Source organism: Scomber scombrus, chromosome 19 (assembly GCF_963691925.1).
Source record: "Scomber scombrus chromosome 19, fScoSco1.1, whole genome shotgun sequence".
In the NCBI taxonomy this organism is placed as follows: Eukaryota; Metazoa; Chordata; class Actinopteri; order Scombriformes; family Scombridae; genus Scomber; species Scomber scombrus.
The window spans coordinates 12,200,305-12,272,393 of NC_084988.1; the positions used below are offsets into that span (position 1 = coordinate 12,200,305).

General features: G+C 41.6%; 1 protein-coding gene across 2 annotated transcripts; it reads left to right on the top strand.

Moving 5' to 3' along the window:
- Positions 1-19,259: 19,259 nt before the first annotated feature.
- Positions 19,260-50,691, top strand: msrab (methionine sulfoxide reductase Ab). Of its 2 annotated transcripts, none has more exons than XM_062440179.1 (6): positions 19,260-19,451; positions 25,559-25,627; positions 25,742-25,861; positions 29,296-29,400; positions 40,283-40,389; positions 49,447-50,691. In XM_062440179.1, exons 1-6 carry the CDS (start codon positions 19,265-19,267, stop codon positions 49,618-49,620), a joined length of 762 nt encoding a protein of 253 aa, XP_062296163.1. In that variant the 5' UTR covers positions 19,260-19,264; the 3' UTR covers positions 49,621-50,691. The 2 variants fall into 2 exon arrangements, with proteins under 2 accessions (XP_062296163.1, XP_062296164.1); XM_062440180.1 differs by having other exon boundaries at positions 19,341-19,463; positions 25,571-25,627.
- Positions 50,692-72,089: the final 21,398 nt, after the last annotated feature.

Here is a 72,089-nt window from a genome sequence, read left to right on the forward strand (position 1 = left end):
TGGGGTTATGGGGCCTTTAGGCAACAGAGTATAGCCTACTAACACACCGCCAACAGCAAGACACTGGTGAAATTTGACTACTAAATTTCTGATCTTTCCTCAGCCATGAATACACACCTGGAAACCAAATGAATGTGTAAGCCCACCACCAGAATTTAAACCACTTTTTCTTCCACACAAGTCAATAGTTCATACTTTCAGATATTGGCAGCTTTACATTTATTTGCAAACAATTGAAATATTTTAATAATTGACAGACAGAATTGCTTTTTTTTTTTTTTTTAATCATACATTGGCCTCTTAATATTGCCTAACTGTGATAGGCTAGATATATCTGATGAAATAGTGTAGACCTACACACTGCATACTTACATTCTCATAGTTTGTTGGCTAGGCCTGTCAGAATTATTGACCAAAAAGTAGTATCAGAATTTTGTATTATTAGCTAATGAAGGTCCAAATTATGACTGCACTTTGCCCCATATAGACTGCCTTTTAAACACTAGACTAAAAGAGGAACTGAAGAACTAAAATAGCCTTCCTAGCCCATAGTTGAAGCCTCACACAATAATGGTATTAAACATAATAACAGGCCTACTATTATTGTATAGGTATATTGGGCATTTTTTTAGGACACTCATTTAATAAGAAAACAAAAGAAGGCCCAGATATCTATTTTATTTATTTATATTTGCAACACTTTGACCAGCGATAGTACTTTCTGAACTGGTGGTTTAGCAGAGGAAATGATGCGATAGGCAAACGTTAGATTATCTCTTGCAGTTCTTGGAGACTGAATTACAGGATTGTGTGTGTGTGTGTGTGTGTTGTTACTTCATTGGGACCTTTTCTGGTATAAACAGAGCCCTATCCTATGAGACAACGCGTAATTTCTGACGTCTCGGTTAAAGAGAAACTTTGTGTCTTGCTTAAGTGACTAATGGGAACAACACATTTTTGAAATTGGCCCAGTATTGAGCGAGAATGTGCAGCCGGCAGCTGTGAGAAGGGCTGCAATGTAATCCTTGGGGGGAATTGCACCCTGTCAATGTATGTCCACTTGTGCTTGTTTTATCCAGTCGTTCTGAAAGTCAGCTAAATATTCAGCACATATTAGCAACACTAAGCTATGCTTTCTGTACTCCAACAAAACACACTCCTTAACTCCTCTCTCCAGCTCTGTTGGAGCTGAATATTTAGCTGATTTCAACAACTCAAGTCTCATTTCAGACAGAGACTCTTCCTTGAGCGGGACTTGGTTAGACACAAAAGACCGGCTCAAGTGAAAGGTAAAGAAAAAAGTTTTATTTCTCTATATGGTGCTTTCCATAATGTGGCCAGACACTTATATTAACATTTTGAATCTGTCAGTGGCAAAAACAAGCACTTTTAGTTTACATACATTGATTACATTGCAGCCCCTTCCATGGCTGCCGGCTGCAGTGCTCTTGCTCAATAGTCTACTTGAAAATGTTGTTATCCTTAGTCACTAAAGTTAGACACAATAAGATGAGAAAATAGGGTCTAGGTTAAAAATTCTGATTAGGTTTTAGGCATGAATTGGTTATGGTTAAGGTTAGGGCTAGGGTTTAGGTTAGGCTCTCCATAATGAATGGAAGTCAGTGCAATGTCCCAATAATGATGGCTGCGCAAACGTGTGTATGTGCGCGCGCGCTTGCGCGGGTGAAAGAGGGAAGAGGGGGGTCGACGGCACGTGTCGTGTCTGCGTTGTGGGTGCGTGGAAAACACGATGCCTCGAGGGGATCTCCTGTGACCCTTATCTGCAAGTCTCTGGGGACGCCTTTTAGCCCCTCCTGGGATGCAAATGAATGGCCATAAAAGAGAGGCAGACAGCCACTGAGACGATGGAGGAGAAGAAGAAAGAGAAATGGGACCATGGGGAGAAAGTGCAGAAGGAGGAGGAGGTGGTGGAGGGGGTTAAGGGCGAAGAAGAGGAGGGGAGGAGGTCAGCACTCATATCTCAGAGCGTGCATGAAGCTGAATGCATAGATGGAGAAACAAAATAAGTTGCCCTGCAGTGGTGAAAGGAGAAATTCCTTACTGTAATGATGACAGCGGTGTATGTGTGTTGGTGGTGGTTGGAGGTTTTCTTGCTTTTTCATGTGCCGTGTCTCGAGTTCACTAAATACTGTGCATAAGAGGAACTTCAATTATCATTAGTGATAAATCTCCTTTGCTGACTTCAGTAAACTCTAATTCAGACCAAAGTACCAGAGTATTAATAAGACAAGACGACCAAATTCAAATAGCCTATCTTTTGCATGGACTCATTTATTTACTCATTTATGTATTTCAAATATTTGACTGTGGCTCTGCATTTTTGTAACCCTATCATGAAAAATATTTAAAATATCGTCTATTATCTGATATATTGTTCAGTCAGAGAGCCACGCATTAAATGCGTGGTGTCTTTGTGTTCATATTGCACTGCAAGGTCATGGTTCTGCTTTATTTTCCCCTCATTATCATAAGGCATCCATCTCTTTCTTCCATTAGTGACGCTTCACCATGTCGCCAGCCCGACCTCTATTTACATGACTAAATTAGTTGTCTTCTTTCCTTTCGTGCGTTTTGTTTCGGAAAGCCTTTCTCTTAAATTATATATATGACAGCGGTATGTGTGTATATATGTGTACATCGATGCATACATACATATCTATACATATATAGATATGTGTGTGTGTTTACATGTGTGTGAAAAAACACATTACTATAGCAGTATTATTAGTAAGTGTGGTGTGCCTGGAAAGCTTTACTTTTACTTCAAAAAAAGATGTAAGATGCCAGTTTCAGTCACTTTATGTTATTTAACTTGCGTTGAAGACCATAACGGGTTACCCATTTGTCATAATTTATTTTCCAATATAAGATGAGAAAATAACTATTTATTTAAATGTTATTTTTTAACATGGACAATAAAAATACCCGTCAGACTATAGGTCTATAATTCCACACCTGCCACCAATTTATCAGCATTATATTGCATCATAGCTGAAGTAGGAGCTAAAAAAAACACAAAAAAAGAGACAGAGGGGGGTATTTAGAAATAAGAATACATCATGATGATGAATGTTTTTATCATGTGAGGGGGCCTATATGCGGTCACCTGCTCTCCATCGCCAGGGGTCCAGCACTGTTGACTTATTGAGTATTACCCCTTTCATTTCTCCTAGTGTCCCAATTCAATGGAGAGTTTTGCACATGCATAATGTGTAGACAGGCGTAGGGGCCGGAAAACAGTTGATGACCTCTGTCTCAACATATGTGGCACACTTGCCCTCTGCACGCTCTAATTGTGTGGAGGTGACAGACAATAATGAAATGTCATCCGCTGGTGTATCAAAACATAAAGAAGCAAAGACCTACTATAGATGCAGCTGTATTCTGTAAAAAATGCCTTTTGTGTTTGTGTGTTCCTATAATCTTAATGTCACTTGCCTAAAATATACACTGAACTATATTGCATGTTTTTTATGATGATTGTCCATTCTTCCTATATTAAATACACATCATATTTAGACTAGCTTTAAATAGTTAAATTAAAGCTATGGCAGTAAGTTAAATTGATTGAAAGGAATCTGCTCAGATATCTACAATTTCCTTTTTTTTCCTTCTTTTTTTTGTTGCATATACCGCCTTCATCATCTGAGATGTAGGTCAACTCAATCGCTATCACCTACAGCGATTTACATCTTGAATCATGTGATGCAGCTCTATGATTGTAGGTGTAGAAATGAAGTTCATCATTTAAACTGCTTGATGTGCTTTGGGCCTTTTTACTTTGAGAAGAAATACTAGATAGCACAAATAGAAATGTTGTCCATGAAATGACTTCTTTATTGAGACTTTTTGCATAACAGAAACACAAATAAAGGTGTGATATTGAAATTCACAAACAAAAAGACTAATTTCAAATGAAGTACAAAGCCGTATTTACATGGAGTATGAATGATTGTGGAAATATAGATAATTTTGATAATAATAAATAAAATAAATAAGCATGCATGAGAATGATTCCTGGAGCTTATTGCATTTTTTGATGCCTTAATGGCAGAAATGAGTAAAGAAAAAAATAAAAATTCTTGCATATCATGCTCTTATAGCATTCTCACCCTGTTTTTCCATCTCGCTTTCAGATAGGGCAAGTGTACGCTCATGCGTAAACACACAGACCTTTGATGTGGCCCTCTGTCACCACATGGCAAGTCCCCCTGGTGTGATCCCTCTGTCCATTTGGCCACAGGACCAACACTGGTAGGCTGCCTACGGCTCTGTCTGTTCTGACATTATGGAAACCAGTGTATTAGTTAGACTGGTTCCCAGAGATGATGGCGTATTTATCTCTGCTATGTTTCCTGTATGTCTTAGTAATACCCCTCTTAGAGCTCTATGGTTTACATTAACTGTCTTAGGTCACTACTCTGTAACCTTTTTGCCTAATGCTTATTCTCCTGCTTCTCTGTCACCACTAATGTCATTGCTTGTTAATCTCATAGGATTGTAGTGAACGCACGCATCCATCTGTAGTTATCAGTGCCACTCTCCTGTCCTGTGGCAGCTATGTGCTGGTTTCTCAGGTGAGCGAAGACTGTGGCTTCTCTCTTGGCATTCACCGCGTGCCTTAATTGTATTGAAATTAAATCAAGGTCCACTGTGAACACAAAGAGCTCAAACCCAAACTTCCAAAACGTTCTCAGCTCCTTTTCATATCCTGTCCTTCTCTGTCACTTACCCTCCTTTCAGCAAGTCTTTCACTCCTTTGTTCTATACCATTTAAACTGTTGTTGCACATATATTTTCAGCATGTACACTTTTCTTAATTGTCACCACTCCCTCAGTCTCACAAGTGTGTCCTATTTAGTTTTTTTTCAGTCCATGTTTGACTTTCCTCTTTCCTCACCTGTGATCTCTCCTCCCTGTGGACAGAGAGGCAGCTATGCGGTCCTTTCACACGTCAAAGTGCATGCTAATCCCACACTGACATGCATGCTCTCTTTGCAATGAAAACAGGTTTCTATACAGAAAATAAAGAAGTAACACACATGATAGAAAGCCAAACACATTTTGATTCTTCTGTTTGAACAGCCCAGAGTGTGTAAATGCATGCATGCGTTTGTGGATGTGCAAGAGAGGCTTACCAGCAACAACATGTAAAACAATTCAAATTAAAAAAACATCTAGTGATCATCAAAGCAGCATTCACACATTAAGGCATTCTCTATATACACATACTACAGCACATCACTAAAAAGCACTACAGAGAGAGGAGAACACAGAGAAACCAGGAGAGAAACCAGGAGAGTGAGGAGCAAAGCTACCTTTGTTGCACCATAAAGAGAGCAGCAGCCCAGCTACCTGATTGCTACCATTCCTGCAGACCATCTTCCCCTCAGAGCAAAACAAAGGATGGCGACTATTTATGAGTACACACTGCGATGCGCTGCTATGCCTTACTCTCGCCATAGCACTGCCTCCGCTGATCCTGGTTAAGGGCTTGGTATGGTTTAACCAGACCAAGCAGTTCCTTATTACAGTTGGTAAAGCTATGTCGTTATCTCCCCCTTACCCTCCCTCCCTCCCTCCTTTCTACTCTCATCTCTACTGTTCTCTCTCTCTCTGTGCACTCTGCGCATGTAACTATAACCATGTACAGACTGGAGAACAAGACCTAAATAACAACAGTCTCTATCCTTTGATTAAAACATGCACAAATTAATAATTTCATAAAGGGTAAAAACTGATGTCTGACACAAAGAAAAAACATAAGAGGAAGAATTTTGCTTCTTTGCTATTACGCAAGACTCACATCCAGAAAAAACTGCATGTTACATTTAAGATCCCTTTCTTTTTAAACTTTTAACCACTGCACTTACTTCCTTTCTATTTTACCTATAGAATATTACTGTAGCACAGGCAGAATGAGTTTTTCTCAGATCAAATATATCCTTCCTCTCTAAAGAAAAGGTAAACAAAAAAAAAATAGCAGAGGAGCTGCCGATTATTTCCTCCTTCAGGTCCTCTTTGGTCCTGGTTTTGTTATTGTTGTTGCTGTAGTTGTAGCTGTGACCGCGCAGCTCCATCCTGTGAAGGTCCTTGTGGGTTGGGAAGAGCAGGGGAGCAGGCACACGGGGGGTGGGATGGTGGACAAGGGGCTGGAGGGACGGGAGGCAGGCAGGCAGGTGTCACGCATGCAGTCAGGGGAAATAGGAGAGAGGATAGCAGGAAAAAAAAACTCAGCTAAATTCTACCCAGTCACCTCCATTAGAAAAATCCATTTGGATATGCTCAAGACAAAACCGAAAAGGAAGACGAAAAAGCCCAAGATGTAAAATATACATATATAAGCCAAGTAGGTATATATGTATAAGGATCCAAGGGAGAAGGAGGAGAAGGAGAGAGATAAGGGATGGACGGACGAGGAGGAACAGGCAACTGGCTCACACACAGACACACTGCGCCGCGGTGAAGGCACGGGCTTCAATTTATGCTTTCTGTTCGACACCACCCCCCACCTCACACACACACACTCACGCACGCACACACACATGCAGACACACACACACAGAGCGTCCCGCCCCTATCTGCCCCTGTCCCTGTCCTGTCCCGTACTGGATGCGTGGCCCAGCTGATCAGTGCAGAGGGATTAGCCAACGGGGCCAGCTGGCAGGGATTACACAGGCAAAGTGGGGGAGGTGAATGTGTGGTGGGGGTGGGAATGGGAGGGGGGGTTGCCGAGGGTGAGGAGGGTACGCCTAATACTGGTGGTGGTGGGGCGGGGGGGGAGGCCCTGTCTTGTCCTGCACACACACACATACATACATACATACATACATACATACATACATACATACACACAGATGTGCATGTAGACTCGACACACACATATATTCATTCACATATAAAACACATTCATAAGGACATTTCATGCAGATGCACTAATGTATCATGCACCAGTGCCTGAACACACTATAAAAATGCTTACAAATATGGCTTTACAGCGAATGCACTGGCTGCAGCAGCACAGACTGCAGTGGTAGCCAGCCAGTAATGCGTGCGGTGCATCCTCTCGCCCAGCGAGCCACGACGAAGCACAGTGTTGATACATGTATGTAAATGTGCAGGAGGCAGCAGGGGATGGATGGAGGTGGGAGCCGAGAAAAGGGAGGGAACCCCATGGGAGCGCAGGGCTAGGCTGACAGTGCAAGGCTTTGACCCTTGACCCCTCTCTGCTCCATCATCCGCGGCCATCAGCTGATCCCGGAAAATGGACAGCCGCAGTAACACCCCCTCCCCCTTCTCTTCCCCTTCTTCCCCAGCCCATCGCCCACCCCTCATTCTGCCAGAATTACCCCACCTAACACACACACACACACACACACACACACACACACACACACACACACACACACTCACACTCACACACACACACACACACACTCACACACACACACACACACACACACACACACACACACACACACACACACACACACACACACACACACACACACACACACACACACACACACACACACATACGTCCACTAACAGCACTGAATTTACCAGGGCCCACCTCACCTCTTTTTTTTCTCTCCTTTTCCATCTTTTGCTCCCTCCAGCCTTCCATTTCTCTTTCCCGTCTCATGCCTCACTTCACCACTTAGCTCGTCCCGATGTCCCCACTCCTAACCTTTCTCATTATTTTGAGATGTGTCGACATCCAGAGCTGTTATATCTATGCAGGAAAAGATCCCCTCTGTATGAGTATATCTTTTTTTTATGTCTACATGTTTTGACTGATGCCACTGTGTTCAAGAATTTTTGCTTACATTGGCTGTCAGTCTTACTTTTGCCAGTTTTGTTTAGACCTATGCCACAATGCATTTTCATCTACAGTGCTTCAAGTAGCAGTTACAGAAATTACATTTAGCTTTGAAATGATACAATATCCTTCTTAATATATTTTTTTAAATATTCATGTACCTGAAGTGTGTGGAAAAAGTGTTCAGTAATTGTTTTATGATAATGAACATTCAAAAATACATTTTAGGGTAAATATATTGGCTGTTGAAATTATTACAATACACATTAGTAACACTGTTGTCTATATTCAGCGCATGTTGAGTATTGTGATTTTCTGTAATGTTTATCTGTATAATGTGCAGATACAAATTATCCTGAAAGTTCAACTGTCTGGTTTTTTAGGCACTGCTGGTATAGTGTGACATTTGCCAGGCATTACCAAAACCATGCAGGCTAAACGGCTGCATTTCTGCCCAGTAGCGATCTGACACACATTTACTTCACACCCTTTGATCTCCATTTTGGTGAAAGCGTAAAATATCTATTTCAGTATCATGCAGAATTACATACCTTGATGGGATGAAATGTCCTGGAATTTGATAAATTATTTTTCGTGGAAAATACGATCTGTCTCTAGCCTGTCACTAAATCTGCAGAAACCTACCAGGTATGTAAGGATAATTCAGAGACATGTTCAGTTAGTATTAGTTGTGTTGAGTGTTATTTTGTGAAAAGCTAAATGTCAAAAGTTTTTGCAGACTGTCAACAGCAGTTTGAGCTACAGTATATAAGACAGAAATGCGGCTCAGTCCAGTCACACACATACACACACACACACACACACACACACATACACACACACACACACACACACACACACACACACACACACACACACACACACACACACACACACACACACACACACACAAACTCATGCATACACGTGCAAACAAAACACACACGTAGAGGCTAACATAGAGTGATTTCTGTAAAATCAAAGAGACATTTTGTAAGGCCTCGCAGGCAGAAAAACAGTGGCACTGTTTTATAGTAAATATATAGAATCAGACATGGTTGATGTGTGACAAATAGGACATTAGTTTAGATCTGTTTACATGAAATGCACAATATCAGTGCACCAAAGCTTTGGGGTGGAACGACAGAAGCAGCGTGGCCTTCCATTTCTCAGGGATAAAGTGATGGATTTTAAGAGAGTGAAGAATTGCGGCATGAATTAAAATTAATTCCCTTTTCCTTTATTTGTTTTTTGTGGAATATGCTTTGTTTCTTTGCTTTTTGTGTCAAATACATTTGTTTTAATTATTTCTGAAATTTCAAGCCATAAATAACAAGCATATTATATATGCATATATGTTCATGCAGGTTTACCCTCATGCATGTTGGCATGAGGAGAGGAAGGAGATTTTTGACTAAATTTTGATGTCCCACTACCCCGTTCTCCATTTTAAAAGATGTACATGTGAGGATGAGAGCGGGCGAACAGGAATGCAACCCTACTAGCAGACAGCCAGGAAGATCACAGAGAGGCAAGCAAAGGATTTTTTTTTATCATACAGAGAAATACAAGGGAAAGAAGCAAGCGGTTATACAAAGAGACAAGCTGAGGAGGGAGAGACAGACACGCAGGAAGACAGAGAGACAGGCAGAGACAAATACTGTAGACAGTGCTCGTCCCTAGTTTGGTAATCTGATGGAGAGATTAGCAAGCAGGCAGCATTTGGGTCGGATTATCGAGTCATTAGAAAAGACTGGTGCTTCAGAGCCTCTCTCATGTGTTAATGTGGCTTTACAGATCCTCAGCGCAGTCTGTGCAGATTGTCTAGATTGTGTTGAGAATATACACAGTAGATAGTCTTTCAATATGTAAATAAGGCCACATAAACCTAATACTCCATGGCTTGATTTGTTTTTAGGAATGCAAATATTATTTAGGCGGCATTTGAAATACACCAATCTGAATAACTGATGTTCTATTTTAATTTTTAAGGTTATTTTAGTTCATTTCAAATTATCCTGATGTAACAAGAAATAGGAAAGTACATATTATCCTTTTTAGATGAGGGAGTTCTACTTTGCAGTGCTGCTGGAGTTTTTATTATTGTAGAAGTGTATTGTAATTGTATGACACAACAAATGTCCCTTATATGTCAGTGAAACTAATCAATATGAATCAAATTTTTATTTTCATATTAGCCACTTCATGTTTATTTCAGGAAAGCTGCTGAAAATTATTTTTTAAAAATGTATCTCAAACTTTGCAATTCATCACTTATAATTGGAATTTATTTTTATGTAAATCACAACGTATAATTCTTATTTAAAGTTTTTTATTCAATATATATATTATATATATACATACATAATTGACACACAATTCTGACCTGGAGGAATATGAGCCTGAAGACAAATGAAGTAAGTGTATGCATCAGCACTGTATAGCTGGATAAGCTGTAGCATTTAGTGCTGTGGGTCAGGGAGGAATACCAAGGTATATGGCCTTCATGCACTTGCAAATCATACAGCTGTGATGTTCAGTGATGACAGGATTTAAACAGGATCAGGAGGAAGCCAGAGAGCTTACGTGTGTGCGTGGGTGTCTGTGCACGGGAATACATGTATTTACAGTAGGTTATGTAGAATAAATATCAGTGGTGATACATACAGCTTAAATGTATGTGCGTGTATGTGTGTGTTTGGTTTGACAAGGGATGGGGGTAGCTGGGCAGCTCATTGACAGCTGATCAATGCTGCTGACACTCTGTGTCGGATGTGCTGATATGGTCCAGTGACCGGAATATCAGTTTCAATTTCACTAGAGTGGGCAATGGAGCCTCTGATGAGTGTGTGTGTGTTTGTGTGAGTGTGGTTTGTAATATTTAATAGATACCACAAGATGCATGTGAACGTGATCATGTTGTTCAGCAAGCCGACATTTTTTTGAATTTCACACTGACCAAGCAGTTCTTGAATGACACTTGAGCAGTGTGTAACTTTACTTCCAGGTCCAACACATTTAAACATATGCATGCACAACACTCAAACACACGCAAACATACACACACTATCTGATCTAGGTTCCCAAAAACCTTCCATTTTGCTGCTGCCTCTGCATACACCATGCCCCAGTTCCCCACCCCCATCCCTTTTTGTCAAATAAATTGCTATGTGACCTACTTCCCATTTTGCACCATTTCTCTCATGTTCAGATATTATTGTTTGAACATGAGTGATTTGCTTTGGGGCATAAAGTATCAAAGAAAACACGGTGTATATAATATGGGGCGTACTGTACTGTTGTACAGTGAATGAATGAAATGTGTTCTAAAAAAAATACCGAAATGTTAACATCAGCATTGACAATAATGTACAAAGGTGTTTTTTGGGGTGTTTTTTTTTTTGGAATGATGGTTTGGTGTTGTTGCGGTGTGGCGGCTCTTTTAATGTGTGGGCAACGCGTTCTGAGCAATTTTTTTTCAAAGGCTTTTGTTTTTAAAATTGCCCTTGTATGATTTGTAATTAAAATACATGGTTCACGTATTTTCTGATTAACACATACAATAATACTCACAGCCCTCATAATAACAGGATGTCTTTGTGATGGCCATAGACTGGGGAAAGAAGGTAAATCAATTTTTCAGCCTAGTTAAGCAGAAAGCACAGTGGTAATTTTCAGTAATAAGCATGGCTAATTCATTGGACCATATTGCATTTATAACCCAGTTAGGTCTGCACTAGTTGGCATCCAGCCTTCTGTTTGGACTTGAGGTGCATTTTTAAAACGTTCCTCATGATGAAGGCGATCTTATGGCACAGCACTGTGGATATAGCAGCAAGTTTTGTGAGTGTTTTAGTGACGTTTTTTTTCTTTTTAAATTATTACTGTATATTTAATTACACATTATTTTATGTATGACACAAGTTTATCTGGCTCCACAAATTTTACTTAAACTGATAAGTTAAGCTGTAATTTAGCAGATATACACTATATGTCCGTATGTGTACTCTATTAAAGTTCCTTCTGCTCTCCTTCAAGAACTGCACAGGGATTATCGCATTTCTCACAAAAGACTTACTCTGAGTCGTCCTGGAAGCTGAACAGTTGAAGCGCATTTCGTGTGGCGTCAACATCCTTAGTTTGATTCCAGTTGTGAACATTGTTCTGATATTAACCTCCTCAGCTGCTCATAAGGGCAAAAATGCAAAAAAAAAAAAAAACTTTTAAAAAAGTGAATAGCAGTATGTGTGTATGTTTTTGTGTTTGTGCATACATGTATATGAGTGTGTGAGTGTGTGTCTATCAGATCAAAGCTCCTTCCTGCCTTTTTCTCAACCACGCAGAGACGGCACCGGAGACAACACTGACCCTGATTTATTGGGATCAGAATCCACATGACAGCAATTAATTTACATCCATTAACGACATCGCTCGCTCTCTTTTTCTTTCTTGCTCTCTGTGGACATTTTGCACTCTTGCACGATCACTTTGAACATTCTTCGTTTCTCCCCTCACTCTTCGACTGTTTCCTTTCTCAGCATGTTCTGTTGCTCTCTCCCCTTTAATCAGTCTTGCTCTACCAGTCACTCTTGCATCTCAACGCTCATTTTCCTCAAGGTACCGGGATTCCATATTCCTAATCCGTTTAGAAGATCTTAAGCATCCCCCTACCTCTGTGCATTATGGTCTGCTATATAAACAATAATGTCATCAAGTTGGGATTATGTGCATGTGTATTTGTGTGTCTCTTGGGGGCATGAGGAACCTCGAGCTGGATGGGAGTCATAAGAGTGAATCCTATAAATAATCATTATATTATATGTACTCAAATGTTTAATAATAGAGCCTACTGTATGTGTAACAGGAACAAATTAAACAGCGTTCAACAAATTAGCTGATTATGATTACACAAGGAATTTGACATTAACGTTATAAGCTAAGCATCTTGTGATCGTTTCAACAGATCCTCCATGGGATTTGCTCATTACAGCATCCAACTCAGGCAGGTTCTCATGCTCAAGGGCCTTTCTCTGTGCCCCTCACGATAAGACACTATTGCTGGCCTACATCTCTCACTGCCTCTCTACCTCTCATGCTCCATTCTACTGGTTTCTGTCCGCCAAGTGCTTTTTTCCTGGCTTTTCAACTTAAGAAAAGAGACTTTGCTTGAGGGAGAATTTGCCATTTATTTCAGGAGACAAAAAAATGAAAAGGGGTTTTAGCACTGTATCTTTCCCCCTTTTTTGTCTTCATTCTCTACGCATCTTTGCTCTCTGCGCCATTGTGGATTCTCTTCATCCAACTCAGGCCTCCATGCCTTCACTTTGTCCTCGGGGTGAGAGGACCGGGAGAGCACGGCTGGCTAAATGCACTGGGGGTTGGGTGATTGGGACAGCAGAGTGGAGGATGAATTCTCTAGACTCTCGTCTAAATCTCTTGTCCATACAAATTGAATAAGGACTCTCAAACAACGATGGACGTGCACAAGACATGCAAATACACCATTACACCCTTGCATGCACTCCATTACGGCGAGTCCTCATACTGTATGCACGTTTGCTAAGTATAGTCATGTATTACTGCATGATCACACGACACACACACGTGCACAAGCATTCCATTTTAGCATAGTGCATGTGCAAAATTGAGCAATTGCCTAATTCTAAATGTATTCTAAAGAGAAAGACGGTGAAAAAAAATCCTTTGCTCACATCTCTTTACTAACATAGCTTGGGGACAGGTTCTACCAGTATCTGTTCAAGGATTGGCTAAGGATGTGGTGCGGGAGGAAAAGTTGCAGTTGACAGCAGGCAGAAAGACACTGCAAGGGGAGCGGGGGTTCACAATAAAGGATTTTAAACCAAAGCCTCTTTGGTAAAGAGGAGGGAGGAAGGGAGGGGGGAAAGAATGGGGGGTGGTGGATAGATACAGGATGACACAAGGTCCAGATTAACCCTAATCTCAGGCCTGGTGGTTTAGGTGAGGCTGAGGGACTGGAGGAAGCTATCCCATGCCAGGTGGTCATGAGGAGGTTAAAACTGGGAGAAGGTGGGGGGCACTGGGAGAGGATGGAACAGGGTGTTGCTAGGGAAGACAGAGAGAGAGAGAGAGAGAGAGAGAGAGAGAGAGAGAGAGAGAGAGAGAGAGAGAGAGAGAGAGAGAGAGAGAGAGAGAGAGAGAGAAAGAGATGCTAGTGGAATGAAGTATTTTGATATCTCTTCTTCCAGCGTGCTTTATTCGGATAGAAATAAAACCGAAAATCCGAAATGACTGACCAAAAACAGAAACAGGGAAGATGTTAGGGATTGGGGTTGGGGGGTTGCACAGCTAGCAGAACAGCAGGCACTGTGACGGTGGCTGCAGGGTGATTGGGTGGTTGGTGCATGGTGACAGTGGCACATGCCCTGGTGCATGGGATTAGAGGGACAGTCAGTAATCTGCTGTTTAGGCTGTATGTAGGGCAAGAGTGGCTTAGCCCAGCCTCTCTTAGCACGGGTGGAGCGCCAGAGTGCGAGGGAGAGGAAGTGGACTGGTGTTATATAGCTACATTCAGCTCGCACAATTCACCTCTTGCTTTCTCTGTGTTTATCTATCTCTTTCTATCTCTATAATACTCTATTCATATATAGTATCATGTGATGGCAAAAACATCCATTCTGAAATTTAATTTTTTTTTTTAAACAACTAGCAAGCAAAGGAGAAAATCAATTTGAGAAATAAAAGAGCACAGTTATAAAGATGTTACTAAAAATCAGCTTTGGGGAATCTGATCTTTAAAAGTATATGTGTAAAACTCTTATTGTGTGACAATTGTGACATATGGAAATATAGAATTTCTGCCAAAGAAGCAGTGTAACTGGATTCTATTTTAAGTCCCATACACAGTACATATAGTGAATACGACCTGTTGTTGGAAAGTAAGTATATATACTCAGGTACTATATAATTTTGAGGTACTTTATTTGATTTTGTACTTTTACTCCACAGTATTTCAGGAGGAAATATTGTAGTTTTTACTCTACTACATTCAATTGACAGCTATAGTTACTTTGCAGATAAACATTTTACATGAAAAAGCATTGCTTACATTAATGCAATGGCGTTATCCATAATGATACAATAATATAATACTACACCACTGACAGACAGTTTTGCATTGGAATGTTTATATTTGTGGCGAATAGTTGAGTGAAATATTGAATGCAGGACTTTTATATGTAATGGAGTATTTTCATAGAGTGGTATTGCTACTTTTGACAAAGTATATTATATGAATAATTCTTCCACTCCTGCCTACTATTACTGTTTCTGTGTAGAAAAAATTGATCTGCTCCCAAATAAAATATGATACTTCAAGAAATTAGACAAAACTAGTAAAAACAAACATTTAAGTAAAGTATGTCATTTTCAGTAATGTATATATTACATTTTATTAAAGTTTCAAGGATCCAACAGAGATTCAGTATAATATAGTGAAGAGAAAGAGAAAACAGTCCCAAACAATTCATACTGGACAGAGCTTCTCTTTCCTCTCGTGATTAAAAAACTATTAAACTTCAAATCTAGTCTCTTACACTTTGCAATACTGTATAAAACCCTTTCATTTGCATGAGCTCTACAGATTTATAACGTAAGCACCGCTTAAACTGCAAACATTTAACCAAAATCACTGAACAAATTAAATCTAATTATTTGAACCACTGAAATAACAAATCCAAAACTCACACTAAACAATATGCTACATGGCTCTAAAGAGAGACTAAAACTTGGCAGACTACCTCTTCAGAAGCAGAGGCACATCCCGACCGAGTATAGACTCAGTGACCGTCAAATGAGAGGAATACACATAAAGACATGGCTACCCAAACAAGAGGGCATGCAGTTTGTAATCACTGTTGAACAGGAAGAAAGGTTGAGACAAGGATGCACCTACTCCTTTAACTCTGCCAAGTTCTCACAGTTGAAAGACCTCCATTTACAGAATTTCACATTCAATTGTCATGTTCACATAAACAGAATAGACAGAAAATATTTTTAATAAGAAAGCAGTTGTGCATACAGTATATTATACCAGCATTTTCTTCTAAAATATTTTCTGTTCTGCTGCCACTCTCTGCCACTACTTTTCAATTGTTAAATTGTACACCATGTTTTAAATATTGATTGAAATATGATTTTCTCTTTTGTGTCAGGAAAGTTCAGTGAACTGAGAAGGAAAGGGAGAGAGAGAGGAAGTTATCTTGCAAGGTGACCTGGTGTAACATATTATAGCCTCAGCAGAATGTGTTTAATTTACTTTCCTGGAGCAAGAAACTGAAAGATGCAACAACCATCTTGGAAAGGTACGACCACACAATCTCCCCTCAGCCTTTCATGTCATTCAAACAAACCTCAGTCTCTCCTCTCCATTTTCCAATGAGCCAAGTGATTTATGTCAAGTGAAGTCAAGCATGGGCCAGAGTATGAATCAAAATTTGTCAAGTTGGCTTTTCCCACTCCGGTCTATGAATTGATTCGGCTTAGTTTTGAATATGAATCCCCGGAGAGCGCCACACTGCTTTTAACTGACTGTAGCTTCAGCAGAGCAATCAAACCCTTTGTTTTTTTACACCATCCCACCATCCCACCTGCTTCGGCGAGACGATGGAGGGCCCTTTGAAAACAACGAGGCGGCATGATTTATTATTCTAATTAGGCAAAGTGAGACTTTAGCAAAGCCACAATTACACTAAATCGCCAAAACAGTTTTCTGGTTGGCTGGCTTCTGTTCTGTTCAGATGTTAATCAGAGGCAGCTATTGAGTCGAGGTGCAAACTGCTTGTGAGTCACACTATTGCTTGGTAATATCTTCCACAAACAATCAAACAAACATATGAAAAGCTGCAGTCCGTGTTGAATTACAAATACACGTTTTCCTTATTAAATAAAATTGCATGTAACATACAGTTTTCTAACCATCTCTGAGTCAAAGAGAGGGCTTAACGTGCCACGATACCCAGTTAAAATCTACTGCGGCATTTAATTCCAGGTCATTTCATAATCTCTTTGATACTCACTCACATCTGCACATCTCTTCGCTCTCACTCACTGACAATCAAACAGCTGCAAGCTGGCATACTCACTAAATCCTCCGGTGCAGCACACAAATCACACACAAACACACAAACATATGCAATCATCCACCCCACACACACACACACACACACACAAACACAAACACAAACACACACACACACACACACACACACACACACACACACACACACACACACACACACACACACACATATACACTATAAGTGCCCATTAGAGAGCATGTAGCACACAGTGGTGCGCACAGGCTCATATACACACACTCCCTACGTGCACAGGAGCACCCAGGCGCAATCACTTACACATGCAAGTGTACACACACACACACACATCTCAAACTACTGCTGCACTCATGCAAAAAAACTGGTTTTATTCACTGCAGATATTCTTCTAAAAGTGGATACTTCCAGTGTGTCAGGAGAATCAAACGTTTATTGATCATTTGTTGGAGGAACATGTTCATACACAGGTGCAGACAGACTTTCTGTACGTATGTGGTTGCTATCCATCCCTGTGGGTCTCACCACCTTTTCGTCCCCTCCTTCCCTCTTCCCCTTACCTCCTCCTTCATCTTCACACACCCTCAAACACCCCAATCATCCTGCATCAACAGGCATGTGAACCCAGTGTTCGGTCCATCTTTTTTTCCCCCCTCTCCTCGCTCTCTCCCTCTCTGCCTGCTCTATTTTCATCTGTGCTTCCACTCTCCTAGCTTTCGGGTAATTACCTGGCATTTGCATTGCAAAGTCCCCTGTGCCGCCCTCAGCTCCTCCGCAGGTGATTGAGCTTCATTTCCCAAGCAGATAAGAGAGAGAAAGAGGAAGAGAGAGAGGAAAGGGGGATTGCAGCAGGGTGTGTTATTCTGGCTTGCAGTATATAGGAACAATGCCATGAATTCTTTGTTACTTGTAGATTGGCTGGTTCAGTGCATACACAAGGATGCTTTAAGCTCCCGTACATAAATAATAACCCTCATTACTATCACATCGGGCTGTGGTAGAAATAAAATTAGAACGCAGTAAAATCTCTTCTGAGTGTGACCTGAGCAGTCCAGGCCTGTAACTTTTTTAAAGATTATCTTTTGGGTATTTTGCCTTTATTTGATGGGTTATCAATCAGACATAAAATATAAAGGCAGAGAAAAAGGGTATGTGGGAGTTATGTTTTATGCATCTTATACAATAGAAAATAGTAAAAATATCCATCAGAGTTTTGCAGAATCTGCTGTAACAACTTCAGTTTACAATGATATAAAACAGACAAAAGCAACAAATCACATCACAATCACAAAACACATCCTGGATACTGACATTCATTGTTACCCAGATGATTAAGACTTGCTTGAAGACTTTGGACTGCAATTCAGATCTCCCCCACATTGAAACTACACCAAGAATGACATTAAACATGACATGACCTTATTGTTATTGACAAAGTAACCAGAAGGCAAATATATGAAAGTGATGAAGTTTTATGACTTTTGGGTTTGTTAACAAATATGAAAAAACCAACCCGATCACCATATGTAAAGAGACAATCTAAAGAGCATCTCCAAGTATGAAAAACGTAGACACATCATATTAAAATGTAAAATGTGTTCATTTTAAAGACAAATAGTTTCCACTTTAAAATGAAAAGTTATAAAACAATGGGTAGTGTGGGACCAAAAGCACATTCAATGGTTTAGTCACCAGACTTATGTGTTTAATTCACTTATGGAAATGGACAGGAGGGACAAATCAATCTCTCCATACCTTTTTATATAGGTTTCATGGTAATGCTATGTAAAAACAACTAAAGGTCCCTACTGAGTGCCGGATAGCGCTTACACAGACATACTGAGGCTCTTTCTGGACATGGATCTCTTTTTCTCTGCAGATGCTTGGTGTAATATGGGCTGGCAGGACTGGAGACATTTTGTAGGCTTTTAACAAGCTGTTACTCATACAGATTAACCCCCAAACACACATTCCTTGATGTAAAACGCTCCACAAAGAGGAACCTAACCAGCCATACATCCAATACTCCAACCTGAAGGAAGCATCTCCCACAGAATGAGCGCTGATAATTCTTGGCGAGGGCTCATTTGCATGCCGAACGGCGTGGATATTTATTTAAATTTAATTTCGTTCCCGCACACGGTGCAGTGTAGGCTTTTGTGCCAAAGTCATATTAACCCCTTGACTAGTTAATATGCAGTGCACGACGTTGCCCACGCACGATGAATATTCATATTGATGGCGTTTTCACCGTCTCTCCACCCCTCCCTCCAGCTCCGCTGTAAAAAAAAAAAACAAAAAAAAAAAAAAAACGCAACAGCGTGGCGCTATGGTGGCATCCCGGAAGACTTGGCTGTTTTCACAGTTGTTGTTGTTGTCCAAAACACAAACACAGACCGTTTGGCTGCTTCTAGTTTGTGTGTCGCTCGCTGTTGCTGACTCAGTCCTAATGGCAGATCAGCTGCCAAGCAGAGACCGCGCTCTGAGAGGAAGAGAAGAGAAAATGGTCGTGGCAGGTAAATAACAAGGTGACAAGCTGTATTAAAATGATAGAGCCGCCACGTGATGACACCTGGTAACCGCCCACGTGGTTGAGTTAGAAGTGACAGAACATGTTAAATATTGACAGAAAAAAAGAGAATAACCACTTCCTGTTGATCCGGGAGTACAGTAATGGCTGCATGCAGGAAGTGCTTTACCTACCATGATGTGAAACAGTTACTGATTTGTTAAGTGTTTGTTTAAAGTGTCAGTTGATATAATGGTATTGAAATGACAGCTGGAGAGAAGAATTGCAGATTTCTCCCAAAACATCTGTAAGCTATGAGGCCTACATAACTGATTCTGTGGCTTAAAGTCAAGTTCATCTGTGTCTATTTGTTTGCGTTTAAGTTTAAAGTAACTTTTTCAGTAATATGGCACATTTTAACCACAGGTTGGAACTTTTCAAGTGTTTTCCTTCTGCACAATACAACAAAAGGAGCCATTTTAAGGGATTACAGAGTCCAATTTAGGGGTACTCAAGCACCCCTAAATTTGCTCTCAGCATCCCTAAAAATAAATAAATAATTATTGTTTTTTTAACACTTGCAGGGCATTGTATGTCACATTCTCATTAGGAACTGAGCCCCCCTAAAGGTCTGATCCTACAATTACCCCTTCTTTGAAGTGTCTTGAATGTCCATGACATGAAAAAATTGAGAATCGTTTTCCAGCAGTCAACAATAGTCATGGCTCGTGAGCCTGATGAAGATTTTACCAGAGACCAATCCAAACATGTAGTCAACCTGCTGACAGATAACACAACAGAAACATGATTTGATATGGCTGAAATGATTGTTATGGAACCAGATTGAATCCTCGATAAAGTAAAATAGTGCATAAATAATACCTGCCTTATTAACAATGATTTCTCCCATTTGGGTCCTGGCAATGTGAAGCTAATCTAGCACACTTAACCTTTTGAACATTTTAATATTTTGTTAGCCAGTTTGCTGTTTAGCAATTTCATTTGTGAACAGCAATGAAATCTTTTGAGTCCGCTGCAAAATCTGAAGTGTCAGCAGAAGTCTGTTGGGATGTATGGTGGGATTGTGTTACAAATAGCTGATGATTAAACCAGGATAAATTAAATCTCTTGGGATCAAGTTCTCAGCACCGTCAGTGACGTACTGGCACTCACAGAAAATATGACATTGTAGTTACTGCTGCTATTAAATGCATTAGCTGGTAGTCTGGAGTGAAGATGTTATTGTCCGTAATACATTTTCAGTTTTTTTTCTCCGTTTCAGTGCATTTGAACACATTTTATTGCTTCATCTTTGTTTATCCAATCATTTCATCCACTCCCGCTGTGTAGCACTGAGTCAAACCTCTCTTGCTCACCTTGTCCTAGCCCTTTTTGTTTTTCATACTGTTTTGGGACAGCAGGGCTCGAAAGCAATAAAGAAGAAACATGGTGCAATTTGAATCTGGTGCTCCCAGTCATCACCTGCTCAAGACTAGAGCATTTACAAAGTGCATTGTGGGAGCTGGGTTTGAGTGCATAGGGGGAAGCATTGCGGCAGCGTCCAGAGGCCCATCTGGGCATTATGCGCATGAAGGCTCCGCCCCGTCGTAAGTTCCTGCTCCGTCTGTCAGAGCAGCTCGGAGACGCCGCATGGCAGAAATCTGTTCCTCCCCTTTCACCATGGGGGGCAGCTTAGGTGGGGACGGAGTTGTTCTAGTTTGTGTATGTGTATGTGGTGTATTGAAATAGCATGCCTCTGTGTTTGTTGGTGTGGCCCAGTAAGCATGAGTAATTTAGGAATTGCAAGGACTGTCTCTGCATATGCCCTGCGCTGTCCCTGCCTTGTGTGTGTATGTGCATGCACACATTTGTCCCCTCTGAAGATCAGTATTTTTGAAAGTTGCCTCTGACCCCCCAGCCTCTTTTAAAGAAGCTCCTTGTTCCTTGTTCAGATGTCCCAGTGTCCTCTCCGTCTCCTCCCTCTCTCCAGTCTCTATAATGTACTCTGTGACCTTGGTGAGAATGATCCAGTGGCAGATTGCTACATGGTAGGGGCACAGTAGCTATTATTTTGAGGCAGTGCAGGATAGACTGCCAATATTTCTTCCAAACAGGATGGGGGAGGTCAGCTGACCAGAATCAATCTCTGTTACATGCTTCACTATAACTCTTAAAAGCGGGTTCATGGCGAAGATATATTTCTGGCATTATTTCTTTGTTGTTTTCTCATCTCTTGCTGTCTCCAGCTGCCCTTGCTTTTTTGGCTTTTACAATGAGCACAAAGGGGAAGAAAGTGAGAAAGCATGCAAATTAAGTGCACAAACAGTATATAAATAAACAAGAGATTTACTCATGGGCCGCTCTGAGGCTCTGATTAGGACAGCTGCGTTATTGCAGAGATAGCTTATGTTCAGACTTGACCCAAAAGGTGGAATTTGCAAGTTGTCCCTATGAAATGAAGATTCTGAATTTCCTGAAGACGTGCATGTGTTTGTTTAGTTTGTGTGTTGGCCCTCCTGTCCTCTTGTCCAATGCATGCTGGGATAGCTCCCCTGAACACTGAACAGTATGCTGTACAACATTGATTTGTTCTTTTACAATTTTCTTTTACTCTGTAGTTAAAAAGATAATGCATTTATGTTTTTGTGCTGACCAGGTGGATGCTACCCCCCACCCCAAAGGCTTTTGAGTAAGGAAATTTGTGCAGGCCCCAACAGGATATGTCTCCATCTTGCTGGAAGCAGATATGGAGCCAGTGCTATAGTAGGCAATCTTCTCCATGGTAACACTGTTTCCTTTGCTAGGATACAGAATGTATGGAATGCACGGATTGCTTGAAAGTTGTACTCCCCAGAGTCTAGACAGTTTCCCCCAACCTTGACAGCTTTAAATATATGTAAAATGCAGGTGTCATAAAACCAAGTTGGTTTAATTGTTTTAAGGTGACGGCCCCATTGTTTCCTTTACTTACCTCTTACTGTTCTTAAAAATGGACCACCTCCCACCAGCCTTGCCTGTTTCTTCCCCTCCCCTCCTTTGCCCCACTCTTTCTCGCCCCTACCCATCCTCCCATACAGCAGAGGGTAGTTGGCACCAGTATAAAGCATCAGCCTCCTCCGACGACTCGTGCCTGACTCTCTGCCAACCTGTGTGAAGCTAGAAAGAGGAATAGCAAGAGGGAGGGAAGAGGGAAAGAGAGAGAGAGAGAATGGATTTTTGGAAGGAAATAAACAGAGCAGCCTGGAAATCGACCTTTCCGTCACCAGTTTTGGCATCCAGGGATAGTACCTCTCCCGTGTCTCTGCATGAGGGGGCAGCAGCGTTTGGACTTCAGTTTTACGGGTGAGAAACACGGGGCCACGGGTAGAACCGGACGGTAACAAAGAATAAATGCCCACCGAAATAAGTCAAAATGGACGTTTATTATCTGCTAAGCAACAGATAGATTGTTGTACCCTTTACTGATGGTAACCATGATATAAGCAGAGTGGCAGGGCACCGGGTCCGATGTTTTGGTTCTGGTCCAGCCGCCTCCAACCACCATGCTAAAAGCAACAAAAGGTGACCAAAGTATTCCGCTTCAGTCCCGCTGCACTGTATAGCCTGCACTGCGCTTTTCAGATATCCTCGAAAACAAAAGCGCACAAAAGAAATTACGCCCATATCTCATCCAAGTTGGAAAAAAATCCTTTTCATGAATCCTTCCCCCATATTCAGCCTGTTTTCTTCTTTTGTAAGCTCAGTCAGTCACCTTCCCTGCTTGTTTTTTTTCGTCCTCTGTTCTTTCTTTTGCTGGCGTAGTCAGGCAGCGTAGTGAGGGTATTCAGCCAGTTCTTTCTCGGTGTGTGTGCGTGTGTGTGTGCGTGTGTGCGTGTGCGTGTGCGTGTGTGTGTGTGTGTGTGTGTGTGTGTGTGTGTGTGTGTGTGTGTGTGTGTGTGTGTGTGTGTGTGTGTTAGGTGGGGTAATTCTGGCAGAATGAGGGGTGGGCGATGGGCTGGCAGGGGGGACTGCTGGGCTAGGCAGAGTGAAAGGAGCCAGCCTGGCACTGCCTGGACCTCTGCCAGTTGCTCCATGGGAGAAATACCCACAGCAGAGGTTGGTGTGCAAACGATTGTGTGAGCGATTGCGTGTTTGTGTGCGTGCAGGCGGGTGTGCATGTGTTTCTAAGAAGAGAGTGAGGGATGATGGGAAAGTGGTGCGAGGAGGAGAGTGTGAAGTGAAGATGGAGAGCAGCTGAGAGAGACAAGAGGATGGGGAGGTTTGGCTCGCAGTTGGCTTCTCTGGACAGTGCTGTGTCAGGGTGTTTTTGGCTGTCTTCATTTTAACTTCTCTTTTTTTGTTTGTTTATTTGTTTGCTTGTTTGTTTTCTCTGCGTTCTCTCTTGGATGGAGTGCTTGGTCTTTTTATATAGCGCCCAAAGGCATGGTGGTCTGAAAGCCAAAGAATCCTTCACTGCCTTTCTGCTACCCTCATCTGTTGCTTCTTACTGGCTATTTACTCCTTTTATTGTTTTGGCAGGCTGATCTCTCCTCCTCCTACTCCTCCTCCTCTATCACACACTTGTCTCTCTCTTACCCTCTCATTTTCTGTCTCTCAGTTATTCGGCAACTCCATTACTTTTCATCATTGTGGCCAGAAATGGAGGACAAGAGGGTGAGAGTGTGCAGAAGATAGAGATTAAACAAATTCACAAGAGGAAGATGAAGATTTCTCCTCTACTCCCACCAACCTTGAGTCAACCCTGTGGACTGAGAATATTTAGCTAGTACAAGTCACTGACACAGATATACTTTGATTGCAGCTGACTGTGCCCGTGAACATGACCTGGCAGTGCCAAACAACCTGCTGCTAAAAGACAGAACTGTCGCACAACAGGAGGGCAGGAAGGGACTGCCTGAGGGCCGCCAGGCCTCTGTGACATTTTAGGAGTCCTTTATGCTTCCACAATCTGTTACTTCACAAAAAAACCAAACAATTCTTGTTTAATATCAAGAAATGCCCTTAAGGTGGCACAACAAGACAGGCATTATCAGCTGTTATGCTTATTTTGCTTTCTATATTCTTCACAACACTTTATAATCTTTATTAAGTAACTGTTTCTTTTCAGTCGTACTCCCTGGCCGTACAAAAACACTCTGAAATAAACTGCAAGTACAGTAAAAGATAGTCTAGGAACTGTGACAGATTAGAGATTGTTTGCATTCAAATCAATGTCACACATCTCATCTCTGAGCGGCCAGAGAGTGATCGCACATTGAACTCTGAGCAAGCATCCATTATTGGTGTGTGCCTAAGCTCATAGTGTACCGTGTGGCCTGTTTATCTGTAGACTAATATTAGTGGTTGCAGTACAAACCAGCCTTGCTTAGTGGAGATTTGCACGCTAAGTCACCTCAGTCTTCTTAAAGCCTAATCCTCCTCACACATCTGTGGGCTACACGGACACACATGCACACCCGCGTACACACACATACACACGCACACACACAAACACACACACACACACACACACACACACACACACACACACACACACACACACACACACACACACACACACACACACACACACACTGACTTCCTTTTTAGTGCTCTTATTCCACGCAGCAGTTGGCAGTAGAGAAGTGTCTTGAACACACACACACACACACAAACGCACTCCAGTTTGTTTTACTTTGGGTATTTTTAACATGGTGGAGATAAGGACAGCTTTGGATTTACTCCGAAGGCTTTCCCTTTGCATGTTGTGTTACACACAAAGCAACAGTGTCATCATTGGTTTATTTTGTGGACACCTGATGATCAAGCCCATCACTAAATACACACAAGAGAGCGATCAGAAAATAAGTGCTTCACCGGTGTTTAATTGTGGGTATTGAGGAGAGGACAGCAGGGATAGAATGGTGGTCAAAGCCGTGTAATCTCTTAAATGTCTTCCAGCACAGAAGCCTCTGACTCTGATCCGCTGGCCTGGGTCAGCATGTAACGAAGTTCAGACCTATGAGGCCTAGTTGAAGCCGCTAATGGGCCTCTTTGCTTGCATGCTGTAATTTGTAATGTTGAAACACAGTGTTATGATTTGATTTCACATTTGCACACTGCTTCCCTTCATAGACAAGCATGCAGTTAATGGGAATCCCACTGTGGAGCCATTCCCAGAAGGCATGGAGACCATCATGTTTGGTGAGACTGCACAATTACACAAAACAGTAACCAGGATGTGGTCATTGACACATTTTGGTAAAATGTTGGCCCCCCTGAAGGTGGTACAGAAGCACTAATGATGTTTATGTTCAGGTATGGGCTGCTTCTGGGGAGCTGAGAGACTTTTCTGGAGGCTTTCAGGAGTCTTCTCCACACAGGTGGGCTACGCGGGCGGCTTTACACCCAACCCCTCCTACCACGAGGTCTGCACAGGTAATACATACTGCACCGTGTGTGTGTGTGTGTGTGTGTGTGTGTGTGTGTGTGTGTGTGTGTGTGTGTGTGTGTGTGTGTGTGTGTGTGTGTGTGACACACACATGTATTTAAACATTTTCATGTATGCATACCTTCTACACTTTGATATATATTATTTGATATATATACCAATCATGGTCCCCTCATGTGAAGGGGTGAAGTAGGTTGGCAGGACATTTCACCATAAGATCAATCAGGGTTCAAGAGACCAAAAAATGCAAAAGGAAAAAGAAACAGAGTTGGAAAGGGTGATTTAAGTACAGCTCTCACATCCTCTCGCCCGCCTTCCCTTCATCTGCAGTCAACTACTCAGAATGCACTGCTCCAGATGGGCTGCACCCCCCGTCCCCACCTCCCCATGACCTACTTGTAAGGATTGGGCTCTGTACTGTGCTGTACTGCAGCGTTTTCCAACAGAGGTTACTGTTTATGAAGCGCCATAAATGGGCTTCTTTCCCTGAGACTATGATTTGGCAAACATGATGCTGGAGATACAAGCTTAAATTCTGTGTATTTGCTATCAAATCCTTTGAAAATCTTTGGCTACCCATCTGAATTTGCTTCTTTCCGTTTTCCTCCTCACAAGATTCAAATAGATTCAAGTAGGGCATTGATATATAATTCAAATGAAGATGTCTAGCTCTTTTTTACTCCTGTGTGTCTCTCTTGTATTTTAGGATTCTTGAGATGTTAGTTTGGGGCGTCTCCATTTCTAAGGGCGCATCATTGCAGGCAGGCATCGAGTCTAGGTGCCGGCACAGCATGGGGGGACATGGAGAGGAGGGAAAAGACGCTTTGGGCTTGGCTGGCAGTCTATCTGAGCAGAGCCCTTCAAGGGATTGTATGTTTCCTATCTGCTTCTTTCAGTCTCTCTCTCTGCCTGCTCCCCAGCAACAAGATGGTCAGCTATGGAGGAGGATGGAGATTGACACAGATGACATAAAAAGGGAGATTGAGAGCTGTAGCAAGTGAAGGAATGGGTAAAATAAACTTTTGACGGGGAGGAAAATTTGAGAAAAAAAAGTGTGAGAAAGAATGGTTGCCTGTCCATCGGCTGAGAGAGTGCAGGCGTCGCTCCAGTGGCCATGACGGAGCAGAACACTGCGACGGCATGAGACCGAGGAGCTGTCAACACAGCCAGGGCAGGACAGACAGCTGGACAGACAGACAGACAGAAAGAAGGAGCTGATGGAACTGTCAGCAGAGTCAGAAAAGGATGGAAGGACAGGCAGATAGGTGAGATGGTTTGACAGACAGAAATAGGAGAGGTTGAGGTGCAGTCAAATTTGTCTTGGGAGGACGGACGCATACAGACAGCTGAGAAACAGAGGGAATGAGATGTTTTAATCAACAAGTATATTTAATCCTGATTAATTAAATCCACTCAATTTTACAAAAGGATGTACACATATACATAACAGAATCAAGACTTGGTGCTGCACACTTTTGTGCATAACCTCCACAGTGTTCCAAGAGGTAAAAACCAAAGAATCCTCATGCCTAAATGACAATATAGATTTCTGAGGTTTTCATTGTCTTCCAGAATAACCCACTTTTCCAAAAATGATTTATATTAGTTCTGTCTAAGGTTAAATTTAGTTTAGGCAGCCAGAATTGTCTAAAGGGGACCTAAATGCTTTTACTTGTTTTCAGTCAATTGTTGTCCTTCAGTCCTTGTTACAATGTTCAGTCTGCATAGTCAGCACATGACGTATTTCTATATATGGTCATCTGCTCCACCCACAGCCCACAAGTTCACTGCTCTGCACCGCTAACATGACAGCATTTTTTCATTGTTTTAAGGGTTAAAATTTTGCTGTAGGACTGTCTTTTTATTAAGTTTTAATATTTTTTCACGTGACAAGGTAAACAAGTAGATTCCCAATATGTGGTTTATCCAAATAATGCCTTTAACCTTATGCATTTAACCTTTTAAAGCGATAGGAGCTTAGACTTCCTGTTAAGAAACAGAGGCTAAATTGAGGGGCTGCATTAAGGGCCAGTATAAGATAAATAAGGAGTTTTTTAAACTACGAATCACGCAAAGATACTCTAGTGGAGCCCCTGATTGTATGGTTTAAAGACAACACTGCTGACTACAAGGTGGGATGGGACTATAGTGTACTTGATATGTTTTTTGACAGTGCAACAATGTCATGCTACTTCTGCATTTGCTACATGGGAGGACAGTAATAAGGGAAAGGGACAGGAAAGTGTTAAAACATAGATCATTGTGTTTGTATGTTGCTGTTGTGTATCTGGTAAGGATATTCTTGCTCAATCTATCTGTTCTTTTGTTTGTGAAGCCAGGTTTAAAGCGTACAGGGTATTATAAGTATTAGATATTTCATTTTACCTCATGAAGTCATGTTTTTACTGTATTCAACAGCAGAGATAATTAAACAAAAAAAACAGCAACATGATGACTTTGGAGGCCATCCCTGATGCCCGTTCACCCTGCTGAAGGGTCCTTCAACAAAACACTAAATCTGTACACTGAATCTCATCTATTCGTTTCATCCACTGTACATTGTTATTTTATTACAAAGAAAACCTCCTGCAAAAACTGACAAATATCGAGTGAAAAGCATGTCCATTCTTGAAGTCATGTTCATTTGGCATGAGATGATCCTTTGGGCGTGCTGAGTTTTTATCATTTAGACACAGAAAATGGGTCTCAGGCCAGATGCATGAAACTGGCAGCCCTTGTTTTATTGTCTGCAAAGCACCTTATGCATCTAGTTTGTGTGTGGGCATATACGGTGTGTGTGTGTACACTTGAGCACATGTCTGTATTATCTGAAGAAGAGAACTCTATGGCTCACACCTACGTGTAGCGTAGGTATGTGTGCGATGAGTTGTGTGAGTATGCCTTTTCTGCTGAAAATGTGTGTGTCTGTACCTTCATGTGAGACCTAAAGCAGCCCCCAGCTTGAGAATGCCTGCAGGCAGCTTGTTGAAGCTTTGGGGTCCTGGCAGCTGCAGACAAGAGCGAGTGTCTGTGTGCTTTTGGTAACTCACACCATAAGCTCCAACCTTTACTGTTCTCTCGCTACTCTATCTTTCTCTCTCTCTCTCTCTCTAACTCTATCTTTTTTCCAATTGTGCCATAAGCAGTAACATAGCTCTCTATGCATTGAACCATCTCTATCCGTGGCACATGCACTTACTGACATTTACACCCAAGAACGCATTAGTTTCATAAGATCTCGTGCAATTTGCATTTTTTTGCCATTTGACAAGACATATACGCATCATTATGTCGATTTTAGTACCTAGCATTTCTGATGAGATTTAGGAATCAGGAGGGAGAAGGAGCAGTGAGTTAAGCAGACATCATATTAAAAACGTCATACTTGATTTTAACTCATGCATTTGTGTTTCTTCTTTAGGTCTGACGGGACACACTGAGGTGGTCAGGGTGGTCTTCTCTCCTGAAGACATCAGCCTTGAGAAACTGCTGAAACGCTTTTGGGAGAGCCACGATCCTACACAAGGTAGTAACACACACACTCTCACACACACACACACACACACACACACACACACACACACACACACACACACACACACACACACAAACACACGTACATTCACACAAATCCAAAAGTCCCCCTCAAATAAGACCCATCCCAAGGGGCAGAGGGTGTATTAGAGCAGAAGGATGATGCCCAGACGTGTGCCTGTGTGTGCGTTGTGGTGGGGGAGGTCTCATGGGTGTAAGTCAACGCCAGACAGTGTTAATGTGTCTGAGATCCAGCCATCCATGGAGAGACACACCAGTGTAGTGCATGTTCAAGCCCCAACTGCAAAAAGAAACCCCTCTTTGTTGGAATATGTGCATGATTATGTTCTTTGTCCAATGTAAACCCACCTTTTGTCATTTGTGGGCTTCTAACTCATGCAAATTTTTTCTGTGTAAAATTAGGTGAATTAATTTGTGTTTTATTGTGCTTTGTGCATTTTATGACTGTGTTTAATCGCTCCCTGAATTTGTCAATTACAGGAAACTTTCTATGATTGTATAACATTTCAGCTAATTAATTCAGATGCTTTAAAGGGTTATTTGTAAAGTATACTTTTGGAATTTTTCTGGCTTGTTCGTCTCTCACTGCATTTGGATCCTGGTCTCCTCACCTCTCTCCTCTTTTTAATCACATGTCTCTTCCCCACCCATCTCTCAACTCCCCCCTAACGTTGACAAGGATCCATCCCCCATGATCCATCTCTCTATCCCTCCATCTCTTTGAGTCTTTTGCTCTCTTGTTTTTGCTGCTCACTGGAGGAGGTGATGTAAGAACATTAATGCACCAGGAGGGCACAGGAAGAGTGTGTGTGTGTGTGCGTGCGTGCGTGTGTGTGTGTGTGTGTGCCTGTGCGGGGGGGGGGTGAACGAGGAACAGGGCATGAGAGAGAAAGGACAGGCAAAGATGTACTCTGCTCACTCATATTGAATGTAGGGAAGGGCATGACAAGTTGGGAAGAGGTGGATCAAAGATTCATAGGCCCGACCTTCAGTCTTAAAACTGACTTGCAGACATGCACACACACACACACACACACACACACACACACACACACACACACACACACACACACACACACACACACACACACACACACACACACACACACACACACACACACACACACATACACACAGTGACGTTGCTCACATCAGTTCTGTCATCTCTTTTGCATCTGTCATGATTGCTCTCTCATATGCTGTGTGACCTAAATACACTATAAATGTCAGCTTTGTTCGGCATCTACCACAACCACACAACTAAATGCATACATAAGCCGACGGACCAACTCTAGTTTTTTTTCACACGTTCTTCACATTTCGCCTCACCTGTGCAACCAGAGGCGGCTTTACAAAAAAAGAGGCAGGGAAGAAGAAACTATTGCGTATTGAGGATCATCTGAGAATCACATCATCCCAATCAGAAACGATTTTTTCTCCTGTTCACTGTAGCCAAGGGCAGAGACACGTCTTACTACGGGCAAAGGCACAGGCAGAGTCGAGCTGACACGCCACGGGGCAAAGGCAGTGAGGCCAAAAGAGTAGTCATGCATTTCCCCTGACTCACTGCCTTGTCTCATCTCATGTTTTATTAATAGCATGCAGCTTATTGTCTATGCACTCTGCTAGTTGTTTTTTTTTTTTTGTCATAGTTAAGACCAGGCGACATATTCCAAAATAACCACAAACTCAAATGTACTTTTTTCCCCTGGGAGTGTTATTCGTTGCACGTGACTTAAATGTGAATTCCTGCCGTCTCTCTCTTCGCCGATTCTGGGTTCACGTGTAGCAGAAATTCCTCTGATTTGACAAATGTGGCGTGGAGTGGTGGAAAGGGGCCCGCTGGCTGTGCCTTCACGCGTGCTTAAGCTCCAATTTATTCTGTCCACCTTAGAGCTGGGCTTAAAAGAGAATGGTGAAATTAAGGAAGTTTGCACTTTCCCTTTTAACTGCAGATATTCACTGGAGATCATTGCATATGGAGACCAGCCCAGGAACGTTATGAATTCTGATTTCTCCTGACACATATCAACGCACAGCCTATCCCAGTTTATACATACACTATGTTGGAGGACATGTGGAGCTATCATGTATGGATGCATATTCAGTTGCATGCAGTACTTCTTTTTAGTGTGTGTATGTATCTGTGTGTGTGTGTGTGTGTGTGTGTGTATGTATGTGTGTGTGTGTATGTGCATGCGTGTATGTGTGTGTTTGTGTGTTTTGAGATCTGTGCCTCTCTGCTTTGCCTCAGTTCAAAAGGGTTTAGTCCCGACAACGTGATGTCGGGCTGCGTCAGCTCCACCAATCCCGGCCTGGATAGCAACATTAGCAGCCAATCAGAAACTCCCAGCAGCCTTTGCTGTGTGCCCTCTTTCCATATTCAGCAACACTAGTCTCAATCTGTTGGCTTCCCTGAGATGTTGCATAAAGACCCCCATTCAACACGCTCACGTACTATAAGTTTCTTATGTCTGCGTTATGACAACTCTTCAAAAACGTATCTTCAAATGTGAGTGCATGGAAATGCTGAAGCACAGACAAAGTCTCAGCACTCAAAGTGGCATCTGCATGTCAGAGGGCAACAGCAGCTCTGTTTCATCATGGGGGGTTAAAAACGTGATTTGATGTATTTACTGTAGAATGATCACTGTTCAGATGCAAACACATCTTGCTATTCTTTCACACACTGCAGATCAATTGCGCACACATTTCCATACACAAGCATACTGTTCACTTCACATTATGCACAAGTGCTCATTATGCCTACTCATAGACAGTTTTACTCCATTTGTGCGAATAGGCATAACACACACACGTACTGTATGTGCGGAGGTACACACAGCTGCAGCGATGGCATGTCAGTTGGTTCATTGAATACTTCCTTGTTACAGAGGTCCATAGGCCCTGATCCACTCATCTCCCTCATCCCTTTAGCTCCAATGTTTTGCTCTACTAGCACCCTTTTTACACCTTAACCTATCCAAACATAAGGTCATTGCTGTTCCTCTTCTCCCTTTTTGAATGTTTTATTATGCTTCATGGCAGCGCATCCAACCCTCCACTTCTTTTTCCTTATCCCTTTTCTTCCCAGTTTCCCGCTCTCCTCCTGTCTCCTCTCTCTCTCCCCCACCCATCTCCACCTAACCTTTCTCACCTGCACCCGTCAGCACATCCGCAGAGCAGTGCAGTGAGTCGACCGCTCCCCGAGGCCATCTGCCCATCACACAAACATACTCACATCCACTGACTCCTCTTTTATCTCTTAGTCACTCTCTCTTCCCTGCTCCTCATCCTCCCTTCCCCCTCATTCCCGCTCCTATCTCTTCCGCTGTTCCCCTCCTCCCCTCTGCCGCCCTTCATCTTAACAACCGAGGCTTTTCCCCTCCTCTTTGTTTCCTCCTCATCTCTCCTTTCCTTCCTTTTCCCTCATTCCCTCTCTATTTTTGAGGCCATGCAGTATTTATGGTGTGGGCTGCTGATGCTGCGTCAGTGAACATGCATCACAGGCATATGCCGATAGACACAGAAACACAAATGCACAGCTAAGATGGTAGACGCGGCAGCCCTCATTTGATAACGTCTGCACGTACATGCATGCTCACCCTTGTAGGTAGATTTTGGTGGAGTCACATGATAAAAAAAAATATTACAGTGCAACTGAAAAAATGTTGGCCATTTTTATTTATTTCAACTTTTATTTTGTCATCTTTATCAACCAAAACATTTTACAATATTGCTAATCTGTGTTGTGTAGTGTGTGTGTGTCTCTATGTATGTTAAAGGTAACATACTCTAGGTATATAGGCCTACCAGACATCACAGACTGAATAATATTAAGCATGGAAAGGGTGAAATCACAAAATAGACCAAGATTAAGCAGTCTTGCATCTGCTACGTCATGCTTGTGGCAGTTACTCTCTGACAATTGAACTGAGCATGAATATTCCTTTATATATAATATCTTCACCCCAGCTGGCTGCGACACACGCCAATTCCCTGTTGGGGTACCCCCATGTCCCCCTGTGTCACCACATCCCTCAATTTAGGGGTGCCCCTGCCATCTAAAGCTAAACCCCACAGGAGGTGACCTTGACCCCTGACCTGTGACCTCTGCCACCCCCCATACTTCCAACCCAACCCCTTCCCTCTCCCCTGGTTGGCTGAAAATGGTGTGCTCATTACCAGGTGTCAGTTATTACACCCTCACACACGCTGACAGCCCTAATTTATGGAGATTGTGTGGCACGTGTGTGCACGGCGTGGGGGTGGAGCTCTGCGTGTCTGTTTGATTATTTTAACGTTTTATAACTTAAGTCTTTTTTTAAATAAGTCTACTTGCTTTCGTTACACAGCATTTTTTAAGCACTTTAGTTCAACCTTCATAGAAAAGGATAAACGCTTGTGAATGAGAACTTGAAAAAGCAGAGAGGAGAATTATAATCCAAAAAGCAGGTGAAGAAAAAGAAGAGATAAGGAAATGAGAATTTAAAAAAAAAATCTTACAATTAAAAGAAAATATTTGATCCCAGTCTTAGATTTAAATGACAATTAGAATCAAAGACCTCAGCATCAGTGCTTTGCATAATGATGACTGATAGATTAAAAAAACAACTAACACACACAAACACAGACAGGCACATTTACACACATAATCAAAACATTTGTCACCTTAATTCAAGGTTGTCAAAATCGTTTGGCTGTTGGAAAATTGAGCTGACTTCAAACAAAATCAAATGAACCATAATAAGCGATTTTTGCTATGAAAATAAGATGTGCAACACTAAAAGAAGGGAAGTGACACTGGCCCAAGACTAAACTCAGAACAAGTTATAGTAAAATAGTATTTTTATTAAATTTGTTAATTAAATTCTTTGATGATATTTCAGTTTACTTGTATGTAATGTATTATGTGACATGTAAATTTGATAGAAAATGAACACTCTGTTCCCAAAGCTGTGTGTTAGTTGTGACAGAAACTTATGATAGAAATGTTCAACATATACATTATTTGCATCATGTTCTTGTGCTGCTGACTGGAACACTATCTAGAGCCTGTGATATATTTTTTTCTCTGCCAAGCTTTATCGTAAGATGTCACAGATTTAAATATTAGGTATTTAACCCATACTCTTATCTGGACTCATTTGAGTACAACAGTAGAACAAGCTCTACTTGTTAGATTTAGATGCAGCTAAAAATAAACAGCGTAAGGGCCAGAGTCACAGTGCTCTGACAGCATGCCCAGAACCATGAAGTGATCATGTTAGAGAGCAGTGCTCCAGCAGAAAAAAAAACCTAAGGAGAGAGATAAAACAGATTTTTAAAATAGATGACAGTAGTTACTGCAGTAAGCTACATGATGTGCATGTGCACCATTAGATTCATATGCACACATGCACAGTACTGTTGCCGATGCACACAATGTTTTGCTGTTGGTTTAAGTTTGCCTCCATATGTGTGGTGTCTCCATCTGACAGCCAGCAGACCATCGCTTTCTGTTTTGCTCTGTATGTTTGCATATGTCACATACTCACTCCCCTTATTGTATATACAGTGTGTGTGTGTGTGGGTGCACGTGTTTGCACGTGCAAGCAAGTGTATGTGTGTGTCCACTGGGGATGCTCTCACCATCCCAACTCCGTACTCTGCCTCTGTCTCCAGCGCGTCAGGAGCGGCTTACATAAGAACAGGGCAAAAATAGCAGCTGAGAGAGGAGAGGAGGAGAGGGCTGTGCTGGCATGCACACAGTCGTAAAGGGACTGCAGGGCACGGCACAACCCTGAGTACTATCTCACACGCACGCGCGCACACAAAAACACACACACACACACACACAGAGGGAAGACTGCAGTTATCAGCCATTATACCTATTTTTTTGTGTTTTTACTTGTAATGTACTTTTTTGCAGGATAGTGTAGAAATGATGAGTGCTGGTCAGACTCCATCAGTGTGAAAAACGTCAAATAATTCCTGTTGCTGTTTCTGTGTGGGCACAGGGCAGGGTTATGGCTCTGTCTCTAAACCTGAAGTGGATGAAGTAAATATTACACTAAATGAGAATGAATGTACATTCAGGCTGGGGCAATGTATAAAGATGTAAAAGGAAAAGGAAGAAAGAAACTATATTAGCTTGTTCATATGGTGCTCACTGTGCTGCAGTCTAATTGCACGCACTGCGAAGTGCAGTCATTCCGAATTCACTTCAGATGTTTTTCCTCCATGCTCAGAAGGATGCAAAAAGTCAACAATTATGCAGAAACATTTCTTTATTTCGGACACTGACAATAGCTTGACTGCTAAAATGTTTGTTATTCTTTTTTCTCTCTCTAATTAAATGGGGTTTTTCGGGGGGGGGGGGGGGGCTTCTGAAATGCAGAGACAGTAATGGTTGAAGAGACAGAGAGGAAGAAGGGACAGTACATAAAGAGGTGAAAAGGCGAGGCTAATCTCAGTTTTTGTTAACGGATGAAGGATCGTTGTGTAAAAAGACACCAACGTCAGGCCATCGGTTCTGTTAAAGGGTGAGAAGAAACGGACACATTTAAAGTGCGACATGTATCGGTACAGTGCCTTCGCTCTTGCGGACTTGTAATTTGTCCCACCGTGTCTACCTACTTAACAGTTTTTTTGTAGTAGCCATCATCTCCTTTAATCTGCTTACCCACTTAATGTTTGGTCTCCTTCTTTTTCCTGTAACTGAAAATCACAAGTCCGGCTATGCTGTACGAATCCACTCTGATTCTCTTACCACCCTTGCAGCACATGTAAGCACACAACCATACATGTACATGTGTTAAAGTGGGGTGAATACATTGGAAATAAATAATTGAATGGGGGAATAAAGTATAAGAAAAGAGCCTTAGAAGAAAAGTGAACTACTGCGAATTGCAGAAGGAAGAAGGGAAGACGAAGTTGGAACTGGGAGAAATGGTAGGCTTTTATCCCCAACAGCCAGCAGGGACAAGCTGAGCAGAGATGTTTTGGGGGTTTTTTTGCATGCAAGGGTAAACACTGGAAGAGATTTTAGAGAGTTGCAAGGAATCTCAGCGGGTTTAAACACAACAAGTAAAAAAAGTGTATGCATGTACGTTTGTGTATGCAGGTTTGTGCATGAATGTCAGTTGGAAAGAGTAGCTACTGCCTCGGAGACTTGAAATACCCTACCACCCTCCCACTTTGTTTCATTTTTGCTTCAATTTGTCTCTCAAGTGTTAAAGGGGGCTACTTTTAAATTTTCTTATTTGGAGGGGGGACAGTTAATTAATATTTTTGGCTTTGTGGGCGTAGGTCAGTGACCCCAAGAGGTAGTGTGTGTGTATGTGTGTGTACAAGTGTGTGACCCGTAGCCCCTCCCCTTCTGTCCACCCCCCATTACCCTCTGCTTTCAGAAGCATGGCTCTCATGCATAATGCAGAGAGAACAGGGAGGCTCTCATTAATAATTACTGCCGCCTTTGATGGATGGAGAAAATAACGAAGGGGGCTGTTAAAAATGGAGAGAGCGCGTGCGAGAGAGAGACGGTGGAGGCAAGATGGAAGAACCAGAGTTTTTTGGGTGGTATTTGTTGCCATTGTAGTTTTTTGAGGGCTCAGTGCTTATGGGGAGTTAGTATAATCAAAAGATAGGCTGATGTTTTGGATGGTGTTCATATTTTGATTAGGGAGTAACTCCTCTTTTGATGGTGGATGGATCTCTGAAGATGTGATGAATCTTAATGACTGCTTCCAACACAAAGACAATTACCACTCAAGGGTGTTTGTCTCTTGACTTTTCGTTGATATTCCAGATCTTCAATCATTTCTTTGTGATGAAAAACCTTTGCTGTCTTTATTTTTTTGTATAAGATATTGAATATCAACCTATAAGTTTGAAGATGAATATTTTAATCAAATCACAGAAGTCAAACCCGTAGTTTCATATGTCGGGTTGTTCTCTCATAAATATTATGCAAATGTTGTCTACAACTGATCTTACCCATGCACAGCTGTGTGTGTAGGTGTGTGCGGTTGGACAGGTTAGAACCTCAGGGTTAGCAGGGAAGGTCAGAGGGAACAGCAAAGCTACAAGACCTCTGCTGGCCAACCAATCCGAGTAAAGGCTCTGGTGGACAGCCAGTGGCAGAGTGGCTCTGTGGCCTTTAATGGAGGGGCCACCATTAGCCTCGCCACTGAACAACAGCACTGGGGGCAAGATGGCCGACATCCAACACTGCAGATATAGAGGGTACAGAGGTACAGTGGGAGACAAATGTGAATTTGGACAGGGTGGACGGAAAGAATTAGAATAAGAAAATATATGTTTATGAAGTAAAATATAAAACCTGGCAATCTGCTAGTGTCTTGACTTCAGGGATGACAGTGTTGTTCTGTTGGTCCAACACTAAATGATCTCAACAAGTACTGGACTGATTGCCATGACATTTTGTGCAGATATTCATGGTCCCCAGTCAAATGATTTTGGGAATCCCTTAATTTAACTTAACTTTTCATCTAGCAGTATCATCAGGTCATTAAAAAAAAAAAAAAAAAAACGTCTCCAGAAATTCACTTGTAAACCAAATGCCATTTTCATCAGACTCAGCTGCATCTTGTATTTAGTGCCAATTAGTGAATGTTTACATGCTAACACACTAAAAATAAACATGGCAAACATTATTATTCTAAACAATATGTTACCATTGTGACTGTGAACATGTTGTCATTGTGTATTTAGCAAATAGCACCAAAAAAGCCCCAAAGACTCTAGAGTTTGCTCTTGTTGAGATCGCTTAATGAGGTGCAAAAGTTCTTTAGAGGGGTTAAAAAGAAGGGAAAGATTAAAAAAAGCAGTTATTGACTTGTGTAGACTTGCCCAACCAAACAGAATCAACATACTGCAAAGGGAGAGGTGCACATCTCTTCATTTTTCTGTCTAACATTAGGTGTGTGCATTTTTGACAGAAAAGAAGAAAAGAAAATACAGGCTGTGCGCTTATAATTTTCTGCAACACACTTAAATTCATATTTGAACAACACAAGCATTTAATATTGTGAAGACATTTCCAGTGAAGCAAATTCTCCCAGGCAGCAACATTAGTTATAGTGAGTTTATTCAGTGTGTGTCGGAGCACAGGCAACGTCTGCCTGTCTGCTCATATTTGAATGAGGACCAGATTAATACTTATAACCATTGTATCTGAACAGACTGTGTCACAGATAGGTTGTGACACTCTATGATGTAAGGTAACATTTAATCTAAAGAGAACAAGATGTGCAGATCACCGTGTCAGGAAGATGTCAGCATCTTGTGGCTGCAGCTTGTCAGCACATTAAGTGAGAATCAGTTTTCTCCCTCAGTGTAAATAGAAAGCTATCTGACAAGATATTAACAGGTGGAAGTCACATGTCAAACAAAATGTGAAATATTTTAAAGCTTATATGAAAAACTGGAAAAAAATCCTGTGAAGAAAAACACTACAATAATGTCAAACTAACAATTGCATGACTGTGGCCACATCTAATTGGTTTATTTATTTATGTATTTATTTATTTATTTAAACAATCCAAGGATGTCATCTTGACTATTTATCAATAGACTTGATATTTTTCTCTGTGGTTGGACCGGATATCACACTTTTATCGTTCAAACTGACTACCCTCACCACACACTACAATTCAGAAAGACCCTGTTTTAGTCATTTAAAGCTGCATTAATGAATGTTTTATATGAGCAATGGAACAAATTGCTATGTTTATATGAAATAGTTACCTCAAAAGCTGACGGAGACCAAAGTAGAGCTAAAAGGAAAATGAATGTTGGACTCTAATTTGTTGGATGGACACAAACACCACTCCAATGCTCAAAGTGCTCTGTGTCTGGATGTGTTTGTGTATAGAATTTTTTGAATAATTTAAATAAATGTCCATCCATCCATTTTCCTTACCACTTATCCTCTAGACGGTCACGGGGGAGCTGGAGCCAATCTCAGCTGACATTGGGCAAGAGGCAGAAATACAACCTGAACAAGTCGCCAGTTGATCATAGGGCTAATATGTAGGATAGAGACAGACAACCGTTCACACTCACATTCACACCTACGGGCAATTTGGAGTCACCAATAAATCTAATCTTCATGTTTTTGGTCTGTGGGAGGAAGCCGGCGCACCTGGAGAGAAACCACGCAAGCACGGGGAGTACAACTGCACAACCATGCCACCCGTTATAAATAAATGGAGAAATGGGAATAAAATGTCCACCACAACACAAATCATAAAACTCTTACACGAGAAAGACTCAATATACAAAGAAGTTAAAGGTATGCTGAGATGAGAAGAATCGGCCCTTCCATTCATGTCACCAAAAGGCCAAAGATTGAGAAAGACAAGGATTTCGAAGAATGAATGAAGACAATAATAATGCTGCATGGTAAAGTGAAGAAAAAAGGCTAAGAGAAAGAGAGAGAGAGAGGGAGCCATCCGTAGAAGGGTCCATGGATGCTAAAGCTGCACAAGCACACGTATGATGGCAGCAATTTGGCCTGCTAATCAAGTTACTCTTGGACTGGGCCTCTTCCAAACACACTGATGTAAAGCTGACGAAAATGTTGACAGTGCCACATGAAAAAGAGGCATACAATGCATCCACCTACACAAAGCCTCATACACCTACACACCGCAGGCCCCCCTAATGGAAGCCCGAATCTGCTCTGATCTTTGAATTCATTTGGCTTCATGAATTCAAGATGCAGGATGATGACATAATTGTGAAAACCTTTTACATGCAAATGGAATTGTGTCTGTGGTGATTGTGGTACTTACGCTTATTTGCAGGGTGTCTTATTTTCCTTTGTGTGTGTGTGTGTGTTTACGCAGGTATGAGGCAGCAGAATGACCGTGGTACACAGTATCGTTCAGCAATTTACACATCCAGCCCTGCTCAACAGGAGCTTGCATTGAAGAGCAAACTGGCCTTCCAGCAGGTATAATACCCACACGCACACATCATAAGATTTATTATTCAAGCAAGGTATATAACTAAACCATGTGTGAAGTAAAGGACAAGTGGCAGAGCAGCTGTTTAAAAAGTGTTGAAAAATGAACTGTTTTCGCAATGTACTTCACACATATCATCCCTGTTTTAAAACAAAAAAGTCATGCTGATATAGTATATTTGATTCCATCATGTCAGTAACAAAATGAGAATTATCTTGTTGAACAAAATTGTTTCAGTATACCTTTTTTGGCCGTTGTACAGGGATAAGCTGTAGTGTGGAGTTTTCCCATTTATTTGAATAACAATTAAAAGCCAGTCTCTGGAGTGGTGACCTCTTAGAGTTGGATGCTGTTTGGTTACATCCACTCAGTGACCGCGTCGTTCTCTATGGCCCTCCAACTGAAAAGCGGAAGAGGGTCAATAGGTCATTAAAACTCATTTCTAAATCTCCTCTTTTCAGCAGCACACGTGCCTCCCTTTTGTTCTTTTCATCCATCTGTCCGTCCGTCCATCCATCTATGTGTTGATCCTCAATCAGTTTGGTTTGTTCGTCTCCTCTCTCTCTCTAAATTGTATTCATGAACAAGCTGGCAGGGGGCAGAGGGGAGCAAATATGATTGTCATGGTTACTTAGGGCTCCTGGGGTCAATAGTCACAGGCCTCATGTTGCCATGACAACAACCTCCCGACCTTGGCCTTGGGCTGGGGTCATAGGTGAGAGAGAAGTGGCAGCTGGGGCCAGGAACGGGGGGAGGAAAGCAGGAAAAGAAAAACAGAGAGGCAATCAGATCAGAGGACTAACAGACTATCAACTGATGGTGATTCCACCCTTTGTTAATCAACTGACTGTGATCTCACACAAATGATGCACACAACACCCAGGTTTATTAGTCATAGACACACTGAGTTTTGATCACATTAATAGGCGAAAGCTCTGCAACAGCTACTAAATGGATCTTGAGGTACAATTGTTCTGTGAAAAAAAAAGCAACAGAACCGATGAACATGTTAATTATGTTTTTTTCTTTTAAATGACATTGTCGATCCATTTTTAACAGGACTAAGACTCAAAATGTCTAATCAAGATGGCTGTTATATACCTGCCTTTAAGACTGACTCCACTTGATATTTTATATATGGCTTCTTCTGTAAATAACAATATATGACAACTAAGTTAAGAAATGCAGGACTGTGCCATAGGCCTTTAATTTAAAAAAACAAGCAAAAATTGTATTAAGCTGGATAATGTTACAGCACACAAAAGGCCATTATATTGAAAGTATTGTCTTGTCACCTCCACCAGAACCTTAACCCAGTTCTCTGCAGACACTCACAAAACACATTTACAAACATCCAGAGGAAGAACAGCACCCAGACTTCCCTCCTTCTCTCTACCCACCAACGCTGCTGACACCACCAATCTGTCAGCCACTTCAGTGGCACCCCAGTTTCATCTGAGGGCCACTGGGACGCATATCTTCTAAAAGCAGCTGACACGCTCTGAACCAAAATGGCAGCTTCCTGCCCTGAAATGGTTGCCTTTGCCGCAGTGATGCTGAGTCTCAACAACGCCCGGCTTGAAAATGGCATCTCTACGGAGGAAGTGTGTGTCCGTCTGTGCACATATGGTTGTGTGTGTGTGCGTGTGGGCACGTTTTATTCTAAAAGGCCAATGCTCTCTATCGGGTGAAGTGAGTGCATGTTCGGTAGAGTGACAAGAGAGAGTGGGTGGAGGCGATCTAAGACGACCAGAGATAAGACAGGCATCAAAAAATCCAGATTCCACCCTACTGCCAGCCCATGACTCACACACACTCATGTACGTACAGACACACACACACACACACACACACACACACACACACACACACACACACACACACACACACACACACACACACACACACACACACACACACACACATACATACATTTGGCACATACACACACAGCCCAATAAATAATTAACCCATACGAAGAGTCTCTTCTGCAGGGCTTTCAGTTTCTTAACTTCAGCACTGGGGGGTGGGTGGGGGGAAGGAGGGAGAGTGAGGCAGAAAAGCTTGTTTAAGCGCGAGAGCAGAGAGGGGGAGGAGAGGGAGGGAGCAAGGAGAGGGGAGAGGAGAAGGGGGTTCTCTATAATGAAATTTGAAATTTGCAGAACATCAAAGGCTTCTGTAGCCAAGCCGCTGTGGCAGCAGAGCATAGAGGAGGAGTGCATCTCTTTCTCTCCCTCTGTCTACCCGATATCTCTCTCTCTTGCTCTCTCTCTCTCTCACTCTCTCATTCCCCTTCTCTCTTTCTCTCCATCCCTCCCTCTCTGCTAAAACGTGTCTCCCCAGAGCTGGGTGAGGGGGGGGGGGGGGGGGGGGGGGGGTTAGTTGGGAGTGAGAGGAGAGGAGAAGAGGGATGGGAAGAGTTGATTAGGAGGAGAGAGTGGGGTGGTTGTCGTGGGGGGTTTAGAGTTGGGTTAGGGTTTGGAGAGGCAAATGGAAGAACGGGGGTTCTATATATGTGTGTGTACACTTGCGTGTGTGTGTGTGTGCGCGTGTGCGCATGTATGAACAATAGGTTTTATCAAGCCAGCATGGATATTGTGTGTCTACGTGCACATACATGTGTGTAGGGCCTTGGAGGGGTGAGTGTGCCCTCTGATAAGGCATCCTAACTTAATGAGCTTGAAAGATGGAAGGGAGGGGGGAAAGGGGGTTCGGATGATGGCTGAAAAAAAAAGAAAAGGGGATGGGGGTAGTTTGGGGCCAGAAGTCTTGAGGAGAAGCTCGAGGGTTGTTAAAACGGGACACAGCATCAGCAGGTTTCCGTAGCGGGTTTCTAGCCACACAAGCTCAGTTCGGTTTTCCCCGTCTCCTATTCTGGAAAGTCTTCAAAAGTCAAATTCACATACTTCCAACTATTCCCCAACTCTGGCATATTACAGACTATCTTTCCTTTTACATTAAGTCTTAAATCTTAAAATATTTTTGCTGTGAGACATCGTGCCCATGTAGCTACAAGACATTAAGATTAAGATAAAAATGGACAAATTCTAAGTTGTATATGATTCAAGGATAACTTTTTTTAAATTTTCCAGGGTAATCCAGTCAGTTAGATATTGTCAAGTACAGTGCAGCTGAAATGCGAATGCATTTTTCACAGAATGCAGGACGTATCTTCTGCGTTTTTGTTCTTCAGATGTTGAGCTACTTGTTGTCTGCCCTGGGGGGGAAAAAGACGTAGGAACGCGCGCTGCCTTGCTTCCGAGACTGAAGTACGTGTGCATCCTTTCTCCCTCTCAAAATGTAGGAGTGTTGGCTTCCTCGCTCACAAAATGTAGGAGCGCTCGCTGAAGATTAGAGCTCAGCTAAAATGGATGCCTGACCCGCGCTGAGAGAGAGAGAAAGAGATGAACAGAGCAGGGCAGAAAAAATAAAATCTGACACACAGGGAATACACATCCTTTAGCTCACACACATTTAAACACACAGTGATATAAGTGAATGTTTTTACATGTATGGCATTTCACATAACCTCACAGGAACAAGCTTTCAGTATCTTCTATGTCTCTATTTCAGACTATTGTGTTTATGTTTTTTTTCACCGCTGCTGTTTTCATTCCCTCAGCCTCACAATAATCTCCCATGCTCTTCTCCTCCTTTCCTTCACTCCATATCTCCTTGCGTGTCTCTGCAGTATTTCCGTGTCTCTTTTTTTTCTTCCCTGTCTGTCTTTCTCCTTCGTCCTCTCTCTCTCCATCACTCCCGTTCTGTGTCTCTCCCCGAGGTCATTGAGGGCAAGCGCGGTGCCGCGGACAAGTCGATAAGTATCATGTCAGTCTATTTCGTGCGTTTTCAGGCAGAGTCACAGTCTATCTACTACCAAAGTCGTACTACCTTACATTTTTAAGATGTTGAAGGGCTTCTTGTGCTCCAGCGTTCAGGTTTGCAGAGGAAGAAAATATAAAATAAAATATAATACAGTGTGAAGGATCAACCTAAGCTACAGTGTGAACAGCATTGGCAGGGTATTTGGTGCTTATATAATAAAACAAAATAAATCTATAAATGCAGAACTTCTACTAGTATTTGTATCTTTTATTTGTCATTGAGGTATTGCTGCGTTTACAAAAATGTAAAAGATCTCAATACTGAACACCAACACATACACTGTAAACTTATGCTATGGCAATGAAGCACTAATTCAAGATCAAGACTGAGACACTGACACGAGGAAAAATGAATAAAACGATGGAGGTGAGGAGCCAGAAAAATGGTAAATAGCAATAACCACACATCAGTAACTGGAGTGGACTAAGGGATGATTACATAAATCACAGAATTGAGGTCATGTCCCTCTTCAAATGTCTTCACCATGAGTCATCGGGTGTCACAAACTCTATGTCAATGCACGTCTCTTCCCTACCACTCTGCAGCCGTAGGCCTTCCGAGGGAAAACGACAGAGAGAGACAAGACTGTGGGGTAGGATAAGAGAAGAGAGTACATTTTCCTCCTCCTCCTCCTCCTCCTGCTCTTCCTCCTCCACCTCCACCCTCTCTCGGGATGTCACGTCCTATTTGTGTCCCGGGGCCGACTCTCTGGCGATGGTGATGGCGAGAGGGGCTCTCTCGCTTGGCTGGAGAGCAGGGAAGGACTTGGTAGCACGTAGCTGTGGTCTTTGCTCACATGGGAGAGAGAGAGAGAGCGAGAAAAGCAGCAATGGAGGGAGATGGAGAGAGAGAGAGAGAAATTCACCCGTTCAGCCATGTCTTTGACAGGGGAGTCTTTCCGACAGGCGTGAAGAAAGGAAAGGCTGAGTGAGCTGAGTGAGCTCAACCCTGGACACACACACACACACACACACACACACACACACACACACACACACACACACACACACACACACACACACACACACACACACACACTCATTACTTGTTTTTGTCATTTTGGAGGACATTGCACTGACTTAAATGAATTCCCTGGTAATTTAACCTAATATTAACCATTTCCGGTACATACCTAACCCTCTAACCATAACCAAGTCTCAACCACAAATATAAACTTTGTACCTTGTGGGTACAAGCTTTTTATTTCCAAATTGAAGGCGAGTCCCCACAGTGTGACAGATTTACATCCCCACGATATACACACATACATTTATGTATTCCTAAAATGTCCTGTATTTGTTTCACTCCTCACACACACACATACATACACAAATGTATAGCCTACTTGCACACACACATGCTCTCTCTCCATGTAGCCATCATCTGAACATCATCATCATCATCAGCATTAAAAAGCTCAACTTGAGAATCTAGTTTGCGCTTCCTCTCTCGAATTTTTCCTTCTCCATTTTTGCAGTTTTTAACCTCCACATCCGTCTGTCTTTCTTCCCTCTATTCCTCTGCCTCCGCTGCTGCAGTGAGAGAGAGAGTGAAGCCACATAAGGTTATACACAGTGGCGTGACGCCATGCATTCTGATTTATAGATCTAAAATGGCTGCCGTGTTGTGACTGCTGTAGAAGGCTGGATGTAGAGCGGGGGTGTCAGGGTGGGGGTGTATGTCTGCTCGGTATAACAGACCTTTTCTTGGACATTGTGTTCTCCTTACATGAAGCATCCTCTGCCCCTAAGGCTTCGCTACTGCTGTGGTTTGGTGGTGATGACTGATTAATTAGGCCATGATGTACAAAGCTCTATGCTTGTGTCGGCTGGTTTACTAGAGTGCTGTTGGATAAAAGCAGGGATAAATGGGTTCCTCTGTGTCAGACAGTGCATTTAAAATGTAAATATGTCCATGCTTGTCAGGTTGATATTCTGGGCTGAAGGCCATGTTGCGCTGTAGTTTGGTTTCTGAACGTTGGGTCCTTCCTGCAGGGAGATTAGAGCCCTTGCATTGTAGCAGCAGCCACTGAGGACTTAGAGGTCAGCTGCTGCCTCAGCCTCTCTGTGGGGCGCAGAGCTTTGATTTACAGACTCCACTGCATCACCTCCAGGACACACTCAGACACACATCAAGTACCACACTGCCACCATGTGGACAAAACTATACACTACCTATAACAAGTCCCCCCATCACATTATTTCCTTTTTAGAGATCATATACAGATCTTTATTTTTTATTCTACATGCATCGTCTCTCTCACACAACTACAAGCGAGTAGAATTACAGACTGGGGATTGTTCTGTCATAGCCAACATAATTTATTTTCATTACATCATTTAGCTCAGTTCCAGCAAGAGCAAAAATATGTTAAGCCAGACTTGTGGCCTGTATCTCTTCTTGCATGTGTTTGGCTTGATTTGTTTTGTCAGGGTTTTGGGGGGTTTTTTTTTTAGAGGAACGTTACGTATCAATCAACAACTGAACTTTCGCTTTCGTCAGTCAAAAACAAATGTAAAGAATAGGAACATTCTTAATAGTCACATAGACCAGTGGGTGACAAACTAAACCAAAAACCTAATAAATGAGTGTAGAAGCATAATAGATGCAGAGGTGCTTTCATGCAGGGCACAAGGGGTCGCTGAATTGGGAGATTTTGGACCAGCAACCCTCCCATTTTTCTGTCTTTCAACATGAACAGCAGCACTATTTTCAAAATGACATTTTTAGAATCAGTCATAAACCTTACTACGACAGTTTATGTTGATCTTTCCTAACAATTTGTCACCCATTTGTGACATATTTCTGTCTTGAAACTCCATTTTGAGGTATTTTTACTTCTCATGAACTCTACAGTGCCTGAATATTGACATATTTTGGAACATAAAGTGCACAAAGTTCAACAATGGAGAAGTAGTTCCAGATGATGATGGATGATTGAAGATGATGCTGATGTTATTGCAACATTCCATTCGAGCTTGGTCTGGGACCTTTGTTGCATGACTTTCTCTTTCTGCCCACATTTCCTGTCACTCTTCACTGTATCTAATAAAAGTGAAAATATACCCAAAAATACTTTGAAGGAAGTGTATTAATTGGTATGAGTGACTTCAGAAGTGTAGATATACATTTACAAACCTTTTTCCTGCCTTGAAAACCTGCCTCCACTGGGTGACAAATATACATTTTTATCACCTTACGAAGAATGAAGTCATCCTTCCTTAAATACTCCAACAGTATCCATGACAGTGTCATGCAGAAAGACAGGCTATATTGCAGGAGCTGATAAGAACAGGTTGAGCCAGGATTGAATATACGGCTTCTGTTTTACGGTGGTTGTTGAACCTTGCCAATTGACGCCTCCACAAAGCAAAGCTCCTCGGTGCTGCGCAGTGCTGAGGTGTACAGAACTACATGCAAGCTACTTGTTGCCCACAGATAGTCCCACTGCACCTCGAACTTGTTGTTTTGTCAGCTCTCAAGAGCACTGATCTAGAAAGGACTGAGCGCTTGTATTATTAGATAGAGAAAACCACTCAGCACAGCAGGTATACCTTTGATATGTCTGTCAGAGGTGTTTAATGTGTGTATGTGAATTTGTGAGTTTTTAGTGTGTTTGAAGCCTTTTCTCGTGGTGTTTAGAAAAGTGTAAGTGTGAAAGTGTCTTCAGGAGTTCTCAAAGAGAGCGGATACTCTTTGATGCTTTGTCCCACAGAGAGAGCCACAGAGGCAAGCTGCACTACAAAAAGAAATAGATGTTCCTTTCTTCTGTCACTCAATAACCCTGCTTTCTAGTCAAGGAGCAGAAACTCTTTACTGTATTAGTGAGAGGTACTGAAAGTTCACATCCGATACACTGCCGAATAAAACAGCCATTTAACAGACGCGCTCATTTTGAAGAAGTTATAGCAGTCTGAGAAAGTAGCACTGAATGTATGTCATGTGTGGTAATGGAAAAAGGCTGCAGGATATGAGCATGTGAAGATGCTGCATGCTAGGAATTGCTTCCTCGCAGATGCATAGGTCTGTTTGGGGGATTATATCCTTGAACATTGTCTCAACCTAAAAGAGTACTCCACCAACTTAGCATTGCACTAATCCAGTAAGATAGAGGGCTTTAACCTTATAGTCAGTCATTTTGCTGCACAGTGCACTGCCGCTGCATGTGAACAGAACAGGAATGGTCTAATTTTTTGTATAAATTTATATTTAAATGAGACGAAACTAGAATCGAGGTGGACATAGTACAGACTGTAGCAATAGTACAGTTTGTAGTTGGGGAATTCACTGCACATAAAGATATTGATTGATACTGTTTGAAGCATGACTATTTCTAGGCAAACATTAATGCCTGGTGATCGAGTCAAAATGTGGCTGATTGTTATGCAACTAGACATCTCGGGTTTGATCCCCACACTGTTACATCCATTAAATCTAAAATGTCAAGCAACATGTTAAAGCCTCATCTGCTGACTTGCAGGAGTATCATCTGAAATGTGTCGATATATCAGCTTGAATACAAAATATATATTTGGAATGACTTTACTTGCATATACAAGTTTATTTCCAAGATGTACTGAAGAACAAGATATGAGTTACCTTCCTATTAAAGTAGATCCTGAGCTTTGCTTATTGGGAAATTTCACAAGAGATCTTTAGCCAATTCCCAAATTAAATTTATGGAAATCACTTTATGTGTGGCTAGGACATGCATAACAATGACATATAGATCTGATTCCCCTCTCCCCATTGATAGATGGTCTTTGGAAATGAACAGATATATTCCTCTTGAAAGGATCACATATACTCGTAGGAAAGGATACAACACCTTTCTGATTACTGAGATTTGGCAGTACAGTATATAGGTACACCACCATAGGGTTTCTGGTTAGCCAGAAGGCCTGTTTATATAGTGTCTCTTTTGACTCTATACACTGACCTTTTTCTTTCTTTCTTTCTTTTTTTTCCTATATTTTTCTAATATTTCTTTGGTGCTTTGTGTTTGTATAATTATTAAAAATACATCTGACAATGAAATATTCAAATATCATATATCCATTTTCATTGACATAATAATGATATAATGATAATAATTTTTTCTTGGAATAACCTGATTAACCTGTAGTTTCTGTGTCTGTGTCTGTGTATTTTGTCTGTAGGAACTGGATAAAAAAGGCTATGGTCCCATTACCACAGAGATTCTGGAGGGTCAACAGTTTTACTACGCTGAAGACTATCACCAGCAGTACCTGAAGAAGGTACCTAAAGGCTATTGCGGCCTCAAAGGCACCGGGGCCTCTTGTCCCATTGGAGCTGAGAAGGATGAACTGTGAGGAATGTGTGTTGAGAAAGTGACGGATAAGGATTCTTTAAGGCACTAATTTACTTTTTTATTTTGAAAACAATTTGATACACTTGTTAAAGTCCCTCTCCACTACAAAATGTGTTTTTCTTCTTGTCCCAACAGTTGGATATTTGAGCCTCATGTGCAGAATAAATGAATGTGCAGAGTTTGACACTGGGAGGCTGTTAAAAGTAGGAAGTTTCCCTTTAATTTAGAAGCCAATCACGGTCTAATAGTCAACTTACAAAAGTGTGATGTGGAAATTTGAATCCTTCAGTGCACAGACTCTGAGAATGGACTTTACAGTGAAGTAGGAGACATTTTGTGTCCAGCAGTTTTTTTGCATTTGCATATTTATAGATTCGATCATTTTTATTTGGACAGAAATAATAGAAAGATAATTTAACTTTTTTTGTATAAAAACCATATCAGGTATACAGTATTATTCAGTATTTTATATACATCTTTAGAGAGGATCTTTAAATTATGAATTTATATTGTGTCTGTCAAACTTTCTAGCATAATAGAATATTTGATCAAATTCAGGCAAATTCACTGCTAGGTCTCAGGCAATAGTTTGTTCAAAGCTTCACTATATATCCTGTCTTTCTGGTACCCCTGTGAGATTAATACAGTGTTTACACTGTAAGTAACTTTGTATGTAGGCTATAGCAATTCAAAAAAGCAATTCAAATTGCTTGACATAAGGCATAACAATCAATTAAAACAACAAGACAAACAGGAGAAAAATAACATAAGGTAAATGGAATAAAATAGTTGCAGCTGACTGTTGGACTGCAGCAACAGTAAACTTCCACAGGGTGGCGACATCTCTCAAAGAACACAAACCAGAATGTTTTCATTGCATTTCTTTTTAATGTGACATAGCTGAGAAATGGTCTAAAAACTTCACTGTAATAATAATAATTCTTTTTCCTCAAATGCATTAATCTGACCAGTAGCACAGCAATACGCAATGAATACTTGATGTAATCTTATTGCTTTCTTTTTATTGTAAATATCTTGATTTGATTGAATCAAGTAATGAATATTGACATATGCAGAGCACTGCCTTTATTTTCATAACATCTAACTTTGGAAATAAAATATGTTTTTTCCAACCTTTTATTTTTGGTATCATGCATGTAATTGTGTGTAATTATGCATGCATATTAAGCCTCTGCTTTGATTATTTCTCCCCTATTTCTGCTCCATTTAAAAAGGGACTGTTAAGGGACAAATGGGTATGAGTCACTGTGACACACACAGACACACTGAGAGATCACTCATACTAAATCACAGAATGAGACATTCAAGGCACTAAAGTATGCAGTATGATACACACTTTGCTGAAGCCCTCACTTCACTCCCCCCAAACCCGTGATTATGAATAAATTACTTATTATACATCATATAATTACATATCATAGAGAATGAGCAATAACTGAATAAGCATTGTGTGTACTACTTTTTATAATTAAACACATCAACCTGAAAGTCTATTTAAAAATGAAAATCACACTCATGGTTACACTCCAAAATACAGAGATGATATCTAGAAAAAGCTTTTTGGTCGACCGCAGTTGTGTGATTCACCCGCTCTCGTTTTTCCCCCTCCCTCTCTTCTATCTTTCTTTCTCTGTCTGTGTGTATGTGTCACATCCTGACACCTGTGTGTAGGTGTGGACCAGGGCACAGGTGCAGGTGCAGCCTCTCAGGGCCTATTTTAGTATTGGGACAGATATTTTTGCATGTGTCTGCATGTAGGAGCAGTGTGTGTGTGTGTGTGTGTGTGTGTGTGTGTGTGTGTGTGTGTGTGTGTGTGTGTGTGTGTGTGTGTGTGTGTGTGTGTGTGTGTGTGTGTGTTGGGGCATGTGAAGTTGTGGCTTGCTTGATCGAACCACGCTGAGTGGTATGTGGTTGGGCCAGCTAGCTGTTTTTCCAATGCACGCCTATATTTTTGCATGCTGTTGTGTTTTGTCAAGTGCTTGAGAGGAGATAACCTTTTAATAAAGTGATCTTCGTTTTCTCAGTTTTTGAAGAACGCTTTAATCACACTGTGAAATCTGTCTTTCCACCATCTGCGATGATGTCTGAATTCAAAAAGAAATGCCTCAGTGAATCATGACATGATTCTGTTTATTTCTGCCACATTACAGGAAAGGAATTAGTAAAATTATGAGTGATTATATGTAAGAAGAGATTGAAATTTGTTGTGGAAAATTACAAAGTTTAGTGCTGATGCATTAAATTGACTGACATTTAGAGGTAGCTGCTTGAGCAAGTATGTGTTTTCTGTGTATTCCTTTGTAATAGATTAAAAAAATGGGGCATGGAAATGCATGGTACTCTCATATACGCATCCATACACAAACACAGTGAGGCAGAGCAGGACAGGAACCAGGCTGTGTGTGCCCTTCAGACAGAGCCTATTGTCTGCAGATGGGCCTTTAATGGCCCCACAGCTGGCCACAAAGAGCATACCGCTCCAGCTTGCTGCTATGCCTCTCACTGGCCTATACTTGGTCACCCTGAAGAGAGGAGGCAGCTTATACCAAACTAACCACCAATGCATGTATATGCATTTGATATGTTATCTTATTATGCTCTTGAAAGTATCCTTTCCCCCTTGACAAATTCTTTAAGGTTTAAAAGCTCACAAAGAAAAATCATTGCCTAGTGATTCTGAGGTTCATGAAAACACAAGGTACTTTCTAAGAGCGAGCTGAAACAGAGAGCTAGGTGCTGGTTGTTTATCACTAAGTACTCTGCACCCTTACCCACACGTGTACACACACACATACACATAAACACACGTCCCAACCCACTACCTCGAACTTCGTCCTGTACTGCCGCCTAATGCAAAAGGTAGCGCCCACGCAAAGAAACACACACACACCAAAAAGACACCTTGCAGAGACGTGCACCCACACAAATTTCTTGCACTCTGATATGCTCTCTATTGTGTCCTCCTTTCACAGCTTTTCATTTATCTTCCCCCTGACAGCTTCAATAGATCTTTTCTTATTTATATACAGTACCATGTATGTATACATCATTGACTATAGTATTGTTTTATACAATTTCCTGTGAAGATGCTGCCATAGGCAGCTAGGTAATTTGTTAGTTTTTTTAGACACCAACCAACACCATTGTTTGGTGAGTTATATAAATAGCACAGTAGCAGAGAGTACTGTATCTAGCGCTGCTGCCTTACTGTCCTGCTAGCTGGAGATTTTTTGTTCCTTCATTACGTGCTCATCACATAATTACTTTTCAGGATTTTAGAGGTAGTAGGAACACAATTGCCTATGTGTGTTGGTGTGTGTGTATCATCCTCTGCATGTGTGGTAGCAGAGGGTAAAACAGAGCTCGCTTTTCTATATGGCCTGTATATTTCTCTCATGATATGTGAGAGTTGTGTGCAGGGTTTTGCAGATGCCAGATGTGTTTGCATCCCCTCCCTTGCTCTCCCTTCCCCTCCCTCTGGTTCCTGCATGGGCGCAGGGTCTCAATCAGAGCATCAGGGCTCCAGGAACCGGAGCACAGCAGTCTCTCTGTGCTGCCCAGAGAAGTGCAGCCTTGTCTGGGTCGATGCATCTGCAGCCTGTGGGTGAGCTGGGGGAGAGAGGGCAAACCCTGGTGCCCCTGCATGCTGGTTTCACTGGAGGTCTCTTGCCATCAGCTCATCATGACCCCTCAATTCTGGGTGAGAAACACAAGCTGATTCCTAGGTACAGTAGATTTGCACATAACCTAAGAATCTCCCATCCCTGTCTCACTAATGAACAAGTTAATGACTCATTAAAACTTTTAGACATTTCCTCAAACAGGTTAGTTGGGTTCAGCAATCATATCATTAAAATTAAAAACAAAAAAGGCAAGCTTGCACATGCTCACACAAACACAATTGTGTGTTCTTTCCCATAAGGAAAATGTCAAAAGCCTGTTACTCCTTTCCACTGGGAATACTGATGGGTTAAGGGTGGGGGTGGAGGGCAGCACGTGCTGCAGGGCCTAGCTGGCTTGCTAACTGGCCCACTGGTTTTCTGGCTGACAGCCCACACTGTCACACTGCACCTGGAAGCCTGTGTGTTGTCAGCCATGCTAGCTAGCTCAAGCTACCACCACATGATACACAGGAAACACAGAAATAACTGCTTCATCACAGTAACCACTTACTGGGGGTGTGTTGCAGACAGAAAGAGGGGCTGAGGATGAAGGGGAAGGATAGAGAGAAAAAATCGGGGGAGTACTGGATCAAAATGGGACTGCGTGATAGCATTAAGGAGTAAGAATAGAAAACTGGAAAGGAAAGTGAAAGAGTTAAACAAAAAGCTCTAGTACGTGCACCTGTGAAGGCTCATGTTAGAGGAAGATTCCACCGGCCTTGATTCAGAGTCAGAATATCTTGCATTTACGTACTCACTGACATATGTAGTATATCCTGTGTATGATGGTGTTTTTATAATCAAACCACAACAAAGTTGATTGCACAATAATCAAAGATTTACATTTCACAGCTGAGGCATTGAGCATATGTCACAGTTAAATTTCCAAAACAAATCTCTCTCTTATGCTCATTTTCAGGCTTTATCTGTTCTGTCCATCTGTGCCTTGAGTCATCCAAGCCACACCTCGCACAGGTGTGAGAGGGGAGGCAAGTTTTAACGCTACCCAAACAAACCTTCGATTAGAACACACAACAGGAAAGCGTTGTGAAACAGTTTAGCTTTCAGGTGGTGATGTGCTGATGTGCCACCATTCTGACAAAATAGGACAGAAACAGGACACACAGTTTGCATTGCAACATGCACCAACCGTGTTTTCAGAATGCTTGCAACAAGCAGATCATTTCTGCCAAGGATAACAGCCTGATAAAAATCATGACAAAGATGGTGGCATCTGTTTTTGACTTAATATATATTTCTGTCTGTGATAGAGAGAGAGAGGAAAATAAAAAGGAAGAGAAGAAGAAATTGTCATGAAAGAAATAAGTAGATGGAGGGAGTGAAAAAAAGAGAAGGGAGGAGAGATGGTGCTGGCTGCACCAGGAGGAAGCTGGGTCTGATGCTTCTCCATGCAGCTGCTCCCAAACACCCACACTCTTCCTTCTTCCTGTTGGAGCATGTGTGTGTGTGTGTGTGTGTGTGTGTGTGTGTGTGTGTGTGTGTGTGTGTGTGTGTGTGTGTGTGTGTGTGTGTGTGTGTGTGTGTGTGTGTGTGTGTGTGTGTGTGCGTGCGTGCGTGTGTGTGTGTCTACATTGTGTGTATATATTCATTGTCTTACTTTCACATCAGGAAAAAGGAACTTGAATTGTTCTAACTGGTTAGACCCTGCATTGTTGTAACTGCATCAGCTTAATGCTGATGCAGGTATTTCAATAACCATTACGTGTATCATATATATATAAACAATATGGTCTTGATTTCTAGAGATTCTGAATAAAATAAGATAAAAATGTTGCCCTTATGTCCTAATCAAACAGAAAACTAGCTTAGAACAGAAAAAGAGGTTGTTTTTTCAGCTTGAAAGCTATAGATCTTCAGATATCCAACAGAAGACTCAGTCTAAAATAGCTAAAGTAGATTTCTCCTGCCTTACTGAGGCCCTCAGCATCTTTTCAAAGAAAGAGTGGCCTCAAAAAACATCCGCTGGTGGAAACACTGGCCTGACAGTCAAGTGAATGGAAAGGTTTGAGGTGAGAATGTGGCCACACTGAGGTGTCAGCAGGGTGTGTGATGCTGTGTGTGAATGTGTGCATCTGCATACATTTCTATTTGTGTGTACTTGCTGTGTGTAGCGGTCTTTCCATCACAAAGTGTTTCGATCACAATCGAATGCACAGCCACATCACTGTTGCAACTGGCTGGTTGCAACTGACATCTTTTGTTCCTGTTGACCTCTGACATGCTTGTCCTCAGCAGATATCACCACTAACTGTTAAGCTTACATTTCTAATTTATTTCATTCACTGGCATTAAGCATCACTTCTGCTTGTATAACAAGTGCCAGAAACAATATACTTAACAAAAAGATTTGATGAAGCATATTGAAATAAAAGTGTATCAACAATACACTATAAAAGCATGTCATAGACAGTTAATAACGAATTAGAGAGTAATCCAGTTAAGACGCATTAACAGGTATGATTTTACATTCATAATAAAGTAAGCAACTGCATCGTACTGTTTTCCTGATCCTTTAGAATTGACAAAAATTAAATGTAAAAGCGAGCTCCGTCCTTTCTTGGGGAATGAGGAACCAACGCAATAGCTTTTTATTTCAATGAGGTAGTGAGGCCTGTTATCAATGACATTTTCAGGCAATTATGCCAATCATCCTCACTTAACAAAACATATACTATCAGTAGCTTTTATATGGTTTAGTCATTATAAAATGTTATCTTAAATATGTATATAGCAGCCAGCTTGTTAACTGATCAAATGCTTTTCAGCTATTGAGATTTTAAACTGGATTTAGATACTGGAGGCTCTCTGTCGACTGTATTATTCTTCATATGCTGCTGGTGCTGGGTACTGAGACAGGATACAGTACATCTGCTTCACACTCCATAATGATGGGGGAACAGCACATGTTCAGCACCAAAACTGTGTGATAGAGCATTACATTATAGTGCTGCCAGTTCAAAGTGGATGGCTATTATTGAAAAAAATTTAAGTTTGAGGAGATTGCAGAACATGGTTGGGCTGATTTTTGATTAGAATCCCATCTTGTTGGCAACATGTTGATGGTCAAATGAACCTAGTTTCAAAATGGCTTTTAACTGTTAAATCAATGTGAAATGTCTTTTCCAGTTATGTTTTCAGGGTAAAATATATTTTTTCTATTCTTAAATTCATAGCTCTTTTCAGTGTGTTCAGGGCGTTAAATTGGGTGATATCGAAAACAGAGCTGGCCACATAGTCAATGAGTTGATCACCAGATAATTTCAATTAATAATTTAGGTAACCAAATAAAATGGCCAATTGCAAATTTTAAAGAAAAATGCCAAACATTACCTTGTTCCAGCCTCTCAGTTGTGAGGATTTTCTGTTCGTTATTGTCTTATGTGATAGGGAACAGAATATTTTGGGGGCTTTTGGGCTTTTGGTTGAACCAACAACATGAAAAAACATTACCATGGGATTTAGGAAATTGTGATGGAGCACTTTTTTTTTTTTTATCAATTCATTGATAAATTAAGAAAATAATGAGCAGTTTGATTAATAATGTAACACTTTGTTTCAGCTTTAGTCAAAAACTTTGTACGGGCAATTTTTTACGTTTTGTTACAGAGCGAATGACATTTTATTTTACTGTATTATCGCTGTTTGTAAAAAGAATGAAGAACATCTGTCTTGGCCACCTTCCCCAATATTTAGTTGTCAGGCGAATATTTCATTTGGTGTGTAGATGTGTATGTCATATGCAGTGTGTTTTGTCTATGTTTGAGAAGAACTAAAATAACGCAGTGCAAGTGGAAGAGATTAAACATAAATGGGTTGCTCTGGGACAGCTACCAACATTCACTGTTCTCATATATGTCATATATTGTCATAACCTCCTCATCTTCTCTACTTGTCTGTCTTTATCTCACTGACTGTCTTCTCTGTCTATCACACTCTTTCCCCCTTCTTCACTTGGGGCCGTGTTAGATGAGTACAAGACAGAGGAGAGTGTGAGCTGTGGTGAGCCACAGACCAAAATAACTGGTACTTTTTTTTTCTTTATAAAAACACATGTGCATCCACCCACACATAAAGTCACACATGCGTGTACAACCACACACGCTCACACAGAGGTCCCTTTTATTGAGGATCCCTGGAGAGAAGTGTAGCTGGATGTACAGTACAGTATTTTGGCCATGCCAGTGCAGATTGTGTGTGTTGATATCTAGTGCTGGAAATGGACCTCCATGGAGAGTGAAACAGGCCATGTGTAGACGCTGTTCATGAGCTGAGTAAGTTTTTCAACTGCCTGGACTTTAAACTAGAACGTAACATTCGATAAAGCAATTGTTTTATTCTGTCTTTTTTTTCCACAATCAGCTGTAAGATGCTACTCTTCTTCTCTGTCTCACTTTTTCTCTCAGTCTCTCTGTTGCCTTCTCTTGTGACAGATCTGCAGCCTCCCTGTCAAGCTGGCATAGTGGCATCATTCTAAAACTGGTATTAGGCATTTCCTGCTGCGTCCGTTGGCGAGTGTGTGTGTGTGTGTGTGTGTGTGTGTGTGTGTGTGTGTGTGTGTGTGTGTGTGTGTGTGTGTGTGTGTGTGTGTGTCGGGGCGGAACGCACCTGGTCCGCGCAGCTGTGGGGATCCTAGCAGGGGGGAGAGAGAGAGATAGAGGAAGGAGAGAAAGAGAGAAGGATGGGAGGAGACGAAAAGGGGGCCCTGTGTGCTGTACTGGGGACCCGATGAGTTCAGATGGAAAGAAAGAAAGATGTGGGGAGAAAAAGAGGGACTCAATTTTCAGGCAATCACAGTAGCTTACCGTATAGGGACTGATAGGCTGTATCCATAAACTGCAAACTTGCTGGAACCTCCCTCCCAAAATTAAATAATCTTTTTATGAAAATCAGTCTGAAAAGGAGAAAATTGTAAAACAAAGTTTCTGCATCTGTCACATGTAATGGAAATCAGTGTGCACTGCGTCTCTTCTCTGGAAAAAGTTTGACCACAATCTTAAAGATTCCCCTTAGTCAAATAAATTGACCCTGTAGATATCCTATTAATAAAATCTGGCCAAATATCATTATTCATTTCTCACAGGGAAGTGAGCTGTACCTGCATAGTGCTTAAACTCACAGTATCACTCACAGTAAAGTATGTCACAATAACTATTGTGGTTAAAATGCAACTTATTTAAATATTTCTGACAACTGTGATTTGCCTGTCCAGTCCCCTCCTTTCCATTGCTGACTGCCAATGTGTCACTTGAAACAGTGTAATTCTATGCTGGGATGTAGTTCCTCTGGTCCTCTGCAGAGGGGGCAAAGAATCAGGGGGAAAAATGGAAAAGCAGTGATAGTCACAGAAATTATACCATGAAGATTTTAAGTGTGAGCAAACACCAACGATAAGAGGAAACCACGTAGGAACCCACGCAAAGAGGAAACAAACAAATGTGTTTATCAGGCTTTCTCATTCAAAGTGCACAGATCTCCAACAGCACAGATGTGCTCTCTCTCTCTCTCTCTCTCTCTCTCTCTCTCTCTCTCTCTCTCTCTCTCTCTCTCTCTCTCTCTCTCTCTCTCTCTCTCTCTCACATACACACACACACACACACATACAGAGTCTTTCACAGCTGGACAACCAAGCGGTCAGCACTGGAAAAGGTCAAATGACCAGGTCAAAGGTCAAGCCACAGAGAACTGCAATAGAGGAAAGAGGAGCACAAAGGCATCAATCACACACTGCACACACACACACACACACACACACACACACACACACACACACACACACACACACACACACACACACACACACATACAAACATACACACACATTTAATAACATCATCAACACTATTGCTACATTTGAGTCTGTACTCCAGATGGGCAAACACACTGACCCTGCATCAGCTTGTTGGTCAGAATTGTGGTCATTTAATAAGATCAAATCGGCAAAACAGTAAATCACTGCCCAAGCTTTCTTCACTCTTTACTGGTTCAAGACCAAACGTTCATGTGACACATAACGGCATAATTTTATGGTCACTTTATTTGACTGATAATGGTTTAGGATGAAATGTTCTCTGATGTCATCTATTTGAGCACTCCTTATCTTTCAAACAAAACAGTATATTCTAATGTTTTTAAGTGTATTAAAGTGAGACTATATCACTTTTTAAGATGAAATGACACAATGTAAATGTTACAAATTAAATGTTAAATTCATGAGCAATGAGCAGGTTTTGCTGTGACCTCAGTTGTTATGACCAGTAGCTTATGGTTAACTGATGCTAGCAAACTTTCAATATTGCTGTATGACTGACATTATTATTAAGTCAATTTACTGACATATTGACTCTTGTTTTACTTGATCTACTGTTGTTACCATGTTTTAGAATTTACCAAAATCCTACCACAGCAAGTTACAAGAAGTGTCACTTTAACCAGTGTGTAAGTTGATAAGAACTTTATGAACTGGTAACTGTGACCTCATTCTGTGTTTTCAAACTCACAGGAAATCCAGAATAGCTGCTTCTTAATAATATTCAGGAGATGTCGGGTCACAGCAGGTGATATGAAACAAGTCTTAATTGCGTAAAAGTGACCAGACTAATGCATGACACATTGGTGTGCTGGTAAGTGCTCTAATTACAGCAAAGTGGATTTAGCAGCTATTTGAAAATGAGCTTTGAATAGATACACAATTGTATGTGTGTGTGTGTGTGTGTGTTTGTGTGTGCATGTTAGTGGACTTGGCTCAGTTTTTGGTGTTTTTTCATGTGGTCGTAAAGAAAATGTGAACTATTTTGAGGGTGACAAGTGTATTAAATTGAGTTAAAGAAGATTTGTCGTCTCTTATATAGTATGAGTGTAACAGCCAAGACATCAAGGGGAAAGATTGTTTGAGAACAGTCTGTGATCTGTGTGAAATTTTACATTTGGGTTTCAGCTTCTATGTTTATTCCAAAGTGGCTGACAAGGACTTAATGCTACCCACCACTGAGTTTAAATATCTGTATGTGTATATACTGTATGTAGATATGCTGGGCTTTGTTTAACGACAAGCTACATCTGATTCCTAAAAGCCTGTAATGTCACCAGCATCAGCCAGGCAATCACGCTTTTGTCTGATTAACTAGAATCAACATCTTTCAGTGATTTCTTTTTTCTTTTTTTCTTTTTTTTCTGGTGGCAAACTGTGAAAGATGCAGTCTTTTTCTGTAATGTAAAGCAATAACACTTGAAAACCACTAAACTCTTATCTTCCCTCCACTTATATAAATATTACTTTGTTATTCAGTTTGTGTGTTTATTTACTTCAAATTACCTGTAAGACACACACACACATGCACACACAAAGTTATCAGCAGATTAAGATATGCTAACTAACATGCATGGTCAACGATGCGTGTTAGTGACACCCGAGTTCAATTAGCCCTGGCAAGCAGCCTAATTTCATGGTGTGACCCCTGCTGCTGCACAGACACACTCACACAGAGAAACCAGTGCAACTCCCTTAAAATGTCTATCTGTGTCCACTGATGATCAATGTGTCCTTTGAAGGAAGCGCTAGAGTGGGGGTCGAAGTGAGCAAACCAAGTGAGGCAAATGCAGGATCTGAATGGATGACAGAGAGTGGGGTGAGGAGGAGGAGGAGGAGGAGAGATGCAGAATGGAAGAGTGGTGAAGAGGGTGATATTGTATTTGCAGTGATGGATGAATGTTCACCTAGAGAGATAGTATCTTAAGAGACTTAATGACCCCTGACCCAAGCCATAAGGCCTTACTTAAAGACAACTTCAACATTTGTTTTGAAACCGAGAGAGGTCATGTGACAGAGACGTGTGGGTTTGTGAGGGAGAGTAGACTAGTCTCAACAACAACTAAAGAAAGACACTACCAGTCGACTGACCTTGCCTGAGTTAAACCCCTTATTCCTCTTCTCCTTTATTGTCTTCACCACTATTCCTAGAGAATTCCTATTCCTGTGCACAATGTACAATATATAGACCACTCAATGTCTTTGTAGTTACCTTCAGAGGCATATTTCTGAACTTTTGGCAGAGACAGGTTAGTTGTTTTTCCCTCCTTCCAGTTTTTAAGCTAAGCTAATTGCCCCCTGGGTTTATCTTAAGGCCGCATTCAGACTGTCCAGACTGGTTCCTGGCTCTACTTTTTCCACAACACAACATCATCCAGCAAGTTTACTTCTAGGTTTATTAAGTTTACTGTTTACCTCACAATTGTCTTGGTGAAAATATAAAATAATTGCCACAGTAAAAACTTTCCATAGCTGTAAAATCCTCTTAGTCTGTGTATTATTCACGCTGTGTATTATTCGCTTCTAATAAGCGTTGTTCTAATGCAGAGCCATTTTCAAATTCTGTTTAAATTTCGCGAAGAAAGTGAAGTATATTTCCCAAAATGTCAACACAAATTTGTAATGAAATTAAATGTAGGTAACTGAATATGAAGTAACACAAGGAGAGGAGAGGAGAAGGAGAGAGGAAGGAAAAAGAGGTATGGGGGAAGCCCTCTGCCCTCTCTGTCTCCAGCCAGTCTACTGCAACATCTGGAGCTCACATCAGCCCTCCTCAGAGACTGGCACCACTGCAGAGAGGGATGAGAGCAGAGAAAGAGAAAAGAACAAAAGAGAAGAAGACATGGTGTTGAAATTGATAAAAGGAAGGAAGAAAAGAAGGCGAGACAGAGCTATTAAGATAGACAAGAAAGGTTTAAACAATGAAAATAACAAAGAGGAAAATTATTCTTTATTATCTGATTTTATCTTTCCGAATGGACAAAACATTATATATTGCTATTCTGAAACATTTCAAATGCAAAATAGAGCTCAACAGTTACAGCATTTGTGTTCACACATCTGTGTTTGTGGTAGGTGTTTGTGTACTTGCGTGCGTGTGCATGTGTTGTGATGATGATTTTCCAGTGATCATCTTCAATGCAGAGCAGAGAGAGCATGTACACTGGTTAGCTTCTGTGGCGAAACACTGTGGCAGGAAACAGAACAACCTGTGATCTCTGCAAAACACTAATGGAAAACCTCACTCAGATAGAAAAACGTGGGTGTGTATGCATAAAAGAACGAGTGTGTGTCATTTTGCATTCATATACCTGCATGGGAGTGGAGGATGCTTTGCAAGATGTCAAAATCATAATTTTTCCAAAGACTGCAAAGTTATGTTAGGTTTTCTGAAAGAAGAATAAATGCAACACATGTCTGCTTTTGCAGCAATTAACTCGAGAACCACAGACTTTCCTTTACAGATAAGAAGTGAGACTTCCCTTAGACATGTGCAAACAAAACAGACAAGATCACAAACCCTAACCTTTTCACAGTATTTCGTAAGCGATTTTTTTTAAACCAAAAAAAATACCGCTCTGTTTTCAAAAGTTGAGCTATATTTGGTTTAACAGACGATTTCATACAAGATAAATCATTGCTACTGCTGAGGCTTTGTTTTTTTCATTGGCCGCTCAAGTTCTTGCTGTATCCATATGACTATAACTAATTCAGACCTGGATTATAATATGCTTCCAAATGTTTTGTGTAGTTTTTTTATATTCTAAATTGGTGATAAACTAATGATATATGTCATATAAAACAATAAAACATGTGCATGAATGTTCAGACAATCACAGGAAATACTTGTTGTAATAATCAACTGTGTAAACCAAACTGATGGTGCCGTTGCAACAAACCCAGCTTCCTAGCAGCTTAAAATGCTGTACCTAATCATTTGGAAATTCAGCTTGACCATGTTTTCTTGTAATTTGGTGCAGAAGGTATTATCCCTCTGTTGTCTGAACAAAGCCACACTAATCTAGACATTCTCACTTGCCAGACCCAGGCCAGAGATGACAGACCACAGTGACTGATTTAAGTGTCATGTTTCTCGGCTTAAAGGTGCCACGGGTGCCTGAAAGCTGATCTCTGAGAAACATTTGATCTGACATTATAAGAATGATATTTTAACAGGCAGGTAACTCATACTGGTTGTTAGGAGGGGATTTAACTATGTCAGCACTTGGAAAATCAGGTTGACACAAAACTTGCAGGTATACCAATGCAAGATTGTGTGTGTGTGTGTGTGTGTGTGTGTGTGTGTGTGTGTGTGTGTGTGTGTGTGTGTGTGTGTGTGTGTGCGTGTGCGTGTGCGTGTGCGTGTGCGTGTGCGTGTGCGTACGCATGCATGCGCAGGGGCGGGGGGTCACAGGGATGTTCTTGACTGTGTCATCTCCAGCAGCTGTTTCCCTCAAACCCTGCCTCGCCCGCTCCTCCCCCTCCCACCCCATCGCCTCACAATGAAACCAATACAAAGGAACAGGAAGTGCCTCCCGTTAACTGGGGCCCAATCAAAGCCATCATTATTCCCGTGTCAGAATTTTTACAGGAAATAGCTTCTCAGAAAATATGCCAGCTGTGCAGGGAGTGTGGTATTATTGTCTTAAAGGTCTTGTCTGTTTTTGCTTTTTTTCACTTATCACTTGCAGCTAACAAAAGGACACATAGACCCGTCTCGACCACGTGCACAGCACACTGTCACTGCTGTGCGTTCACAAGGCAAGCCAGGCACTGTGTTCTCTGGGGCTGGGTAGTTATTGTGCACACTGTGAAAAGGGCTCCCCTGCTGTGCCTGCACCGGCTTCTTTGGTTCCCATCCTGAACTGAGCAATTGTCTTTTTAAACCCTGCGAGAGGAGCTGAGCCCAGAGAGCACACAGATGCAAGAGCACATACATGATCGCACACACACACACCAAGCTTTTCCTACTGAAGGCGCATCTGTAAGAGCGCTGCTCAGATTACTGCATAAACGGTGGATTCAGGTGAAGCCTAACGTTTGCCAGATGCTGCGCTAAAGTCACCAGGAGGTTAGCCTAACATTGGAGTGTTGTTGTTGGTTGAGGAGGGTGGAATCATCTGCTTCCCTAACAAGGGGGGCACACATCTGGCTTGAACAGAAAAAATCATTTATGAGCATTATTTTAAATAAGCGTGAATAACAGCACTGATGCTTTTGCTTATCTGTGACATTCAAACTATAGAATGGAACTTTAATCTTGGAATCGATTTGTCTTGTTGTTGAAAGTAGTCTCTGTTTATCTAATCTTTTTCAGTTTGTCCTCAGTAATCTCTCTGTATGTTTCTGAGGCCTTGCAGACGTCTGGAGGACAATAATTAACTCAGCCACTCAATGCGTTGACACAGGTGAGCACTACTCAGGTTGTTAAACAGTCATTACAGGGCTGTTGTGAAGTGAATGAACACACACAAATTTGATTGACATTGTCATAGTGTGTCTGTCACATTAGGCTGATGCCTATTCAGTTACAAAATGCCACTGTTGACTGTTTTAACACTGATTAGATAAAGGTGATGTCCCATCTGGCTTTGCCAACACATAAAACCCACATGGAAAAGAAAACTTTACATGTGTACTGTTTGTGAATACAATGCAGAGACATGGTGATCAATTTACCCCTTCGCAACTCACATAGACTGGGCTTTGTCGGGCCTATCTCCTGTTTTGGCCAAAGGAGCTGCTCTGCGTCCTTCACTCTGAAGCTTATCAGTGGTGTTTGAAGTGCTTGTCTTTATCTGAGCTCACTGTGTTGAGGTCATCAGCCTGACCCAGTGATCTCTATCTCCACCCTGACTATTTCTCGTGCCCCTCTCCTTTCATATCTGGCAGTCCTTGTTGTATTTGTCTCCCTTAGAGAGTATCTCTCTGAATCAGAGAACTGACGTCTAATTGATGCATTCACTTAATTGTATACATGTTAAAGCTACTGTCATTTGTTAATGTTTAATGGAGGTAACCCTCATTTAAGGACTTTTAATGGTTGGCTGACCTAAATTACAACAAACATATTTTTTCACTTATCATCTGTGGTATTTTGCCATGTAGATAACTTTTTATTTTTGCCCATATTTTGAGATATCCATCTCTGAGAGAAGAAAACTTGTTTTATATTCATTTTGATACTACACAGTTATCAGTGAAATTAATAATGGTGCTTTCTTGTTCAATTAAGTGTTAATGTTGTTCTGAACAGGATGTCAGCCTGTAGCACACCCTCTCTGAGATTTCTGCCTCCATCTCAGTACAATGGAGATAAACTGAAATTTGTCTGTTGCCAGCAGCATATTACCTCTCCAGACACAATGTCCTGCTACTGTGGTTAATTCACCGACCTCGTTATGACCTGTTTTCTGCCACAGAAGAAATCCCTATCAGAATTGCTGACAGCAGAGTCCAGAGTAACGGTCACATTGTTTCTGGAAAGTCACATTGTTGAATGCTGTGAGCACCACAAATGAAATTCCATTCATCTCCATTGTCCTGTGCTGGAGGCAGATATCTAGAGATGATTATCTCAAAGACATGGGCAAATAAAACTAAAACTGCATGGCAAAGATAAAATGAAAAATATTTATGTCATCATTTGGGTGAGCCAACCAATTAATCCATCTTGTGATTTCCGTAAGTTTTTACTTGACTTTCTGTAGTGTTTTTATATGTTTCCATATGAATGAAATTCTCCTCTTTTTAAAGCCAGTTTGTGAGAACTGGCTTCCACTGGCCCAATTCGTCTTTTAAATATTCTGGAGGATTGGAGGAAGCAACATTTTTAGAAATCTTGAGTGGCTTTGACCCTCCACTTTGGCCAGACTTAACTTGCTGGTGCAAGGATATTTTCAGTAAATTACAGAGTAGCCAGAGAATGTTAGCAGGAAATGTCCATAATACAATACACACACACCAGACACGGCTAAACAGATATAGGCATTTCCTGGTAGTGTTACTCTCTTTTGCAAGTGAGTCATGGTTGTGTTACTTCAGCTTTTATTCTCAGAAACAATGCATTACACACTTTTTAAAGCATCTTTGCTTTGTGCTGTTTATACATAGGTGCAGTGGGCCACAGAGTGGGGGGAAGGTCTTCTCAAATTCACTGGGTCGAGGCCTAAAATTGTTCACAGATGAATCAAGAACAGCAATAAGTTTAAAAATAAAAAATAAAAAACTCCCACATTGAAAGACAAACACACAGGACCTTATCAACCTTTTTGACGTCATATGTTTGTGATGATTTCACACACAAAGCCTAATTAAGACTCGCTCCATAATGCCCAGCTGAACATGACAACGCAGAGCTGACCAGCTGGCAGAGTGTCCATTTTCCCTGAGTCTTTATGTCCATCCCATAATGCCATGTACGTCATGGCACCCTGATTAAAGCCACTTCGGAGGAAGTGGTGGGGAAAGGATGCGGGGGTGGGGATGAACAGAAAAATCGCTTATCAGAGAATATGAATCACACCAAAATTGGAGTAGGCATATAATCAGACAAGTATCTGAAAGCAGACAGATAGAGAGACAGACCAGTAGCAAGACCAGGATGTTGTGTGTGTTATGTTTGATTGGCTACGCTGCTTGGTAGTTTGTGTAACAGCTTTTAATCAGGTCACTAAAAGCCCAGACCTCTCTTCTCCCACTCTGCCCCCTCCATCTGAAGGGCTCTGTCAGGGGTGACCAAGAGGGTTACCACTGACCCAGATTAGGAAAGGGTAAGTGTATGTGTGTGTGTCTCAGGGTGTGTGCGGGAGCCGAAGGAATCAGCTGTGTATCATGTCTCAATCCCCACTGTTTCGATTCATTAGCAGCACAAGGAAGAGACAAGAGAGTCATGCATGTCTGCTTACATATATCCATATGTACGTGTGTGTGTGTGTGTGTGTGTGTGCGCGTGCGTGTGTGTGTGCGTGCGTGTGTGTGTGTGTGTGTGTGCGTGTGTGTGTGTGTGTGTGCGTGTGTGTGTGTGTGTGTGTGTGTGTGTGTGTGTGTGTGTGTGTGTGCTGGGGGAGGGCAGACTAAAGAAGAAGTGTTACAAGAATACAATGTCAGTGACAGAAGGCGAAAGTCACTGCTGTGGTTCATCTTAGATTTCAGGGACCCACTTGACCTAGAAATGCATGACACGCACCCACACACACACACAGGTGCAGAGATACCCACCAGGGACCTAATGGCCTCTGTCTGTGTGTCTCTGTGAAGTCTGACCAGCTGAACCCCTGCAGCAGAAGCTGTAGCGTCAGACTCCTTTACATCTTTCTTTCTCTCAATCACTCTTTCTTTTACGATCTGAGCGTCTCTTTCTCCTTTTTGCCACTTGCCCTCAAGTCTCTCCTGCAGTTATTTACCACAGTAATGTTTTTTTTGCCTCTCTTTAGCTTGTTCTCTTCCATGGGCTCTATTTCCTGATCACCGGTACAAATTTCCTGTGTGTATCTCTCCATCTTGCGCCCCCCCCCCCCCCCCCCCATCACTAGGACAATGCATGAATTAGTGTTGTGTGGGATCCGCAAACAAAATAAAGAGCTGAATATTTAAAAATTTTCACCCAGCCTTATTCACTGCCCCTTAATTCACCTTAATCTTTTGATTCATTAATTTCCTTTTCCTTCCACCACAACTTGCCGCGTCTCTTCTATCTAGCTTGGGTGTTATTCAACTAGATCAAGTTGCAGACCGAATATTTCTTGGAGTGCTATAGCAGTTCAGCAGCCAAATTAGATTTTGTTTGGAGTATACTGAAGCCATCAAAGTGGATTTTTGTCTCACTCTCAAACACTCATCAGGCAGTCTTTAATTACGAGGTCAACATTCTAGTTTAAGTCAGTGTATTTCCCAACAATGGTAAGAACAATTGCACAATAGTATTTATAAAAAAGAAATAACAATTATGTGGTTATGATTTAAGTTAATGATTAAAGATGTCACACCAAACAGGGTGAGACCAAGACTGGATAAGACTCATTCTTCCCTAGCAATATGGAGACAATTAACAGACACAGCTAGTGCTGTCCGCAAACACTCACTCTGGTGTTTATTTGCAGTTTAGAAAACAGAGCAATGGTTTTAGACAAGAGATTAGGGCCTGTAGTATTTTACCATTAATGGTCATCCAATTGTACACTTGCAGCAGCGAGTTCAGTGTCTGCTCTACAGAGGCTATAAATCATTCCAGGTCTCTCTGCTTCACAGTCTGTTGGGCAGGCTGGACAATGCAGTGATGTCTCTTATGAATAAGCAAATTGTGAATGTATTCAAATGTAATATGTTAATCAAAGATGAACATATATCAGTTGTTCTATTCAAAAGTTCCTGTAAGTTGTTTAAGCAGTATGATATAAGGTGTTGTGACTAATCAGAAATCTCTCAGCTATACTGGCCTCAACCACAATCACCAGGCTTGGCCTTACACAAAGCCAGATGTTTAACCTCATTTGATGGCTGCAGAATAAACGGACCGTTCCAGTCAGGGTCGATGAAAACGACAAAACAACAGTGTGACCAACAGCTGGCAGCCTCTCCACACACCCAGTCACGCTGTGAGCAGAACAGTCAGCTTGTTTTGGCCCTAAACGGCCATGGGTTTTATGGCCTTCTGTGGCTTGTGTCCCACCTGCCATACAGTTGCATTGCCTCCGTTTATTCCTGCATGGACAGACCAGTAAAATACTCACACCCAAGGACACTGACTTGATGATAATGACAACAGCATAGTTCCCACAGTGTGCAGGCATAGTAGTGTAAAAATATAGCCTTATTTTACTGACTTTACTTGGTATTATGGTTTATGGTGCATTTTTATCTTAAGCTCCACTTAACAAACGTTGACTTAACATGACTGCTAGATTCAAAGAATTTTTGCTAATGTGTATTTTGTATCTACTTTATTGGAAAATATGCTTCTAATTAATTTTACGTTCACTCTATCTAATCTATTCAGATTGCATTAAAATCCAGTTGAGACAGACAGTATCTCACACTTAACATCAGAATGCCTCTTAAAGGAACACTCCAGAAATTTTGTATTGCGCTTTTCTGTGAAGTTGGGAGAGTTGGGAGTAACAAATAAAGAAAATAATGATCCAAACTGATGGAGCAGAGGCTGTGACATTCCTGACTTTTACACCATACCCAGACGTTTTAATGCAGACTTTTTGTCTTTGTCTTTGAACCCAAGCCAAGATGATCCCGATGACATACCTCCAACAGTGCCCCTCCACAGCCATAGCCACATTATGCCACTGTTCATACCAGCTTTGTTGTAGTGATGCATAACCTGGACTTTATGTGTCACAAGTAACCACATGTGAAGAATGGCAGACAATTTCAGACTAAAACCACGTCCAGGCTGCTTTGTATTTGCGGATTTGCTGTATCCAGCTGTTTTTGACAAGTTAACTGTGCAGTCAGACCTCAATACGTTTTAATACAGGTGTGTATTTGTACCTGTATTTAAAACTGCTTGTGATGAGATCAACCAAGACACAGAATATTTTAGTATTAACAGCCACAATCCCTGTAACACACAAGAGAAAAATGGGAGTGAGTGAATGAAATCAATTAATGAAGTATATGGGTGATTTATTTCTTGATGCATGAGGTACCTTCTTATCTCAAATCAAGGGCGATGGATGCATAAATAAATAATTAAGCGCGGGCTTGAACAAGAGACTCAAACATAAATAACAAGTGCCCTGTAAAAATGAACAATATGCATAAAATGTCATGCCCTCGCCTGGTCACAAGGGAACAAAAGCTTAGGATCTGTAGGCCATCCAAAGCCGATGGAGAAGACTGTAGTGTCTTTGATGAAGAACAGAATGCTAACAGGGAGCAGTGGAGGAGGAATCCTGCATGACACACTCCAGGGATACAAAGAAGTTTAAGTTTCACTGTGTTTCTTGCCACTTAATTATCTCCCCAAGATGGGCCTGCACTTGTGGATGAAAAAGATACCCTTCTGTATACAACGCTGCTTCTCCACATGACAGTATGGTGGTTTACCCCCTCTGTCTCTCCATCTCTCCCTCTCTGTCTCATCTCTCTGGGTGACCCTCATTACACTCTGTTCTGTTGTTACCAGAAGTAAAAAGAGATGCTTTGTTTATGTTGAGTTAAAAGAAGGTGCTTTGAGAGCTAGACATGAGTGGAGTAGAGGTGAAAGACTCAGATCCTTCAGGTAGGGAGCCACACACATTCAGTCATGAAAGTGGAATTATTATTATTTGATTGGATTTTCCTTCTCTAGTATTTGGTTGCCGTTAAAATATATTGGACTGATATTTAATTGAGAGAGAAGGAGAGAGGAGGAGAGGAGGGGGCGCTGCTAATTATGCATGGCGATTGTTGATGGCTTGATTGTCTGCGTCCAGCTGCACGGAGGAGCGGGGAGAGGGAGAGGGAGGGCTGGGAGAGAGGCAGACTCACTGACGCCAGGCTCGAAATTCTCCCATCCATTGAAAGAGAGACCCGATTGTGTCCGGGGCCTTTCCGACAAGCACCTGATCCCTGCCCAGACACACCAGTGCATGTGTGTGTGTTTCGCACAGATTTACGCACTGTGCACTCTGGAATCCGCAGACGAGCACTATCATGAGCACCAGAGCAAACTACTCTGTTGGCATTTTTTAAATATCCGATAATAAGGTCATATAGCTCCTAAAGATAACATCAAATTCAGATTCGGTGAGAAACAGTGAGTCAACTGTAATCCCAAACGCCTATTTTCCCCCTGAAGTTTGCACAGTCAGCAAACACAAACAATTATTTTCCCACCAGACCTGGGAAATCCTAAGCAATATTTGTCCTCCCCTTGACATATTTAAGAAAGATATTTAAGGTCAAAGTCTTGTTTGGATACTCGTCACCACTCGCACAATATATCTGACTAAAATAGCACAGTTCAATATTGTGGTTTGCTCTAAGTGAGGTCGCTGAGTGACTTGTCATACAGGGTCAATGGTTATGAGGAGGGGGTGGGGGGCATGACTACCAGGATGAAGGCAGTGACTTGAACATCTGTTAAACCTCTGCATAATGGGGAGGATATTTCCAGCCATGCATATTTACGCACGAATGTGTCCAGGATGAAGATAAGAATGTGGTACGCTTATAATTACTCTCATCTTGAAACATTGTGTTATGTTTAACCCACTCCTTTTGGAGCTTGTGAGGTAATACAATGCCACATTTGCTGACGGCCTCGCCAAAATTATAATGCAATTTAGCCTAAAATGGCTAGTTCAACTTATCAGATCTGAGTGGGTGAGACATTCAAAGTGGTTGCAAAATATCTGATGAACACATATAGGCAACAATTTCAGCACCCACAGAACGTTGAGCAACCACTTTATCTAGCTACTGTACAAAAGCTACCTTGTTCAACAGTGAAAAGTTTTGTCCTGGCTTTAGTAGGCTAATCATTTTATGGTGACTATCGATCATCACATCTTAAGATTCGTCTCCATCTTATGTTGGTGTATTTAGTATTACAAAAGTTGTGGAGTATTTGAAAAACCTATCCTCTTTTACTCTGAGTGCAACTGCAATAGGCAAAGGGGCGTCGATCCTTGTCTGTGAGTGACAGACTCAGTGAGCCAATCAGGTCTCTGAGCGCCTCTGCTTCGCTCCCCTCTGGTGGTGGACGGGGGAGGGCGGGCCGTCTGCCAAAGAGGGGAGTGCGCGTCGGGGTGAATGGATGACGTCGGGAGGCTGGCGCCAGCATGTCTGGGACTGGCGCGTTAGATCAACACAGCTGGGCCGGGATAGGACACACAGCTGGCTCAGGCCTGCATTCCTCTACAAAACAGGATTGTGAGAAAAGGGGAAAATAAGACCCAAATAGGAGCAGTACGGGACGTGCTTTGATGTAAACTAAAGGGTAGCAACATTTTTGAATTGTTG

Excerpts from the sequence above, each read along its gene's own strand:
- msrab (XM_062440179.1), top strand. The coding sequence starts at position 19,265 with ATGGTGGCATCCCGGAAGACTTGGCTGTTTTCACAGTTGTTGTTGTTG. Across the intron at positions 19,452-25,558 it reads AGAGAAAATGGTCGTGGCAG|ACAAGCATGCAGTTAATGGG; the intron begins GTAAATAACAAG and ends TTCCCTTCATAG. Across the intron at positions 25,862-29,295 it reads CTACCACGAGGTCTGCACAG|GTCTGACGGGACACACTGAG; the intron begins GTAATACATACT and ends TTTCTTCTTTAG.